Source organism: Triticum aestivum, chromosome 2A, assembly GCF_018294505.1.
Source record: "Triticum aestivum cultivar Chinese Spring chromosome 2A, IWGSC CS RefSeq v2.1, whole genome shotgun sequence".
In the NCBI taxonomy this organism is placed as follows: Eukaryota; Viridiplantae; Streptophyta; class Magnoliopsida; order Poales; family Poaceae; genus Triticum; species Triticum aestivum.
The window spans coordinates 732747229-732819317 of record NC_057797.1 but is presented as its reverse complement, the minus strand read 5'-3'; the positions used below and the strand labels follow the sequence as shown (position 1 = coordinate 732819317).

General features: G+C 47.0%; 4 protein-coding genes and 1 long non-coding RNA gene across 5 annotated transcripts; 3 read left to right on the top strand and 2 right to left on the bottom strand.

Moving 5' to 3' along the window:
- Positions 1–23564: 23564 nt before the first annotated feature.
- Positions 23565–25056, bottom strand: LOC123186289 (uncharacterized). The gene is made up of 2 exons (XM_044598072.1): positions 23950–25056; positions 23565–23776 (listed from the first exon to the last, which is right to left on the bottom strand). Exon 1 carries the CDS (start codon positions 24918–24920, stop codon positions 24285–24287), a length of 636 nt encoding a protein of 211 aa, XP_044454007.1. The 5' UTR covers positions 24921–25056; the 3' UTR covers positions 23565–23776; positions 23950–24284.
- A 13446-nt stretch (positions 25057–38502) lies between these two features.
- LOC123186288 (uncharacterized) lies at positions 38503–41120 on the top strand. The gene is made up of 3 exons (XR_006493592.1): positions 38503–38626; positions 40385–40479; positions 40895–41120. It is a non-coding gene; the product is annotated as an uncharacterized lncRNA (long non-coding RNA).
- Positions 41121–43212: 2092 nt separating this feature from the next.
- LOC123190675 (protein ALP1-like) lies at positions 43213–45619 on the top strand. Its single transcript, XM_044603367.1, has 5 exons — positions 43213–43377; positions 43822–43878; positions 44114–44614; positions 44704–44929; positions 45014–45619. Exons 3-5 carry the CDS (start codon positions 44114–44116, stop codon positions 45469–45471), a joined length of 1185 nt encoding a protein of 394 aa, XP_044459302.1. The 5' UTR covers positions 43213–43377; positions 43822–43878; the 3' UTR covers positions 45472–45619.
- Positions 45620–49547: 3928 nt separating this feature from the next.
- On the bottom strand, positions 49548–54492 carry LOC123190674 (probable serine/threonine-protein kinase abkC). The gene is made up of 6 exons (XM_044603366.1): positions 54177–54492; positions 53988–54063; positions 52528–53866; positions 51438–51707; positions 51032–51187; positions 49548–50080 (listed from the first exon to the last, which is right to left on the bottom strand). The coding sequence occupies exons 2-6, from the start codon at positions 53993–53995 to the stop codon at positions 49961–49963; spliced, it is 1893 nt and encodes a 630-aa protein (XP_044459301.1). The 5' UTR covers positions 53996–54063; positions 54177–54492; the 3' UTR covers positions 49548–49960.
- An 11728-nt stretch (positions 54493–66220) lies between these two features.
- On the top strand, positions 66221–68878 carry LOC123190672 (probable inactive UDP-arabinopyranose mutase 2). Its single transcript, XM_044603364.1, has 3 exons — positions 66221–66553; positions 67327–67456; positions 67561–68878. The coding sequence occupies exon 3, from the start codon at positions 67619–67621 to the stop codon at positions 68663–68665; it is 1047 nt and encodes a 348-aa protein (XP_044459299.1). The 5' UTR covers positions 66221–66553; positions 67327–67456; positions 67561–67618; the 3' UTR covers positions 68666–68878.
- Positions 68879–72089: the final 3211 nt, after the last annotated feature.

The window sequence follows — 72089 nt, the reverse complement described above, 5'->3', positions numbered from 1 at the left end:
ATGCTCATCGACATGCAAGTCGTGATTCTTATTACAAGAACATGATAAATCTCATATATCACATATATCATTCATCACATTCTTTTGGCCATATCACATCACACGGCATATGCTGCGAGAACAAGTTAGACGTCCTCTAATTGTTGTTGCAAGTTTTTTTACGTGGCTGCTATAGGTTTCTAGCAAAAACGTTTCATACCTACGCCAAAACCACAACGTGATATGCCAATTTCTATTTACCCTTCATAAGGACCCTTTTCATCAAATCCGATCCGACTAAAGTGGGAGAGATAGACAACCGCTAGCCACCTTATGCAACTAGTGCATGTCAGTCGGTGGAACCAATCTCACGTAAGCGTACGTGTAAGGTCGGTCCGGGCCGCTTCATCCCACGATGCCGCCGAATCGAGATAAGACTAGTAACGGCAAGTAAATTGACAAAATCGACGCCCACAACAACTTGTGTTCTACTCGTGCATAGAAACTACACATAGACCTAGCTCATGATGCCACTGTAGGGGATCGTAGCAGAAATTTAAAATTTTCTACGCATCACCAAGATCAATCTATGGAGTCATCTAGCAACGAGAGAGAGAGAGAGAGGAGTGCATCTACATACCCTTGTAGATCGCGAGCGGAAGAGTTCAAGAGAACGGGGTTGATGGAGTCGTACTCGTCGTGATCCAAATCATCGATGATCCTAGTGCCGAACCGACGGCACCTCCGCGTTCAACACACGTACGGAGCGGAGACGTCTCCTCCTTCTTGATCCAGCAAGGGGAAGCAGAAGTTGATGGAGATCCAGCAGCACGACGGCATGGTGGTGGAAGCAGCGGGATTCCAGTAGGGCTTCGCCAAGCACTACTGAAGGAGGAAGAGCTGTCACGGGAGGGAGAGGGAGGCGCCAGGGCTTAGGGTACGGCTGCCCTCCCTCCCCTCCACTATATATAGGGGCTAGGGGGCGCATGCCCCCTTGGAGATCCCATCTAGAGGGGTGCGACCCCCGGGGCGGTGGCCCCTCGGGGGGCAACGGCCCCCTAGGGTTTCCAACCAGAGGGGCGCATGCCCCCTCGGGAGGCAACGGCCCCCTAGGGTTTCCAACCCTAGGCGCCTTGGACCCTTGGGTGGGGCGCACCAGCCCACCAGGGGCTGTTTCCCACACCACTTCAGCCCATGGGGCCCTCCGGGATAGGTGGCCCCACCCGGTGGACCCCCGGGACCCTTCTGGTGGTCCGGTACAATACCGGTGACCCCAGAAACTCTTCCAGTGGCCGAAACTGGACTTCCTATATATAAATCTTTACCTCCGGACCATTCCGGAACTCCTCGTGACGTCCGGAATCCCATCCGGGACTTCGAACAACTTTCGGTTAACCGTATACTAATATCTCTACAACTCTACGATAATCTCATCGGATGAACCACGATGTTGAGGATTCAATCAATCATGTATACAATTCCCTTTGTCAATCGGTATGTTACTTGCCCGATATTCGATCGTCCTTATCCCAATACCTCATTCAATCTCGTTACCGGCAAGTCACTTTACTCGTTCCGTAACACATCATCCCGTGACCAACCCTTAGTCACATTGAGCTTATTACGATGATGTCTTACCGAGTGGACCCAGAGATACCTCTCCGTCATATGGAGTGACAAATCTCAGTCTCGATTCGTGCCAACCCAACAGACACTTTCGGAGATACCCGTAGTGCACCTTTATAGCCACCCAGTTACGTTGTGACGTTTGGCACACCCAAAGTATTCCTACAGTATCCGGGAGTTGCACAATCTCATGGTCTAAGGAAAAGATACTTGACATTAGAAAAGCTTTAGCAAACGAACTACATGATCTTGTGCTACGCTTAGGATTGGGTCTTGTCCATCACATCATTCTCCTAATGATGTGATCCCGTTATCAATGACATCCAATGTCCATGGTCAGAAAATCATGACCATCTATTGATCAACGAGCTAGTCAACTAGAGGTTTACTAGGGACATGTTGTGGTCTATGTATTCACACATGTATTACGGTCTCTACTTAATACAATTATAGCATGAACAATAGACAATTATCATGAACAAAGAAATACAATAATAACCATTTTATTATTGCCTCTACGGCATATTTCCAACAGCGACCGCAGCGGCGGCGGAGGGGTCGCGGGTGTAGGAAGGGGTGAGGGGGGTGCTGGTGCGGGTGTCCATCAGGTCAATTCGCCGGCGGCGGCGTGGGCGGAGCAAAGGCGGCGCGGCGGAAAGAGTGCGGCGCGAGCGCTCGTGAATCAAATAAACGGCACGGGATGACGATTCGGGCCGCGCGCTGAACCCTTTATGCCGCGCGTGCGATTATTGCGCTTCCACTGGAGCTAGTTTATCTATTGTGCGCGCGCTAAAAACCACTAATTTGAGGTGCGGGGCATAGCGTGGCCGTTGGAGATGGTCTAGGATCCATTCGTCATTTGCGTAGTAAGGACGCTCAATTTCCAGCACATGCCGACGGGGAGAAATATATAAATACTCGAGATAACACGTATCCAACGGTTCGGCGAGGCGCCGTCGCTGTCCGGCCCGGACGGCGACGCGGCCAACGGCACGACAGGGCAAGCCCGGAGGGGCCACGCACAAAACCCCCCCGCGCGACACGGCACCAACCAGCAACTAGCAACCAGCAGAGACCACACCCCCGCCTCGCGCGCGCGCTCCTCCCTCCCCTATCCACACCCCGCCCCGTCGTTGTATCGTATGTGGGTGAGGGGTCCAGCTGCCGGATGGGCAGCCAGCCATGCAGACGCGGATAGGTACGTGACGGGAGTCCGACACCGATCCATGCTCCGATGGTGAGGCTACCTAGATACGACCGGGGCGCGCACATGCATGCCCTGTCCCAGCCTCCTCCTGGCTACGATGGTTTCGGTGACGTCGATCCATCACCAGCGAATCGAACGGCCTCTCTTCGAACAATCGTTTCCCAAGGTTTGTGGATGCAATACATCCATGGTCATGGTCTCAACCCGCGATGGAGCGGACACGGTGTACCACTAAGACATGCGGCTCGCGTCGTGGATTCAGCCGTGCATATCTATGGTCAGTATGTCATCGTAGACGGGCCGGGCGATCGAGATGCCGCAAGGAAGAAAGATGATGGGTGCCGTGCAGGCGGAGGCGGACGTGGCGCTGGGCTCCGGCGGGGTGGCGACGCCGCAAGTGGTGGGGGCGGGAGAGGCGAGGCCTACCGATCGACGGGATGGGCCGGCGCCGCGCGCGAGTGACCACCGGGAACGGGACGACCGATAGATCTGTCTGTCGCGCCTCGTAGTTTGACTCTCCCACTCGCTCCAGGCTCCGGTTCGACGCCGCACGCATCGATCGCCAGCCTACCTTACCTCTACCAGCAAAGCAACTCGTAGTCGTATGTGTACTACGTAGACACTGCGCGTAGCGACAGGGAAACATGTCCGATATGTAGGAAAAAACATGGATACGTACGTCCGCGAGTGCAGCCGGCAACGAGGAAGAGTACCGCATGGGAGGTAGCCGGTGCTCAAGTTCCGGGAAGGCCATCGCTCGTCCCCTCCCATTGAAACCAAGCTTGATGGGCTCAGCACCGTCGGCCGATTAGCCGCTTGGCAGCTAACGTGGAGGCAGATAGCTTTAGTTCTCGATGCTCATGGTTGTGGAAGGCTGCGGAGGAGGCGGGGATTCATTTTTCAGGGCTCATGGCCGCCCGGAGATGGGGAATGGGCGTCGGCCATCATTTTAGTCCAGGTTTAAAGTCCGGTCTATCTAAAATATGTCCAAAATGTATATGTTTTCATTCGGTTGAATGAAAATCATTCAGTTTGCATGTAATTTATCCGGTTATTTCAAAACATTGTTTGAATTGTATGTGGATAGCATTGCATGCCCGGCTCTCGCATCCGTGTTCACGGACCCCCCCTGTCCACAAACGGATGTGAGAAGTAATTTGTGGGTCAGCGTTGGAGATGCCTAAATGGGGGTATGCTTATCTGCAACCATTTCTGAATTGTTTGCATCATTGAAAACTAGTAATTTCTTAACTTTAAATTTAACTAGTATAATATACTCCCTTCGCTTCTAAATATAAGTCTTTGTAGAGATTTTAATATGAACTACATGTGAAGCAAAATGAGTGAATATACACTTTAAAATACGTCTACATACATCAATATGTAGTTCATATTGAAATTTCTAGAAAGGCATATATTTAGAAATGGAGGGAGTAGATTATATACCACAAAAGAGCATATAGAATTTTAAAAAGTCAAACCTCACTAACTTTGTCCAAGTTTCTGGAGAAAAAGTGTTTACATCTAGAAATGTCAAACATATATCTTTTTTCCTTTTGCGAGACAAACATATACCACTAGATTCATCATAGGGTGGATTTCTATTTTTGTATTTTTGGTACTGTAAATATAAATAGTTTTCTCAATAAACTTGGTCAAAATCTGTAAAATTTGACATTTAAAAACACTATCCGCTGTTGCGGAACGTTGCAGAAAACAAAAAAAATTCCTACGTTTTCACCAAGATCCATCTATGAGCTTATCTAGCAACGAGTGATCGGATGCATCTACATACCTTTGTAGATCGCGAGCGGAAGCGTTCAAAGAACGGGGATGAGGAAGTCGTACTCGTCGTGATCCAAATCACCAGAGATCCTAGCGCCGAACGGACGGCGCCTCCGCGTTCAACACACGTACGGTCAGCGTGACGTCTCCTTCTTCTTGATCCAGCAAGGGGGAAAGAAAGGTTGATGAAGATCCAGCAGCACGACGGCGTGGTGGTTGATGCAGCAGTCACCGCAGCAGGGTTTCGCCGTTCTTCTGCGAGAGGGAGAGGTGTAGCAGGGGAAAGGGAGGCGCCAAGACGTCAGGGTGCGGCTTCCCTCCCTCCCCCCCCCCTTTATATAGGCCCCCTAGGGGGGTGTGCCGGCCCTAGGAGATGGGATCTCCTAGGGGGGCGGCGGCCAAGGGGGAGGAGTGCCCCCCAAGGCAAGTGGAGGCGCCCCCTCCCCTAGGGTTCCCAACCCTAGGCCCAAGGGGGGGCGCACCAGCCCATTATGGGCTGGTTCCCTCCCCACTTCAGCCCATGGGGCCCTCCGGGATGGGTGGCCCCACCCGGTGGACCCCCGGGACCCTTCCGGTGGTCCCGGTACAATACCGTTGACCCCCGAAACTCTCCCGATGGCCGAAACTGCACTTCCTATATATAATTCTTCACCTCCGGATCATTCCGGAACTCTTCGTGACGTCCGGGATCTCATTCGGGGCTCCGAACAACTTTCGTATTACTGCATACTCATATTCATACAAACCTAGCGTCACCGAACCTTAAGTGTGTAGACCCTACGGGTTCGGAAGACATGTAGACATGACCGAGACGGCTCTCCGGTCAATAACCAACAGCGGGATCTGGATACCCATGTTGGCTCCCACATGCTCCTCGATGATCTCATCGGATGAACCACGATGTCGAGGATTCAAGCAACCCCGTATACAATTCCCTTTGTCAATCGGTATGTTACTTGCCCGAGATTCGATCATCGGTATCCCAATACCTCGTTCAATCTCGTTGCCGGCAAGTCACTTTACTCGTACCGTAATGCATGATCCCGTGACCAGACACTTGGTCACTTTGAGCTCATTATGATGATGCATTACCGAGTGGGCCCAGAAATACCTCTCCGTCATACGGAGTGACAAATCCCAGTCTTGATCCGTGTCAACCCAACAGACACTTTCGGAGATACCCGTAGTATACCTTTATAGTCACCCAGTTATGTTGTGACGTTTGGTATACCCAAAGCACTCCTACGGTATCCGGCAGTTACACGATCTCATGGTCTAAGGAAAAGATACTTGACATTGGAAAAACTCTAGCAAACGAACTATACGATCTTGTGCTATGTTTAGGATTAGGTCTTGTCCATCACATCATTCTCCTAATGATGTGATCTTGTTATCAATGACATCCAATGTCCATAGTCAGGAAACCATGACTCTGTTGATCAACGAGCTAGTCAACTAGAGGCTTACTAGGGACATGTTGGTGTCTATGTATTCACACATGTATTACGATTTCCGGATAACACAATTATAGCATGAATAAAAGACAATTATCATGAACAAGGAAATATAATAATAATCCTTTTATTATTGCCTCTAGGGCATATTACCAACAGTCTCTCACTTGCACTAGAGTGAATAATCTAGTTACACTGTGATGAATCGAACACCCATGGAATTCTGGTGTTGATCATGTTTTGCTCTAGGGAGAGGTTTAGTCAACGGATCTGCTACATTCAGGTCCGTATGTACTTTACAAATATCTATGTCTCCATCTTGAACATTTTCACGAATGGAGTTGAAGCGACGCTTGATGTGCCTGGTCTTCTTCTGAAACCTGGGCTCCTTGGCAAGTGCAATAGCTCCAGTGTTGTCACAGAAGAGTTTGATCGGCCCCGACGCATTGGGTATGACTCCTAGGTCGGTGATGAACTCCTTCACCCAAATTGCTTCATGCGCTGCCTCCGAGGCTGCCATGTACTCCGCTTCACATGTAGATCCCGCCACAACGCTCTGCTTGCAACTGCACCAGCTTACTGCCCCACCATTCAAAATATATACGTATTCGGTTTGTGACTTAGAGTCATCTAGATCTGTATCGAAGCTAGCGTCGACGTAACCCTTTACAACAAGCTCTTCGTCACCTCCATAAACGAGAAACATTTCCTTAGTCCTTTTCAGGTACTTCAGGATATTCTTGATCGCTGTCCAGTGTTCCTTGCCGGGATTACTTTGGTACCTACGTACCAAACTTACGGCAAGGTTTACATCAGGTCTGATACACAGCATGGCATACATAATAGAACCTATGGCTGAGGCATAGAGGATGACACTCATCTCTTCTATATCTTCTGCCGTGGTCGTACATTGAGCTGAGCTCAATTTCACACCTTGCAACACAGGCAAGAACCCCTTCTTAGACTGATCCATATTGAACTTCTTCAATATCTTATCAAGGTATGTGCTTTGTGAAAGACCTGTGAGGCGTCTTGATCTATCTTTATAGATCTTGATGCCTAATATATAAGAAGCTTCTCCAAGGTCCTTCATTGAAAAACTCTTATTCAAGTAGGCCTTAATGTTGTCCAAAAGCTCTATATCATTTCCCATCAAAAGTATGTCATCTACATATAATATGAGAAATGCTACAGAGCTCCCACTCACTTTCTTATAAATGCAGGCTTCTCCATAAGCCTGCCTAAATCCAAACACTTTGATCATCTCATCAAAGCGAATGTTCCAACTCCGAGATGCTTGCACCAGCCCATAAATCGAGCGTTGGAGCTTGCACACCTTGTCAGCATTCTTAGGATCAACAAAACCTTCCGGCTGCGTCATATACAATTCTTCCTTAAGGAAACCATTAAGGAATGCCGTTTTAACGTCCATTTGCCATATCTCATAATCATAGAATGCGGCAATTGCTAACATGATTCGGACGGACTTCAGCTTCGCTACCGGTGAGAAAGTCTCATCGTAGTCAACCCCTTGAACTTGTCGATAACCCTTAGCGACAAGCTGATCTTTATAGATGGTCACATTACCATCCGCGTATGTCTTCTTCTTAAAGATCCATTTATTTTCTATAGCTCGCCGCTCAACGGTCAAGTCAGTTAAAGTCCATACTTCGTTTTCATACATGGATCCTATCTCGGATTTCATGGCTTCCAGCCATTTGTCGGAATCCGAGCCCGCCATCGTTTCTTCATAGTTCGAAGGTTCACCGTTGTCTAACAACATGATTTCCAAGACAGCGTTGCCGTACCACTCTGGTGCGGAACGTGTCCTTGTGGACCTACGAAGTTCAGTAGCAACTTGATCTGAAGTTTCATGATCATCATCATTAACTTCCTCTCTAGTCGGTGCAGGCACCTTAGGAATATTTTCTTGAGTCGCACCACTTTCCAGTTCAAGAGGTAATACTTCATCAAGTTCTACTTTCCTCCCACTTACTTCTTTCGAGAGAAACTCTTTCTCTAGAAAGGATCCATTCTTGGCAACAAAGATCTTGCCTTCGGATCTGAGGTAGAAGGTATACCCAATAGTTTCTTTAGGGTATCCTATGAAGACGCATTTTTCCGACTTGGGTTCGAGCTTTTCAGGTTGAAGTTTCTTGACATAAGCATCACATCCCCAAACTTTTAGAAACGACAGCTTAGGTTTCTTTCCAAACCATAATTCATACGGTGTCGTCTCAACGGATTTCGACGGAGCGCTATTTAAAGTGAATGCGGCAGTCTCTAAAGCATAGCCCCAAAAAGATAGCGGTAAATCGGTAAGAGACATCATAGATCGCACCATATCTAATAGAGTGCGATTACGACGTTCGGACACACCATTACGCTGAGGTGTTCCAGGCGGCGTGAGTTGTGAAACTATTCCACATTTTCTTAAGTGTGTGCCAAATTCGTGACTCAAGTATTCTCCTCCATGATCTGATCGCAAGAACTTGATTTTCCTGTCACGTTGATTCTCAACCTCACTCTGAAATTCCTTGAACTTTTCAAAGGTCTCAGACTTGTGTTTCATTAAATAGACATACCCATATCTACTCAAGTCATCAGTGAGGGTGAGAACATAACGATAGCCACCGCGAGCCTCAACACTCATTGGACCGCACACATCAGTATGTATGATTTCCAATAAGTTGGCTGCTCGCTCCATTGTTCCTGAGAACGAAGTCTTGGTCATTTTACCCATGAGGCATGGTTCGCACGTGTCAAATGATTCGTAATCAAGAGACTCCAAAAGTCCATCTGCATGGAGCTTCTTCATGCGTTTGACACCTATGTGACCAAGGCGGCAGTGCCACAAGTATGTGGGACTATCATTATCAACCTTACATCTTTTGATATTCACACTATGAATATGTGTAGCATTACGCTCGAGATTCATTAAGAATAAACCATTCACCATCGGAGCATGACCATAAAACATATCTCTCATATAAATAGAACAACCATTATTCTCGGATTTAAATGAGTAGCCATCTCGAATTAAACGAGATCCTGATACAATGTTCATGCTCAAAGCTGGCACTAAAGAACAATTATTGAGGTTTAAAACTAATCCCGTAGGTAAATGTAGAGGTAGCGTGCTGACGGCGATCACATCGACCTTGGAACCATTCCCGATGCGCATCGTCACCTCGTCCTTCGCCAGTCTCCGCTTATTCCGCAGCTCCTGCTTTGAGTTACAAATGTGAGCAACCGCACCGGTATCAAATACCCAGGAGCTACTACGAGTATTGGTAAGGTACACATCAATTACATGTATATCACATATACCTTTCGTGATGCCGGCCTTCTTGTCCGCTAAGTATTTCGGGCAGTTCTGCTTCCAGTGACCACTTCCCTTGCAATAAAAGCACTCAGTCTCAGGCTTGGGTCCATTCTTTGGCTTCTTCCCGGCAGCTTGCTTACCGGTCGCGGCAACTCCCTTGTTGTCCTTCTTGAAGTTCTTCTTACCCTTGCCTTTCTTGAACTTAGTGGTTTTATTCACCATCAACACTTGATGTTCCTTTTTGACTTCTACCTCTGCTGATTTCAGCATTGCAAATACTTCAGGAATGGTCTTTTCCATCCCCTGCATATTGAAGTTCATCACAAAGCTCTTGTAGCTCGGTGGAAGCGACTGAAGGATTCTGTCAATGACCACGTCATCCGGGAGATTAACTCCCAGCTGAGTCAAGCGGTTATGTAACCCAGAAATAGTGAGTATGTGCTCACTGACAGAACTATTTTCCTCCATCTTACAGCTGAAGAATTTGTCGGAGACTTCATATCTCTCGACCCGAGCATGAGCTTGAAAAACCATTTTCAGCTCTTCGAACATCTCATATGTTCCGTGTCTCTCAAAACGCTTTTGGAGCCCCGGCTCTAAGCTGTAAAGCATGCCGCACTGAACGAGGGAGTAATCATCGGTACGTGTCGGCCAAGCGTTCATAACGTCTTGTTCTGCAGGGAGAGCAGGTGCTTCACCTAGCGGTGCTTGTAGGACATAATCTTTCTTGGCAGCTATGAGGATGATCCTCAGGTTCCGGACCCAGTCCGTATAGTTGCTGCCATCGTCTTTCAGCTTGGTTTTCTCTAGGAACGCGCTGAAGTTGAGGACAACGTTGGCCATTTGATCTACAATACATGTTGTAAAGATTTTAGACTAAGTTCATGATAATTAAGTTCATCTAATCAAATTATTCAATGAACTCCCACTCAGATAGACATCCCTCCAGTCATCTAAGTATAACATGATCCGAGTTAACTAGGCCGTGTCCGATCATCACGTGAGACGGACTAGTCAACATCGGTGAACATCTTCATGTTGATCGTATCTTCTATACGACTCATGCTCGACCTTTCGGTCTTCTATGTTCCGAGGCCATGTCTGTACATGCTAGGCTCGTCAAGTCAACCTAAGTGTTTGCATGTGTAAATCTGTCTTACACCCGTTGTATGTGAACGTTGGAATCTATCACACTCGATCATCACGTGGTGCTTCGAAACAACGAACTGTCGCAACGGTGCATAGTTAGGGGGAACACTTTCTTGAAATTATTATGAGGGATCATCTTATTTACTACCGTCGTTCTAAGTAAACAAGATGCAAAAACATGATAAACATCTCATGCAATCAAATAATAGTGACATGATATGGCCAATATCATATAGCTCATGTGATCTCCATCTTGGGGCTCCATGATCATCTTGTCACCGGCATGACACCATGATCTCCATCATCATGATCTCCATCATCGTGTCTCCATGAAGTTGCTCGCCAACTATTACTTCTACTACTATGGCTAACACGTTTAGCAATAAAGTAAAGTAATTTACATGGCATTTCTCAATGACACGCAGGTCATACAAAAATAAAGACAACTTCTATGGCTCCTGCCGGTTGTCATACTCATCGACATGCAACTCGTGATTCCTATTACAAGAACATGATCTCATACATCACATATATATCATTCATCATTCATCACAACTTTGGCCATATCACATCACAAAACACTTGCTGCAAAAACAAGTTAGACGTCCTCTAATTGTTGTTGCAAGTTTTACGTGGCTGCAAGTAGTTTCTTGCAAGAACGTTTTCTTACCTACGTTAAAGCCACAATGTTATTTGTCAACTTCTATTTACCCTTCATAAGGACCCTTTTCGTCGAATCCGCTCCAACTAAAGTGGGAGAGACAGACACCCGCCAGCCACCTTATGCAACTAGTGCATGTCAGTCGGTGGAACCGGTCTCACGTAAGCGTACGTGTAAGGTTGGTCCGGGCCGCTTCATCCCACAATACCGCTGAAGCAAAATAAGACTAGTAGCGGCAAGAAAGTTGACAACATCTACGCCCACAACAAATTGTGTTCTACTCGTGCAAAGAGAACTACGCATAGACCTAGCTCATGATGCCACTGTTGGGGAACGTTGCAGAAAACAAAAAAAATCCTACGTTTTCACCAAGATCCATCTATGAGTTCATCTAGCAACGAGTGATCGGATGCATCTACATACCTTTGTAGATCGCGAGCGGAAGCGTTCAAAGAACGGGGATGAGGGAGTCGTACTCGTCGTGATCCAAATCACCGGAGATCCTAGCGCCGAACGGACGGCACCTCCGCGTTCAACACACGTACGGTCAGCGTGACGTCTCCTCCTTGATCCAGTAAGGGGGAAGGAGAGGTTGATAAAGATCCAGCAGCACGACGGCATGGTGGTGGATGCAGCAGTCACCGCAGCAGGGCTTCGCCGTTCTTCTGCGAGAGGGAGAGGTGTAGCAGGGGAGAGGGAGGCGCCAAGACTTCAGGGTGCGGCTGCCCTCCCTCCCACCCTCCCTTTATATAGGCCCCCTAGGGGGGTGCGCCGGCCCTAGGAGAAGGGATCTCCTAGGGGGGCGGCGGCCAAGGGGGAGGAGTGCCCCCCAAGGCAAGTGGAGGCGCCCCCTCCCCTAGGGTTCCCAACCCTAGGCGCATGGGGGGCCCAAGGGGGGCGCACCAGCCCACTATGGGCTGGTTCCCTCCCCACTTCAGCCCATGGTGCCCTCCGGGATGGGTGGCCCCACCCGGTGGACCCCCGGGACCCTTTCGGTGGTCCCGGTACAATACCGTTGATCCCCGAAACTCTCCTGATGGCCGAAACTACACTTCCTATATATAATTCTTCACCTCCGGACCATTCCGGAACTCTTCGTGACGTCCGAGATCTCATCCGGGGCTCCGAACAACTTTCGGATTACTGCATACTCATATCCATACAAACCTAGCGTCACCGAACCTTAAGTGTGTAGACCCTACGGGTTCGGGAGACATGTAGACATGACCGAGACGGCTCTCCGGTCAATAACCAACAGCGGGATCTGGATACCCATGTTGGCTCCCACATGCTCCTCGATGATCTCATCGGATGAACCACGATGTCGAGGATTCAAGCAACCCCGTATACAATTCCCTTTGTCAATTGGTATGTTACTTGCCCGAGATTCGATCATCGGTATCCCAATACCTCGTTCAATCTCGTTACCGGCAAGTCACTTTACTCGTACCATAATGCATGATCCCGTGACCAGACACTTGGTCACTTTGAGCTCATTATGATGATGCATTACCGAGTGGGCCCAGAGATACCTCTCCGTCATACGGAGTGACAAATCCTAGTCTTGATCCGTGTTAACCGAACAGACACTTTCGGAGATACCCGTAGTATACCTTTATAGTCACCCAGTTACGTTGTGACGTTTGGTACACCCAAAGCACTCCTACTGTATCCGGGAGTTACACGATCTCATGGTCTAAGGAAAAGATACTTGACATTGGAAAAACTCTAGCAAACTAACTATACGATCTTGTGCTATGTTTAGGATTGGGTCTTGTCCATCACATCATTCTCCTAATGATGTGATCTCGTTATCAATGACATCCAATGTCCATAGTCAGGAAACCATGACTATCTGTTGATCAACGAGCTAGTCAACTAGAGGCTTACTAGGGACATGTTGGTGTCTATGTATTCACACATGTATTACGATTTCCGGATAACACAATTATAGCATGAATAAAAGACAATTATCATGAATAAGGAAATATAATAATAACCCTTTTATTATTGCCTCTAGGGCATATTTCCAACATCCGCACTGTATTATGAAATTGAGGGAGTAATATTATTTAAAACTTCATTCAAATACGAATTCAACAGCATAATTTTTGTGCCATACACCTCATTCATGAACCCTGCTATCATATACTCCCTACTAGCTAAGGGCATGTCCAAAGTGGGCCCTCAAAGTGCATATATATTTTCTAATTGCATTGTTTGGCACATGCTACAGTACCAGAACAGTGCATCCCCCTACAGTGCGCAAGACAATAATTTTGGCTACAGTGAACCAGCTCCTCTTGAAATAGGCTTTCGTCCCGCTTTATAAATAAAGCAATGATCCATACAAGTAGCATCCAAATCCGCAACGGAACAACGACTGAGGCAACAACACAATCGTGCCCAAAAAACATAAGAGAAATAAGGGGGGAAAAGCCACCTAATGGATGCCGACAAGCGGCCCTACGATGACGATAATCGGCGAGCTGTAGCCAGGAGTGCATCCAGCATGAGTCCAAGACGATCGTGGTCGCGCTACCTAGAAAACGGATGTCAGTGCTGCAGAAAAACAAGGATTTTGAAGGAATCAGACGCTCGCCTCGGAAACACCCGCTCAATCATTATTTTATTATGCGTTGTTCAAAGAGGCCACGACATAGCCGCAACTATGAATATAATCACCGTAAAGATCCATTATTGGTGCTAATTAAAGTGCACATGTACGCGTAGTTGGCTAACTACTTGCCTAAACATTTATTAAGATAATTAGTAATCAGATAGTAAACAGAGGATCGATCGACACGGAACCCTCCATCAAATAACATAAGATAGATAGCAAGGAAGCTAGGCGTCCTCTTCTCATCTGCCTAATCCTAATCCCAAAAGTAGAACTTTAAGCGTGTGTGTGTCCCTCTCCTCCCTAATGAATTGCATTGGTTTCAAGTGGTTATACGACAATCCAGGCTCACTAGCTGTGGCTACCAACTGCCCACAGATTGCCTGGCTAGCTCCGATAAACTTGAGCCCAATAGTGATGACATTAACTAGTCTCCAACTGATAATGATCCGTACGTGCTGCTAGCTCCGGCACTCGGCTAGTCATGGGCCATGGCTGCCGCATGGATCCATCATGTTCTTGGAGCTGCCGGGCACAGCACAGTAAATTCTTTCATATTGTAGAAACTGAACTATATCGCCAGCGCTGTAGATCATACTGTATTTAGGTGACAAAGCCAAATCCACTGCCGTCATTTGCATGCTGTGTACTACTATTCTAGTTACTCCTCCGTTCCGATTTACTCGTCGTGGTTTTAGTTCAAATTTGAACTAAAACCACAACGAGTAAATCGGAGCGGAGGGAGTAGATGACAAAGCCAGTCTGCTTTAGACAAAAACTAAATTCCAAGTTTAATTAGTACTCATGATATGTAGCTCCATATACATCAAGGCCTCCATTTTTAGCTACAATAAAACAGACGGCCCTGTCTAACACAGTTTTGCAACTCGAAACATTAAATATACAACTTAGGAATAGTTATTTTACAGTCAGCCATGATAACCGTCTGATCTAAGTATTCCCATCATTTTGCACTTCATAAATCCAAATGTCAGAATTGAAGGGTACTTTCAATGAATTAGAAATAGTTATTTATCAGTCGCTTAAGAAATAGCAAAACCGATAACTACAACATAAGAAACATTCGAGTATAGTAGGCTCCAGGAGACCAAGAAGCAAGCTATTGGGAGTTTCGAAACTTAAGCTACACTACTTGATAAGAGACAAATAAGTAATTGACTGATGCATACCCCCTACCTTCTAATGTCATTCTTATATTTAAATGTGAAATTTGATCGCAATGTATACGAGAATGAGTTAGATCATAAAAATTACATTCGCATTATCCCAAGATATAAGCAACAAATATAGGACAGTCCAATATACAGTGAAAGTCTATATGTGTAGACATGTATAAGCTCAAAGGTTCAACTGATATTTTTTTTGCTTGCTAGCTATGTAACTTCATCCTGTCGTATTTTGTAAAGATGTACATTTAAATGAATGGATATATAAACCATCGTTACAGTTTAACCAAGTGGCAATAGGATACAGGTTCCAGCACCCAAACTCACATGCTCTACTTTTAAAACAATTAATTAATTAAATAAAAAATAACCAATTTTTTTGGCTTGTGGATACTAAGTTGAATTATGTAATCTCATTTTTCGTGAAAAAAATAGTTGCTTTGCACGCCTGCATGAATAAAGGAAGAATAAGGAGGTAAATATCGTTTCGCTTAGTTTGTGAAAAAGCTTGTGTTTACTTTTTTTGGGCGTGAGAGCTTGTGTTTACCTTTTTTTACCTTAGCGCATATGAATGTATGATCTTTTTCACGAACTTGAAAGTCATCTACATGTGAGAATTGTGAGGAGTTCTTTGAAGAATGGATTTTTTTAAGAAAAGTTTTACGGTGAAAAGGGGGTGAAAGTGCTCCTATGTACCATTCAGCATTATCGATGCATGCTACTCACTCCGTTTCTAAATATAAGCCTTTTCAGATATTTCAATAAGGACTACATACGAATGTATATAGACGTATTTTAAAGTGTACATTCACTCATTTTGCTCCATCCTTTTCAAAAAAAAAACTCATTTTGCTCCATATGTAGTTTGCATTGAAAAAAAGGCTTATATTTAGGAACGAGGGAGTAGTTTCGACTCCCCCTTATGACAAATGTGTATTCTTTGGACATCGACATGAAGACTCCAAGCTAAAACTTTGATCATCAACCTGTAAAGCTTGGAGGTGGTAGATTGTGGCCACAAATTTAGATCAACTTTATTTTTAGTGTTTAATTACATCTTTTTACAATGGTGCTAATAAAGCTAGCTAGCAGATGTAAGCATCAAAAGAGTTAGTATTATAAGCTTATCCCGACTAACTATAGGCATGCATGCTTCCACTTTGATCCTTTGGAACACCAACTTTTCACATGGCATTGTCCATGTTGAGCTCGTGCACTATGACACGGAAGGAAGCTAACTAATAGTATACTACATCGTTCCAAAACCTAACACCATGTCCCTCTTACCATGCAAGAAATTAGTGCAACCAAAAAGGTTAATTGCCCACCCAAAAGAAAGAAGAAAAAGATGAGAGGGATACATTTAGGCCAATGCACTGGTAAAACTTAGCGGTTGAGTTGCTTAATATATAACCTACAGTTTGAAAGCATGCAAGGGCTTTACAACGTGGGACTCAAATTAAGTAAAAACCTGTTCCAATTTAGCCAGGACCCAAACCTGCTATGCTAGCTAGGGAAATCGACGATTGAAACACCAAAAATATGCATAATGTACATGGAATACGTTACCCACTCATCTTTAGCTATAGCTTATAGCACTAGTAACATGGGCAGCGTGGGCGGTGGTTACACCAGATGATCAGTCAACTACCTTGCTCCAGTTATCAACTGAAAATTGTGACGCTTGCATGTACTCCCTCCGTTCGGAATTACTTGCCGCAGAAATGGATGTATCTAGACGTATTTTAGTTCTAGATACATCCATTTCCGAAACAAGTAATTTCGAATGGAGGGAGTAGCTAGTATGCCTTACAAGACACTCCACCCCTCTCTCTTTTCTCTTCCTGAAAGTAACACGCCATGCGCATCGTCCATTTATCCCCCAGCTAGTTTATTTCTTTTCTTCAGTTCGATTCTTCTAGCTATATACTCCCTCCGTTTCAAATTACTCGTCGCAGAAATGAATGTATATAGAACTAAAATACATCTAGATACATCCATACTTGCGACAAGTAATTCGGAACAGAGGGAATATAACTAGCTAATGATCTGTCCTGCAACACGTACGTGCCCGGCTTTGCTTGACGACGTACGACGACGTCCGGCTGCCTCTTAATTCCCCATTGATTAGCGTGGTTAGCAGTCATATGTGCCGGCCCATTAGTTGGGAGCTAATCATAGTGGGGCATCGTCTACTTGTTAATACACTTATACTTGCAGAGAAAGGAAAAAAACCAGCAATTGTTCAGCTAATTGTCTATTGTGTCGGGGACTCGTTGGACAATGGCAGGGGGCGTCGTGGTCGTGGAGCTATCGCAAGCTGTAGCCAGCATGAGACTCCCTGCCTGTTATCTTGGAGGAGGTTTTAAGGATTTACTTGAATAGTTTGATATCTACGGCCGGCAGGCCGGCAGGCCGGCAGCCCAGAGTTGTATGATGGAGGCGTTAACTGGCATCCACTGGCTTGTGTAGCTAGCCAACAGTGTGGAATTCGATCGAGGGTTCCTCTCGTTAGGCCAACAGTGCCTGTCATTATGGCCTGTTAACATTACCGTATGCATACCAATCGGTCGATCGACGCCCTCTAGTTTCTACGGCTACGTCGTGCAACAGTAGACTTCTAGACGTTTTCACCCTGCTGGCAATGATGCAGTGGTGCTGAAAATGCTGTCGACCGATGCATGGAATCCGGCCGATCCCAGCATAATCCCGAATATTTGTCGTCGTGAGAGGATCGACTGGGCCCGGCAGGCGGGCCGCGAATCCAGCGCGGCTGGTGGGCGGAGACGATAGGGCGCGTACAGTGGCTAGGGATTAGCGGTGGGAGCGCAAATGCAGCTGACAGCAGCGCTAGCCGGCGCGGCGCGGAAGTGACTCAACGGCGGCGAGTCGAGGTTAGAAAGCCGGCCAACCGGACGGCCGGCGAATTAAGCGGCCAGCAGGAAAGTGATGTATCAGTGGCCGGCGCGAGCACGGCAGGTGATTTTGCACGGCGAGGTACCATCTCTCTCACCTGTACTACATGTGCATGTGCAGAGCGCTCGCGCGGCATCATCAGGGAAGCAAAGGAGGGTGCGGCACAGCGCGCTACAGCCGACGGTGCGCACGACATGCAGTTGTCCACTTACCATGGACGTGATCTTGGTGCGGGGACCAAGCTGGGGTCGATGATTAGATGAACTCAGCAAGGAGCAGCCAACGACGTGGAACATTTTGAGTACGTTCTAGGAGTATGTTTCTAAGACCGCTTTTGCTTTAGCCAACTGTATGTGCTCGCCCAGAAAGCCAATTCAGACATCTAAAGGAAAAAAGGTAGCCGAGAATAGAATTGGGAATCAAGCTTTGTGCTCCAAGGCCAACATTCAAACCGTCCGCATACATTCATACCGCATTGTGCGGACGTGTTGTGCCATCCAACACGGTTCTGTATCAGTCTGTCGACCGGTTCAGACTTCAGACGCCCTTTTTGTCGCAAAATGGAGACAAAGTTGGAGGGTTTTGCCGAGTCTAGATAGTAAACACGTAGGACTCCGACACCGCCGGCCCACCCAAAATCCCATCCCGGTCTTATTTTCTTCCAATCCGACCCTTCTCTCCCCTTGCTTTGCATTTGCACCCTACTCCTCAACCGCTGTCATTGTGCCTCTCCGGTTGCCGAACCTCCACAACCAGCACCGGCGCGCCTGCTCGCCTTTTACGACAGCATCGTCGACCCAGGACACGTCCGTAGGCACCTACCCCCCCCCCCCCCTCCTTCGACGTCGTCCATGGCGGTCACCACGCTCGGTAGGTGTTCGGTCAAATGCCATTCAGCTTATTTTCGGACGCCATGTCCTTTTCCTAGAGTACGAAGGATGGTAGGGTATTCTACCATGGATGATCAGTTGTTGTGCGATGTGTGGTTTGACGTATCCGCGGGTTTCATAGGCAGAAGCAGAGGTGGGACCTTCTGGCAGCAAGTGCATGAATCGTTTCACGCGCGAAAGCACATTGCGCCCTACAATATGCACATCATCCATGATCGCAATGCGAGATCGTTATCGTATTGATGGTACACCATCTAGACCTTCATCACCAAGTTTTGTTGGGCGGTTGATATGCTGGAGGCAAGGTGGCCATTGCACGTAACAGAGGAGGAGATCGGAAGTTTTGTTTCCTTTTGCTAAACTTGTTGATTGATTCTTTAATTCATTCAATGTTACTCTAAACATTGTGTAACCTGCTTGCGCTGTTGTGAAGTATCACAGGATGGAGGGACGACCATTTATGCACATGCACTGTTGGATGAAGCTAAAGAAACGGTATGTATGGGACAACAGAATCTGTTAATCTCGTTGAATTTGAACCGTTATTGTACTAGACTTATTTGCATCCTATCTATGAATGATATGTGCTATTTTCTCTCCGAACTATGATGAAATCTGTCGTGTTTGCACGAATTTCCTCCGGTTAGTTGAAACCCGGTCTGAAATGTATGCGGGTAGCATTGGATGGCCGGTTGTCCGCGGACAGATGTCGCAGCAAATTTGCAGGTCAACACTGGAGATACCCTAGTGCCATTATTTCGATGTATGTACAGCTTTGTTTTTCTAAGGAAGGAGAACCAGCACGCATTGTCCGCATAGAAAAGAAGTAGTGAGAGCATCTATTTGTTCCAGCAGTGAATAAAAATCAGAACATGTCTTCTTCAAGAAGAAAGAACAGGCTACATAGAGCCTGAGACCCATTTGTCATTTGCGTAACAAGGACGCTCATTTTCCAGCACACCCGACTGAGAGAAATATATAAATGGATAACATGTATGTATCCAACGGATCGGCGAGGCGCGGTCGCTGTCCGGCCTGGACGGACGGCGACACGGCCAACGGCACGACAAGGCAAGGCCAGCGGGGCCCCTCCGGCCACGCACAAAACCCCCCGCGCGACACGGCACCAACCAGCATCCAGCCAGCACAGACCACACCCCGCCTCGCGCGCGCGCGCTCGTTCCGGCCCTATCCGCCCCGCCTCGTTGCTGACGGACGGAGACGGGCCAGAGTGCAAAGACGACGACGTCGTCGTATCGTAGGTGAGGGGTCCAGCTGCCGGATGGGCACCCAGCCAGCCGAGCTATGCAGACGCGGATGGGTACGTGGCGTGAGTCCGACACCGATCCATGTAGAAGTAGTACCGATGGCGATGGTGAGGCTACCTAGATACGGCCGGGGCGCGCACATGCATGCCCCGTCCCGGCCTCCTCCTGGCTACGGTGGTTGAGACGTTGTGGGTTTGCACTTTGCAGTACGCACCGGAAGCAAGCGTCTCTGCGACTGGAGTGTAAAAATGCGTTAAGCGTATGCTTTGACAGAGACGTGTTGCGTATTATTTATAGATACAGAAGATTACAGGGTTAGATAGTTAAGTTGTTGTAGGATTGATTTTAAGTCATGATCTATACAAGAGATAAAGATCAACGGAACACATCCTAACCATCTGGAGTACAACGCACCCCCACACATGTATATGGTTTATACATACACCGTATATATCCTATAGTACACACTTTAACACGCCCCCTCAATCACAACTTTATCAAGTTGAGATTGTTATTGAATTCTTCCAACTTGCGCCATGACAAGGCTTTAGTGAAACCATCTACAATTTGATCATTAGTGGGAATAAAAGAATGTCCAATAAATTCTTGGCTACTCTTTCACGAACAAAATAATAGTCAACTTCAATGTGTTTTGTTCTTGCATGGAACACTAAATTTGCTGACAGGTAGGTAGCACCAATGTTATCACACCACAATCGTGCAACTGAAGAATGATTCATACCAAGTTCAGCAAGCAAGGTTTGAACCCATATCAACTCAGCCGTGGCATTTGCTAGGGCTTTATATTCAGCCTCCGTGCTGGATCTTGACACGGTTGATTGTTTTTGTACACTCCAAGATATAAGATTTGGTCCAAAGAAAACAGAAAAAAACCCTGTTGACCTTCTATCATCAGGACAACCTGCCCAGTCTGCATCTGAAAAGGCACTTACCATAATTGAGGTTGATCTTGTGAGCTTTAGTCATGTACTCATCGTACCTCTAAGCTATCTCAAAATCCTTTTTACTGCAGTCCAATGATGAAGAGTGGGAGCATGCAAGAATTGACACACCTTGTTGACAGGAAAACATATGTCAGGCCTTGTAAGTGTTAAGTAATGTAAAGCACCTACCACACTTATGTAGTTTGTAGCTGCATCGGCTCCCAAAGGCTCCCCTTCTTCCTTGGAAAGTTTTTCAGCAGTTGAAAGTGGCATGTTTAAAACTTTACAATTCATCATACATGACCTTTTTAATATATCCGACACATATTTTTCTTGACTTAAGACTATCCCATTAGTTACCTTCTTTATTTCTATTCCCAAGTAGTAGTGCAAGTCGCCAAGATCCTTTAGAGCAAAATCTCTCTTAAGATCTTCTAACAGTGCATTGGTCGCTTCTTGTGACGAGCTAGTCACAATGATATCATCAACATATACCAACATAAAAATGATTAGTTTTCCCTTTTTATAGAAGAAAAGTGACGTGTCAGCCTTTGAAGGTCGAAAACCAAGTCTTTGAAGTTTCTCACTTAACCTAGAGTACCATGCTCTAGGTGCTTGTTTTAGACCATATAATGCCTTGTCAAGTTTGCAAACATAATAATGATTGTCTTTTACCTCATACCTAGGTGGTTGTTTCATGTAGACTTCCTCCTCTAGAACACCATGAAGGAACGCATTCCGTACATCCAATTGACGAAGACTCCAACAATTTGATACTGCAGCAGAGAGATCAAGTCTGATAGTAGCTGCTTTAACAATTGGACTAAATGTGTCCTCATAGTCTATGTTGTACCGTTGTTTCGAACCCTTTGCTACTAATCTAGCCTTGTATCTGTCTATCTCTCCACTAGCCTTTCTTTTGACTCTGTAAACCACTTACAATCAATAATATTTCTGCCTCTTGTTGGAGGAACTAGGTGCCATGTTTTATTTCTAACATGAGCATTATATTCTTCATCCATATCAATTTTTCCAATTTTTATCTTCAAATGCCTCAGTCAAGTTTCCTGGCTCACCTGTAACAGCTACGCCTCCAAAACGCATATTATCATACCCGACCGTGTCATCTGTATAAACCTTTGGTTTCAAAACCCCATGTTGTGACCCGGTTCTCTGTACTAGCACGGAAACTGCAGCGGAGGGCCGCGGCACAGAAGATCCAAGAGGATCCGGCGCGGCGCACGACCCAGAGGCACCCGATCCCAGGTGGATTTCCTCGGAGCCGGAGCTGGCCGCTCGTTGGGCCACTTGTCGAGGCCCAGCTGGGGAACCGCCAGGCGCGGGGGACCACCTGGCCTGGCGCGTGAGTGCAGCTGACCCACCTGCTCCGCTGTGGGCCCGCCGTGGATTGTCGTTGCCTCACCCGCGGGGCCGCGGGGAGACGCGTGGTCGCCTATCGCTGGCCCGCCTGACCCTGAGGAGGGCGCGCTGCCACCGCCTGGTGCGGCAGGCGAGGGTGAATCCTCATCGGGATCGCTGCCGTCAGCTTTTGGTGCAGCTCCTGAATCAGCTTCGTGCTCCATGTTTGTCCCCTGCTGCTGCATAAAATCATAGTGCACAACCGGATTTCCTCCGAAATTTATAGCAGAATTTTTATCGGAATTACCCAAGTGATCATTAGCTATATGTCCGTCCCCATGATCAAGATGTAAGGAGGAGGAATTTTCAGAGAGAAGAAGGACTTCGGGTCTGATAAGAGCACCGGCATTGGGGTTTAATTTGGCAAAAGGGAACACTGTTTCATCAAACACGACGTCACGGGAAATATAAACACGTCCAACAGTTATGTCTGGACACTTGAAACCTTTGTGAAGGTTACTGTAGCCAAGGAATACACATTGTTTGGAGCGAAATTCGAGCTTGCGAGCATTAAAAGGACGGAGGTTGGGCCAACATGCGCACCCAAAGGTACGAAGGGCATGATAGTTTGATGTCTCATGAAATAATTTTTCTAGTGGAGTCTCAAGATTGATCACCTAACTTGGCGTACGATTGATCAAATATGTGGCAACTATGAATGCCTCATCCCAAAACTTCAAGGGCATAGACGCATGAGCTAAGAGAGAAAGGCCAACCTCAACAATGTGACGGTGTTTCCTTTCGGTGGAGCCGTTCTGGTGATGAGCATGCGGACAGGAAACATGGTGTGTGAAGCCAATTTGGCGAAAAAATGAATTTAACCTTTCATACTCACCACCCCAATCGGTTTGCATGTTGATGATTTTTCGATCAAATAGTATTTCTACAAGTGCTTGAAATTCATGAAACACTTTAAAAACTTGTGACCTATGTTTGAGAAGGAATATCCAAGTAAATTTACTGAAATCATCAATAAAGTTCACATAATAATGTTTCTTATTGATCGAATCATGGGCAGGCCCCCATACATCAGAGTTGATAAGCTCTAAAGGAGCATTCGAGGAACTACTAGAATTTGGATAGGGAAGTGGGTGACTTTTGCCCTTTTGGCATGCATCACACACTCCCTCTTTATTCTACTCATGAAGTAAAAAAGGAACTTTGTTCTTTGTAAGAACATGTTGGACGATTTGCGAGGACGGATGACCTAATCGATCGTACCACCTTAACGGAGAGATCTTGGTGGCGCCAAAAGCATGCCTGCCAGGGCCTAAAGAAGCCGATGATAGGGGGTAGAGGCCGGCTCTACACCTGCCGTGGAGGAGGGTGCTCCTCGTTGCCTTGTCCTTAATGAAGAAGAAACGGGGGTGAGTTTCAAGAAACACATGATTATCTTGTGATAGATGATGGGCACAAATAAGATTTTTTGTGGCTTTAGGTGAATAAAGGACATCTTTTAGATGAAGATTATAAGTGGGAGTACGAACATATGCTTGACCAATATGAGCAATTTTCATACCTACTCCGTTGGGCATGTTTACTTGATCATGTCAGTTCTACCTCTCCCTCATGGTGAGCTTGTCCAGCTCGCCAATGATGTGGTCGGTGGCGCCTGTGTCGACATACCAGTTGGTGTCGACGCCGTTGGAGGAGTTGGACACGGCGCTTGCACTCTTCTCCTTGGTGAATGCAATGTCAAAGCGCCGGTAGCACTTGAGGGCAGTATGGTTGGGCTTCTTGCAGATCTGACAGAACACCTCAGGGAGCTCATCTCGTCTGCCGCCTCCTTGGCCACGTGCACCGTGGCCGTTTCCTCGGCCGTCGTTGCCTCCATTGCCACGGCCACCACCGTGGTCACGGCCGCCTCCGTTCCTGTCGCAGCCTCCGCCACGAGGGAAACCACCACCGCCACGGGAAGCAGCGTTGGCGGAGGAGTGAGACGACGAGTTGCCACCCTCGAACATGGCGAGGCGGCTCTCGAAGTTGATGTTGGGCGTAGAGCTCGTTGGGCTTGACGGGGACGGTCCTGGCGCAGACGGAGGAGACGAAGGAGATGTAGTCGAAGTCCAGGCCAGCAAGGATGTATGACACCATATCGTCGTCTGTGAGCGGCTTGCCGATGGCAGCCATCTCATCGCCGAGGGCCTTCATGCGGCCAAGGTACTCGGCAATGGTGGAGTTCCCCTTTTTGGTGGTGGAGAGGGCGATCCTCGTGTTGACGATGGCCGCCTGCGTCTGGGAGATGAAGATCTCCGTGATTACAATCCATGCTGCTGATGCCGTGGTGCAAGATGCGATCTGAACCATCACAGGAGGTGAGATGGAATTGAAAAGGAAACTCAAAACCTGAGAGTCTCGAGCCCTGTCGATCTCGTATGTCGGGTTCGGCACGTCGATGACCTTGCCAGCTTTGTCAAACAACTTGAGCGTCGGCACCCCCCTCTCTGGATCGAGATAGGTGACCAACTGAGCGCCACAGATGGTGACCATAGATTGCGCATGCCAGACGTTGAAGTTGGAGGGATGGAGTTTTTCAGCGATGGGGATGAGTACGGATGCGGCGGCTGCGGTGGAGCTTGAGGAAGAGATGGCGGCGCAAGGGAGATGTGCTTAGAGGAGAATGGCTCTGAATACCATGTAAAGATGCGTTAAGCGTATGCTTTGGCAGGAACGCGTTGCGTGTTACTTATAGGCACAGAAGATTACAGGGTTAGGTAGTTATGTTATTGTAGGATTGATCTCCAAGTCATGATCTATATATAAAAGATAGAGATCAACCGAACAAATCCTAACAATCTAGAGTACAACGCACGCCCACACATGTACCGTATACATCCTATAGTACACACTTTAACATGAAGGAACGGGGTCACCGGCGCGTCGGGCGACGTGCATACACAAACACAATCATACATATGTCCAACGGATTCGGCGACGTCGATCCATCTCACCAGCGAACGATCGTTTCCCAAGGTTTGTAGATGCAATACATCCATGGTCTACACGCGCGGTGCACGGTGCACCACTAGGGCATGCGGCTCGCGTGGTGGATTCAACCAAGCATATCCATGGTCAGCAGTACATCCTCGTAGACGGGCGGCCGGTTGAAAGATTATGGGTGGCGTGCAGGCGGAGGCGGACGTGTCTCGGCGGGGTGGTGACGCCGCACGTGGTGGGGGTGGGGCGAGCGCGACCTACCGATGGACGGGATGGGCTGGCGCCGCGCGCGAGTGACGGCTGAAAGAAGCGGCAAGGCAAGCCGGCGACCACCGGGACCGGGACGGCCGATAGCTGCTGGGCTGGGGTAGGGGGTCCCGTCCCGGGGCGCTCGTGCATCGCCTACCGTGACATGCCACCTCCGTCCCCGCCCCCCGATCGCTGTCCGTCGCGCCTCCTAGTTTCCTTTGACTCTCCCACTCGCTCCAGGCTGCGGTTCGATACCGCACACGTCGCCGGCCTACCTCTACCAGCACTGCGTAGACACTGCGCGAAGCGACAGGGACGCGCACGTTGCTGCTCCCGAACCAGCTTATAGATACCAGATAATGTCATATGTACCTGGGCAAGCTCTGGTCCACGAGGTTCCGCTGGAAATTGGCTGGAAAGCTACTGCCAGACGCGGAATTCATTGCTAATAATCGGTCAAAACGTCAAAAGTGAGCGAGGTGAACGTACTTGCATGGACGGGTTTGAATTCATGGGACGGTCCGCACCACACGGGTCCGTCAGGTTCCTCCTCCTCACCTATGTATCACGCCCTCGAGAATATGTGCAATCTATCTCCGCTTGCACTCTCCACCCTCATATCTAATTCTTCGTTGACCAATGCTACTACTAGTAGTACTGATCTAACAATGGATATTCACCTCCATGGCGTACAACCGTGCTAGCTAGGTGATACGAGCAGTATAATCGACTGGGAAGGCAAAGAGAAACACACCCGTGCAGACCAAATCACTGAACGGGACCCCCTCCCCCAGTCTCAGAATCAGCGATGGCCTCTTAGCGCCGCCCTTGAGGAGCCCGGTGCATCGCCTGAGCGCTGAGGCGGCTGTACTTGAGGTAGCAGCCAACAATGTCGTGCGCGCCGAAGTGCTCCCCGGCGAACCACTGCGCCAAGACGCATGGCATGCGGGTCACGACGACGCTCCTCCTGGCCGTTGCGAGTCCCTCCGCGGCCACGTCGACGGCGATCTTCCTGCTCTTCCGACGTCGACCCCATGTTGTATTGCGCGGCTGTTGCGGGCTACGAGCGGCCTATGCTCAAGGACATGGAGCGCAACAGGCCGGAGTGGAGGAGAGGCGTGGTCCGATCGTGGGCGGTTTCCAGCGGGTGGCGCGGTGATGGGTGGCGATGGACATGACCGGAAAAATCAGGAATTTTGGATGGCTCCCTCCGTTATCATGTCCGTGGACATGTCTCATGTGTCCATGAACATTTATGGTTACGATGTGTCCGCAGACATTTTTACAATATTTGTTTTGAAGGATTGCATTAAAGTATTTTGTTGGGACAAGAAAAAGTAAATGGGAACCATGCATGTGGTGAGAGAAGGGAGAAAAAAAGATTATGCATGTGATTGTTCAAGTGCATGTCCGGACTCCGGCAATGCCTCACGTTTGTCTCTTAGAGACCGAAATCCATACGTTTAGACTTCTAAGTGAATATATATGGGTCCCGTTGGATAAAAAATGATTTGGACACTGTGATTCAGACATATAATGGAGGTTTAAAGTTCTATCTTGAAGATGCCCTTAGAACTTGCTAATCACGCATGAGCACAGACCAGACAGAACGATGTAGAGAGAGCGTGAGAGGTCGATCATGCATGCATCCGTGCTGCATGCTAGAAAGAAAACAAACAAGAACACAGCATGAGCGTTGCGCAGTCGCACTTGCACCCGGGCACCGGCAAGCGGCAGCTTTATCTATCCATGCATCAATCTATCTATGTAACGACGTAGCTAGCCACTCGTACGTGTGACTGTTAACCTGTTCCCATCGACGGGATAAAGCTTGCATGTGTGTATGGCGACTCGCACCCTTTCCATATGAGATATGAATAATATCATGTACCCTGTCCGGCCACTGCCTTTATAGTACATGGGACGTACGTGCAAGCTAGCTCTCCATCGGTCCAAGAAACCATAAACCTCACCCGGAAATTTCGAAAATTTCTGAAAAATAACCGCTGAGCTAACTATACAGAACGTTTGCTGAACTGCAAATTACGCAGTCACGCAAGGCCCCATTATTGGCAATATTTAAAGTGCATAACTACTTCCACAAATGTTTAAGCTAGATTTTTTAAGCGATAATTACTAATCAGATAAACTGGAGGATCGTCGGATCGACACGGAAGCCTTCATAAAATATCATAAGCTAGATAGCTGGGTAGGCGTCTTCTTCCTCTTCTGCCTAATCAAGATCCCAAAAGTAGAGCTTTAAGCGTGTGTGTCCTTCACCTTCCTAATGAATTGCATTGGGCTGAAGTGGTTATACGATAATCCAGGCTCACAAGCTGTGGTTACCAACTGCCCACACGATTGGCTAGCTTGCTCCGATGATTAACTGGAGCCCAATAATGATGCTTAGCACATGACATTAACTGGTCTCCAACTGATAATGATCCGTACGTACGTGCTGCTAGCTCCGGCAGTCGTTTAGCCATGGGCCATGGCTGCCGCATGGATAGATCCATCATGTTCTTGCAGCTGTCGGGCACAGCACAGTACATTCTTTCATATTGTACAAACCGATCTGCATCGCGAGCGCTGTAGATCACATTGTAATTATGACAAAGGCAGTCTCGCTCCTTTATTCATGAGATATAGCTCCATGTATATATCAAGCCTCCATTAGCTAGCATGACAATACACAAACGGCCCTGTCTAACATAGTTTTGCAACTCAAAACGTTAAAGATACAACTTAACAATAGTTAATTTTTTCCCCAAAAATAGCAAGTTTTCAGTCAGCCTTGATAGCCGTCCAATGTAGGTTTCTCATCATTATTTTGCACTTCATAAATCCAAATGTCAGAATCGAACAGTGCATTTCAATGAATTGAAAGTAGTTATTTTTTACTCGCTCAAGGAATTACTAGCAAAAGTGATAACTATAACATAAGAAACATTCTGGTATGGCTCCAGGAAGCTGGCATTGGGAGTTTTGAAACTTAAGCTATAGACTACTTGATAAGAGACAGATAAATAATTGACTGACGCATACCTCCTACCTTCCAATGTCATTCTCATGTTTAAATATGAAGTTTGATCGTCATGTATACGTATGAATTAGAGCATAAAAACTGCATTGGCATTATCCCAAGATTTTTTTTATTGAATTAGAGCATAAAAACTGCACTGGCATTATCCCAAGATATATGCGACAAATATACCACGATCCAATATATATTGAAAGTATATATTTATAGACATGCATAAGCTAAGAGGTCTAATTGACTTTTTTTGCTTGACAACTTTGTAAGTTCGCCCTGTTGTATTTTGTAGAGATGTCTATTTAAATGTATGATTATATAAACTATCATTACAATATAACAAAGTGGCAATAGGATACTGGATTTCAGGACCTAAACTCACATGCTCTATTTTTAAACTAAGAATTAAGAAAATCCATAATAATAATAACAATAATAATTGTGCTAACTTCTGACTGACCGGAAGATAAGCAACAGATCCATACGCCTACTTCTTCCTACCTAATCATGCATGCATGTAACCTTACTAGATAATTCTGTGGGTGGTGGCAGAGAAAACACACGCAACCAGCCTTGATTAATGATTTCATGCATGCATGTAAACTAAAAGACAAAACAGATGATGTCAGCAAAAGATTCTCCCTGTTTTAAAACTTTAAAATGTTTTGTAGCTCAAATCGTCGCTCCGATTTAAAATCCGTTTTCACGTAAAAATTTGCCACGACGAGAGCATCGAAACAAGATCCCATGTTGGTATGTTTCGATGACTTTTTTTCAGCCCAAAAGATATCATGCCCATAGTGTGTAACTTATCATGGTGTTACACTGATGTTATCAGGGGTATGTTTCAACTACTTTTTTTGCATGAGTCAAAATTTACCATGGTATTATAAGTAAATTATCCAATACCCGCCGTCTACGATCGAAGTCGTCCTTGGGCCACGAGGTGAGGTCCACATGCCAACATGGCATGACCCACATAAAACAAAAAATTGTGCATTGTGCCTGGCTAGACTGGTTTAGGTAGGTGCCAGACCGTGCAGTGCTTAGGTCTATGGTGCGTAGAATACCATGGCATATACGTTGAGGTTATTGAGGGTATGTTTTTCAATTTGTTCTCCCCGGATCAAAGTTACCGCGGTCTGTGGTCGACTATTACCATATTATTTACACAAAAAGGTATCGAGGTTATGTCTTCTTGAAAGAAAAAACGAGTGAAAGTTACCGTGGTCTTCGTACGTGAGTTATCAGCTCTGGTATGCGTATATTACCATATTATTTACATAGAAATTATCACGGGTATCTTTTTTCAACAAATTTTATTTCGTGGCCAAAAGTTACAACGGTATTTGTACCTGAGTTATCAGCTCTGTTGTCCATGTATTATCATGCTATTTGCACAGAAGTTATCGGGACACCTAGTCAAAAGTTACCCTGATGTTTGTACGTGAGTTATCAACTCGGATAGCAATATATTACCATGTTATTTACATAGAAGTTATCAGAGGTGTGTTTTCAACAACAACCCACTCCCCCCTATTTTCAACAACAGTTTCCCCCTGGGTCAAAGTTATCATGATGTTCGTACGTAAGCTATGAAATCCATTGTGAATAAAGTATCATGCTATTTACACAAAATTTATTAGGGGTATGTTTCCAACAACTTTCCCCCAGGTCAAACTTACCACACTGTTGTATATAAGTTATCATGTCTGCATTGTGTAAATTAACATGCTATTTACACAGAAATTACATGGTACATTTTCAATACTTTTTTTCCGGTTCAAAGTTATCATTGTGTTTGAACGCAAGTTACCGGAACTGCGGTGACTAAATTATCATGCAATTAACATAAAAAATTAACCGGGGGGGGGGGGGGGGGTTGTTTTCGACAACTTTTTTCTTGGGGTCAAAGTTATCATGATATTTGTATGTTAGTTATCATGTTTACGGTGCGTAAATTATCATGCTATTTACATATAGAGTTACTCGGGGAACTATTTAACCTCCCGTGGGTTAAAGTTACTTTGGTTATAACAACCTTTTCCTTTGGTTAAAGTTGCGTGGTGTTTATATCTAAGTTATCGAATCTGTGATGTGTCTGTTATCATACTACTTATCACAGAAGTTGTCGGGGTGCACGAGCGGTGATGGTGATGCATGCATAGTTGAATAGCAAGTCTTCCCCCCCACCCCCCCGGGGGGGAGGGGGGGTGGGACGGTACGGGCAGTTGGGAGCTCCATCGCAACCGACATAATGTATGGTACTTAAAAGTTTCGCGGCTTGCGGGCCGGCGTGGCATGCTATGTCATTTACACAAAAATTTACCGGGAGTATGTTTATAATTTTTTTCAGACGGAAGTTATCACGGTGTTTTTATGCAAGTTACCAAGTTGGTGGTGTGTGAATTACCATGCTATTTACATAGAAGTCAACGGGGTATGTTTCGACAAAAAGAATACCTCAATCAAAAGTTACCAGACCCTGGGTGCGTAAGTTATCTGGTCCACCTTTCGTAAATTATCATGTTATTTACAAAAAAATAAATCCAGAGTGTGTTGTCAACAACTTTTTTCCCGGTCAGAACTACCACAATGTTTATACGTAATTGATCAGATCGGCGGTCCTTAAATCATTAGTTTAATCCGCTTGTGAAACACTTTTTAAATGTATTTAAAATTGATGTAAACATGTATGCCTCTCCCACTATAGTCAGTACATGACACACTAGTGAAAAATGAAAAATCAGAAGATATAATGATTTTTCCCAATGCGTAAGAAAAAAGAATAAAAATGTTCAGTTGCGTTCAAGTGCGTAAGAAGTAATGCTAGTCCAGTTGGTTGACCTGTTTGAGTTAGTAGTAGATGACCAGAGTTCGAATCCCCGCTCCAGGAAAAAAGGGATCGCACGGGGGGAACGGGATCGTACGTGCCTATCGCTAACTGCCGAGGAAAATAACTGTTCTGTAATAATAATAATAATAATAATAATAATAATAATAATAATAATAATAATAATAATAATAATAGTAATAATAATAATAATAATAATAATAATAATAATAATAATAATAAAATTCTTGTAGATACTAGAGTGAATCAAGTACCATCAGTTGTGAAAAAAAGGAGGTAAAAATCATTTGGTTTAATTAGGTTGTGAAAATGTTTACTTACCACAGCCCATATGCTTTTTCACAATAATTCGAAGTCATCTTTATGCGAAAATGTTTAGGAGTTTGTTTGAAGAATGAGTTTTTATATTTTTGAAAAGGGTGCAAGTGCTCCTACGTAGCATTAGCATTCTGCTTTACCGATGCATGCGAGTTTCTACCCCCTCTAATCAATCTGAGAAGCTGGAAAGAGGTGGTTTGTGGCCACAAGTTTACGATCAACTTTGTGTTGGTGTTTAATTATGCATTTTTAGGACGGTGCTAATAAAGCTAGCAAAAGATGTTAGCATCAAAAGAGTTAGTAAGCTTATTCCAACTAACTAAAGCCATGCATGCTTCCACTTTCGTCCTTTGGAAATTTGAACACCAGCTTTTCACATGGCATTGTCCATATTGAGCTCGTGCACTATGACACGGACGGAAGCTAACTAACATTATACTACATCCTTCCAAAACCTAACAGCGTGTCCCTCTCACCATGCAAGAAAATAGTGCAACCAAAATGGTTAAGTGCCCACCCAAAAGAAGAAGAAAAAGATGACAGGGATACATATAGGTCAATGCACGCAACTGGTAAAACATAGCGGGTTAGTTGCTTAATAACCTTGAACTTTAAATCATGAGTGAGCTTTACAACGTCCGAAATTGTCTGGCCAATGACGATGCAACAAGTTACTAATTAAGCACGATACATATGGACATGTCATGGATGGATAGAAAGAAGATGTCGTTCATGATCAGGCGGCTTTGGCGGTAGAAGGTTCCCAGAAGTAGGAGTATATATAGGAGGTGGGATCCCACTTTGGGAGATTACAACAGGGCCTCATTTCATTTACCTCATTGATTTGGTCCCCCAAAAGTGTTCTTCGCGCACATGCATGCATGAGACGATATTCAACATCAGTTAATCGACCATGCCGAACGTGCAAAAATCATGGGAAGACCCAAGCTTGCCATGCTAGCTAGGGTAATCAACGATCGAAAGTCGAAAAACACCATAAATACCCATGATATATATGGAGCATGTTACCCACTCATCTTTAGCTATAGCTTAGCACTAGTAACATGGGCAGGTCGTTGCACCCGATGATCAATCAACAACTTTGCCCGAGTTATCAGCTGAAAATCGTGATGCTTGCATGTAGCTAGCATGCCTTACAAGACACTCCACCCCTCTCCTCTTTATCTTCCTGAAAGCAACATGCCATGCGCATCATCCATTTATCCCCTAGCGTGTTTATTTCTTTTTTCTTTTCTTCTCTTCTATTCTTATAGCTACAGCAGCTAATTAGCTATCCGGTACTACGTGCTCAGCTTTGCTTAACGACGTACGACGACGTCCGGCTGCCTCTTAATTCCCCATTGATTGGCATGTTTAGCAGCCATGTGCCGGCCCATTAGTTGGTAGCTAATCATAGGGGACCAGCACCCACTTGTTTATACACTTACTCGTGGAGAAAAACCAGCTAATTGTGTCCGGGACTCGTTGGACAATTGCAGGGGGCGTCGTGGTCGTGGAGCTATCGCTAGTTGTAGCCAGCATGAGACCTGCCTGCCTGCCCGCCCGCCCGCCCGCCCGCTAGGTTTTAAGGATCAACTTGAATATATATTTTGATGTCTGCGGCCGGCAGCCCCGGGGATATATGAAATATGATGGAGGCGTTTACTGTTGCATCCACTGGCTTGCTTAGCTGCCGAACAGTGTGGGATTCGAGCGAGGGTTCCTCTCGTTAGGTCAACAGTGCCCGTCACCATGGCCTGTTAACGTTGCCGCGCACATTGACACCCTAGAGTTCGTCCTGCTGCGTCGTCTTTCATGACAGAAACCAACAAATTTGGATGGGCCGTATATAGGATGGAAGTGGGCGCGCGCGCATGGTGACTAGGGAATGGCGGCGTGAGCGCACATGCAGCTCACAACAGCCGGCCGCCAGCGTGCAAGGCAATTTCGGCGGCGAGTCGGGTTCGAAAGCCGGCCAACCGGACGGCCGGCGAGTTAAGCGGCCCGGAAGGGCGCGCGGTTGAGAAAGCAAGTACACCGGTGTCCGGTGACACCATGAGGGAAGCAAGGGGAGAGAGTCCGGTGCGGCACAGTGCAGCGCGCGGTAGCGCGCGCTGCAGGCGTCGAACGGCGGCAGCACGCAGTTGCGCGGCGCGTGTGAAGCGCTCACGGTGAGTTCAATTTGTATGACGAGATCGATCAGATGCGGGTGCGCCGGCCTCGTCGTGGCTGTAGTGCATTTCATGTTTGTGGGCATGGAGTTGCTAAATTACCAAGGAAGACGTGGTTTAGCTCTGCAGGACCCATCTGGGGTCGATGATGAGATGAACTGACCAAGGAGTAGCCAACAACGTGTGGAAGATTTTGAGTACGCTCAATGCTTTAGAGCATTTACAGCTGGGCACCCTAAACCCTTTTCAAATGTCCGTCAACGCGCCCGATCAGTGGCGGACAATAGAGATGGGGGGAAATGACCCAACCGGATCCCTCATATAGTCCCTATATATCCGGATTGCCCACGAACCGTCATATAGAGAACAATGTAAGGAGGATATGAGGACTCGCAGGTGCGTCCGGACACGCACGGTCAGTCCGCCACTTTGGACGCGGCCACCCCGGACCACTTTTTCTTTTTCTTTATTCTTTCTTTTTTCTCTCTCAATCTCCATCAATCACATGCAAGTGATCGGACATTTGAGAGAGAAAATGAGAAATATGGTTGCATGAATGAACAAATAGGGGCTTAAAATGGATACGCCCGGACACTGACCGGGCACGTCCCCGGACGTTTAGAGAATCAGATTTGCTAAGTCTGGCAATAAGACCGCTTTGGCTTTAGCCAACTCCGCCTACTCTCTCAGAAGGCGAACTCAACATTAAACAAGTGGTATCTGAGAATTAAGAATCAAGCTTTGTGTTGATGCATAGATAGTGGCATTATTTTCTATTTATCTTTTCGGCAAATAGCATAGTGCCATTATTTCAATGAAATGTACAACTTTGTCGGTGCAGCGGCCAGCAACGACGGTGGGAGGAGGTTGCGGGGAGGGCGGGGCAGCGAGGCGGTGCGTGGTAGCGCCCGCCAGCCACGGGTGGTGGAGGCCAGCGGTTAGGGCAGGGCTAGATGGGGGCATCGCGAAAAGGAAGAAGAAAGAAGGAATACGATGAACAGTACATGATCTATTTTGGGCGGTTCAATGAAGATCTGACAGCCCATACTAGAAGTGACTGGTGCACTCATTCTTTTCACTTAATTGGCAAATAGAGGCTCCCAAAAAAGTTTGAAAAGCAACGACACGATCAGTCCCGCCAAGAAAAAACTATTACACGCATAAAAGTTGCTATGGCTTTGCTTGAAGAAAATCTCAAGTTTAATTAACACAGTACGAGTGCAAATGCTCACAAACATGCACATATACTCACCCCTATACGTGCGCACAGCGTATCCATGTGAGCATCTTCGAGATACTAAGACCGCACAACATCGTGAGATGAATGAAGTCACCATAAACACCTCGTTGTCGACAGGAACATCTCCTCTCATGGAACGAACATCACCAAGAAGTTTAAAAAAATTCTAAAAAATGCGATCAATGTCAGTGTCAAGCGTGGGACTTGAACCCTGGTAAGACCACAAAAAATCTAACCACATTTGAGCTATGTTCGGCTCACACACAAAAAAATCCCCGAGTTACCATCTCCAAGTAGATGCTCGTGTGACTCAAAAGAAAAAGATGCTCCTGGATGGATAACATGGTAAAAAATCACCGTGTGTGGTACATATATTAGCACAACAAATGTTGCATCCATCGTCCATACGGATAATATGGATCCAACGGATCATCAGCGAGCGATACGGTCTCCGTAGGTGGCGCGGTCGCTCTCCGGCCGGACGGCGACACGGCTAACGGCTCGACAAGGCAAGGCAAGGCCGCGCGGGCCCCCGGAGAAGTCCCCTACGGGCGGCGCATGTGGCTGACACGCACGGACGAACATCCCCCGCACGACACGGCACCAACCGCCAAGCCCCCCGCCTCCCGCGCGCGCTCGACGGCAACGTCCGGCGGCACTGGGGCCGGGCTGCCCCTGCCGCTGCCGCCGATACGCCGCCGTCGAGTGGAGCTAGCGCTGCGCTGTTCGTCCGGACGCAATGATTGGTACTGGTACGTACGTACGTGCGCGCGGTCTTCTTCACGTATGGGTTGGAGCCGTGGTAGAGATACACGTCTCGTTGATCAAATCGGCCCACGCATGCATGTGTACTTGCCTGAATTATGTTAATATATAATCCGGCCGGTTCTCATTGCTCGGTCGAGGAGGGCAGGGAAGGAAGGCGTCGCCCGGGTCCAGCTGCCGGCCGGCCACCGGCACGTCGAGGTCGGGAGTTAGACGGGACGGGGATAGGCGACGGAAATCCGATACCGGTCCATGTACAATCGATGGGTCGAGAGGCCGGCCGGGCGCACATGCACCATCCTCCGGGCGAGGCTAGACGGTGGTTGAGACGTTGTGGTTTGCAGTACGTACCGGATGCAAGCGACTGGACGGACGGACTCAGCGACGACGTCGATCGAACCGCGCAAGCATTCTTGATCACTGCAGGCCGAGACCATGATCCCGGGGCTATGGATGGATGGATGCAAACAGCGCGACGTGTTCCCTGGCCATGCACTCGCCATGCACGGGAGCACGCACGACGTGTCGGAGGCGTTTTCTTAACACGGTACAACGCAAATGTCTACATACACTCACGGCGGCACGGTGAGTTGGTCGGTGTCTCCCGGGGGATCCGTCTTTCCGTGCGGCGCCGGCACGCGGACGTGGAGCGCCGGCCGGTGGGGCTGAGCTAGCCCTAGCCCTAGCCCTAGCCTAGCCAGCAGTGGCTGTGTGGGGCTGTGGGGGGTGGCGATCGACCTACACCGCACATGGTGGGGCGGCCGCGGCGAGCGTGACCTAGCGATGGACGGGATGGGCGGAGCAGGCGGGGCGGATAACGAGAGGAGGAGGGCGGCACGCAGGCCGGCGGCAAGCGACCACCGGTGGATTCATCGTCGCTGCTGGCTGGGGTCCCGGCCGGCGCTCGTGCATCGCGTACCGTGACATGCCACCTACTCCTATCGATCTCTGTCGTGCCTCCTAGTTTGACTCTGCCACTCGCTCCACGCCAGGCCCCGTCCCGTTCCCGCACACATGGCATGGCCTGCTTACCAGCAAGCACCACACCGCACCACACAACCGCCCGCGTATTGCTCTCCACCGCTTCTTGTTTTTGTTTACATCTAGGAGCACGTATCAACGTATGTGTGTGGAGGTGGTCCGCTGTATCGATTGGGACGTGCAAGCTGCTGCCCTGGAAACAGCTTAGAATCCCCGCAAAAAGAAAAAACAGCTTAGAATAGATATCGCAGGAAGCCAGGATGGGTATTTGTAGTACGCACTCTATATGCTCCAGGAGGTTCTGAGGGAAATCAGCTAGAAGGAAAGCTACTGGCAGGCAGGGAATTGATTACTAGTTTGTCAAAACTGAAAAGCAAGTGACGTACGTACATGGATCATGGGTTTCAATTGATGGGACGGTCGCCTTAGGCGTTAGCGTGCACGGTGCACGGCGATCCAACACCACACGGGTCGTCAGCTTCCTCCTCACCTCCCTTGCAAAAAAGTTCGGTTTTGCTAAACTTCAGGTGCCTGACATTTTTGTTTGCGCCAATCAATGTTTCCTTCTTCCTGAGCGAGATGGAAGACAGAAACTTGCCGGAGAAGTAGCCTCACTATTTATTTTAGGGATGTGGGGGTGCAGGTTTGCCGGAAAGCAACAACCCCACTATTTATCTTAGCGGTGCAGGGAGTCACCGGAGTTCTTTATTGGTGTGGGGGGCTTAGAGGGATGACCGAGATGGCGGCCAACAACGGCGGTGGGAGGGCGTTGAGGGGAGGGCAGCGGCGAGGCAATGCGCGCTAGCACCCCGCCGGCCGCAGGTGGTGGAGGCCGGCGGTTGGGGAGGGGGGGGGGGGGGGGCTGGATGATGGAGGCATCATGAAGAAGACGACGAACAATACACAATCTATTCTGCCCGGTTGAATGAAGATCTGACGGTCCATATTAGAAGTAACGGATGCACTCGCTTTTCTCAGCTAACTGACAAATATAAGCTCCCAAAAAAGTTTAAAAAGAAACGACACAATCTGTCCAACCAAAAAAAGGTTACATCTATATAGTTGCTATGACTAGACTTTTCTTTACATTGTTTGAAGAAAATCTCAAGTTCTATTAACAAAGAACAAGTGCAAATTCTCACAAACATGCACATATACTCATCCCTATACATACGCACACTCTTATCAATGTGAGCATCTTCGAGATACTAAGACGACACAATATCTTGAGATGAATGAAATCATCACAGACGTGTCGCTGTTCACTTGAACATCTCATCCCACTTAACAAACATCCGCCAAAAAAATTGAAATAAATTCTAAGATATGCGAGCACCAGTGTTAGTGTCAAATGTGTAGGACTTAAACCTGGTAATCTTTATCTTTACTTAATATTAAAGGACGAAGACTTTCATAGTTCTCTATAGGTCACCCCTTTATATCCTTTAATTTTATGCAAGCATAAAGATCGACGGCTGAGATTTAAAAGAATCTATACAACACACATTACCTTGGAAAAACACCACGCCCCAGTCCCTTCGTTCTTCCCAATTTTATTTCCTCATGGAGTCCACGACCGCCGTCGCCCACAGACCCCTCTCATCACACGGGATCCCAATACCGCACGTCGGACGAAGCGCATGTGAGGTTTGGATCCAAATTCTTCACTTTGTAGGATTCCCTTCTTTAATCTCAATGTCACTCCTCCGGCTATTTGAGGTGAAGAGGTCACGTCGATGGCGGCTGATATCTCCGTGTGGGTTGTAGTACATACCTCTGTGCGTTGGTGTGGCCGACGAGCGCGAGTCTGTGACGGTGAGGCTGACGAGCGGGAGTCTGTGACGGTGAGGTGTGACGAAGGTGGGACGATGCGGCCGGACTGGATCGTCCTGGTCGAGCAGGTCGCCGCCCCCAGGCTACCCACCGGACTTCAATTCCCTACCGTTGTGAAGCTCTAGATGGAGCTCCACTTGGACCAATCTATCCGTGCGCTACTATGTATCCTCTGGCGGCCGTTTGTTCTGCTCAGTGTTTCCTCTGGATCTGAGAGGAAAAGACCTCGAGGAGGAAGATGAGAAGGTTCGTGGAGCCATGGAAGTGTTTAGATGAGATTAGTTGAGATGGAGGGTCGGAGGGAGAGTTTGGCACAGCAACATGGCAGTCTGGTATGCGGCGCAAGCGGCTGATCTGCGGCTGTGTGGAATGAGAGTTCGCCGTCCGCGGCTGGGCGGCGGCGCGGCCATCTGCTGTGCGACTGATCCGAGGGTGAACACATACCTTTTCTTTTTGAGAAAGTCATAGGCGTATAAACTGCCTTCCTGCTGATTACAATCGGTCATAAGTAAATGAAACAGTTGGGTGGGTACCCCAGCAAGCGTTGATGTATTCCTTGCATGCGCTGCCAGGCCATGTGCCAGCGCGTTGCGACCCCTTCTGATCACAGAGATGTTCACTGATTGGAAGAGATTAACTAGCACTCTAATGTCAGCAACAGAGTGGTGGATGGCTGAAATGTTGGGAGTCCCAGGTTGCAGCAGAGTAAATAATGATTTACAATATGATTAATCCACCTCTGTATCGTTTTGCTAGCTCACCCAATCCAAACCCTATTGCATCGGCTTCTGCTCCCTAAGCGCGCGCCAGTGCATCTCTTGCAGCAATCCCTCATTCCCGCTAGCATCACCAGTATCAGCAAGGAAGGAAGCGTATTAAGCTTCCAGTAGTCAACAGGTGGCAACCAGTGGTTGGGTTCAGGATCAAGTGGCGTGGCCCCCTGATTAGGGAACAGGTTTGATTTTCCTTTTTTGTTGTCCTCAGTCCTAGTGCACTGCCGTAGTTCATTTTCGTATCTAATAAAGAAATTAACTGAAGCAGACACCGAGGCTTTCCCCTCCTCGTGTACACAATTATCACGTAAGTATCGTGCTCTCCAGATTAACATTAAGACTCTTGCTCGGCCTGTATCATCACACGTCGAGTGCAAATTTTAAGCCAGTCTTCACCAGTATAACTGAATGCCTTCTCTGATGGTAGCAGCCAATATTTCCTGAGTTCACCCCCACAAGGCTCTCACGTACGTGTAGGTACTGTCCTATCCTGGCCGCGCACGAGCTGAGCAAGTTCACAGGTGATAAAACTACGTTGGCGATTTCTCTGTTTACTTTTTCACCATATCAGTGATACCTCTACATGTTCTCAAGGAGCTGTTTGACATTTACAATCAAACTTAGTCAGACAAATGAACAAAAAGCACACAAGCATTGGTGCACACATGATCTGCTCTCAATTTGACTTCATGTTTCCCTCTTAACATTCGTGATCTATGCTGAAGTAGTAGAGATTTGTTATACGATTCTTAACATTTGAATGTTCACCGTCTCTTAATTACTGCTGTTATTTGAGCAGGTTGGAATGCAAAACTCTGAATCCCATTACAATTCTCAAGGTTTATGGCTTCTGAAATTTGCCCTAAGGATGCAGCAAACTCGATTTCCCAAGAGGTTTCATTCTTATCCTTGATGTCTCATTCTTGATTTTCCTTGTACTCCGTTCAAATGTTTGGTGATCAAATAAAAAAACAGTATTGATGAGCATACTCAAGTTGTAATGACTTCACACATTCTCCTGTGGAATTCACATTTATTTGAAGTGGGTTGCCTATAGGTTTTTAGGATGGTAGAGCTTTTAAAATCAAGAAATTTGCATGGTCACTAATATGACCATGCAATGTTAAATATTGTGTCTATAGGCAAGGCGAAATTGTTCGTTTCCTTTGACTTATATTTAGGTCATTTTTCCCTCTTCCGGTTCAACTTCCATTAATTTAAATATGTCTTACTGCCTAGGTAATTATTAATTCTGTTTGGTGCCAACTTAGGGCCCATTCAATGATCGATATGTTTTCCCTTTGAGCAGGTTGGAACTCAAAACTCTGAAGCCATTAGCCCTCCCTCGGATGTATTGGGCCCAAAGACCAAATCACCGGAACCATCACAATGTTTTTTATGCAGATATTTGGTGAACTAGATTATGTGTCTTCACCGCTGTGTTGGATAAGTATCGTGGTGTCATCTTTTGACTCAAATATGTGCAAGGGGTACAAAAATGCTTTTTCTGATTATATGCCAATTGATCAGTACTATAATTTTTTGCAAGTATTAGGTTTTGTTACTGCACATGGAAAATCATAAGAAAGTAGATATGAATGAATATTCCATTAGAACTTTGATTCCATTTTATTGTAACACTAAACTAGGTTTTGTTAGTACTTGTGTGAAATGATAGTTCATAGTGGAACAAGAGGTGCTTTGGTTCAAATAAGAAATGAGAAAGTTGCATTTTGGTGATGATTTTCTTCTCCGTAACAATGCATGGGAGTTTAAATGTACGCCATCTAAATATCTTTATTTAAACTAATGTACATGCATTGCACATGCATCATGTACTCCCTCCGTAAATAAATATGAGCGTTTAGATCACTACTTTAGTGATCTAAACGCTTTTATACTTCTTTACTGAGGGAGTATTATACTGAAACAACGGGAGGGTAAAGAGTTCTTAGTTGAGTTTATTTTTGAAGGCATGACTACATGACCGTTGTTCTTCCATTGCAACACAATGGTACTTACCTATCATATCTAAACATTGGTTTACATGGGTAATTATTTCTTTTCAAGTAGCACTTAATAGCCAAATGGATGAAAGTTTCATTGAATGCTAAATGTTAGAGGTAGTGTCTAATAGCGAAGAAAATATATTCTATGGCCAAATTGGGAACGGTTGATATAAATTTTTCTATACCTTGGGTGTGTGTATTTTGATGGAGGGGACAATCAGTGACCTTAACACACACGTCTTTTGGTAGAGCACCACTGTGCTTGCACATACAATTTTCACTAAATTTGAGTACATGTCAAATTTCTTTCCGTTGCAACACATGGCCATATGTGTTGTATAACATAAGAGTCGATGGCTCCCCCTTTAATATATATATATATATATATGTGTGTGTCAATTTTTTCTTATGTTGTAATTAAATCCCCTCGATCAATGAAAATACAACAGATATGGACGGAAACGCGTCTAAGTGGACTCTTACACGTCAATTTTTTCTCCTGTTGCAAACAACTTCTCCATGTTTAACAAAAGTTTCCTTCATACTTGAATCTAGCTTTTTCTATATCTTCACGTCATAGGAGCCGAAGTTTTCCAATCATGTACACACCTCACACAAGTAACATTAGATTGCTAAAAGCAAGAAAACGTAACCACTTTTGTAAGTTTCACAAAGTTTTCCCTCCATTTTTTTAATATAGATATTCATATTTTTCTTTTCTTTTAGTGAAACAACTTTACTTCCAAAATTTTATTAGAGATGAGAGCAATCGTATTTGTGAGTCAAAGTTGGATAGAAAACATGGCACATAGTGTCGTGCGGTGCAGGTTTTGTTTATTTTTGGCCCGTTGCAACGCACGGGCATATGCACTAGTAAAACCACAATGAATCTAACCCCATCTGAGCTATGTTCAGTTCAAAAAAAAAATCCCCGAGTTTCCGTCTACAAGAAGATGCTTCTGGATGGATATGACATGGAAACAAATTCCCGTGCTATCCGTATATACTTAGCTAAGAAAATTGCCACATCCCCTCAGAAAAAAAATGTTGCGTCCATCGTCCATACGGATAACATGGATCCAACGGATCATCAGCGAGCAATGCGGTCTCCGTAGGTGACGCGGTCGCTCTCCGGCCGGACGGCGACACGGCTAACGGCTCGACAAGGCAAGGCAAGGCCGCGCGGGCCCCCGGAGAAGTCCCCTACGGGCGGCGCATGTAGCTGAAACGCACGCACGAGCCGCCAAGCCCCCGCCTCCCGCGCGCGCTCCGGCCCTATCCGCCCCGCCGCGCGCTCGACGGCAACGTCCGGGGGCACTGGGGCCGGGCTGCCGCCGCCGTCGAGTGGAGTTAGCGCTGCACTGTTCATTCGGACACAATGATTGGCACTGATACTTACATACGTGTGCGCGGTCTTCTTCACGCATGGGCGGATGGGGCCGTGGCAGAGATATAGAATGTGTTTGGTTTGAGGGCTATCCTCCCAGGGACAGGGATAGCCCTTTTCGATGGCTGCCACCCGTTTGGATCTGAGACGAGGAGGGATAGGGTCAGCCAGATGCTAGGAATATTCCTCCAAAAGAGGGATGTGGCGACCCGCGAAAAACGAGCGGGTGGCGGCAACCATCCCGCGCGCGCGCCGTTGTGCTCACGCGCGAAACGTTTTTTCGGCTACATTGCCTCCCGCTTACCAGTGAACCCTCACTTTCCCCCATTACTCACCTCTCTCTTCCCTGTGCGCGGCGGCGGCGCATCTAGCAAATAGCAGAGAGGCCGACGGGAGGTGAGTTCCTTCTCTACTCGTTCCCTATCTGATATCTCCTCTGCTTCGCCTCGCTTGTGCTGGCCTGCCGTTGCGGAGGGTGTTCCCGGGCGATGCGGGCAAGGGTTTGAGGCGGCGGCGCGACTGGATCTCAAGTCCGGCGGCGATGCGGCATGATCTCAAGGCCGGCGGTGGCTGGCGCCTTCAGGAGGCGCGCGCGCGGCTGGATCTCAAGCCTGGCGGCGGTGCCGCTGGATCTCACGGCCGGCGGCTGGGGGCTTCACGAGGCGCGGGCGGCCGGTGACATGCGTGCGCACGGGTGCCTGTATGCGGCCGAACAGCTCGTCCACGTGCGCACGGCTGCGTGTTCTAGATGTCTGCTAGTGTTCGGTGCTGATTTGTGCTAGTGTCCGGCTCGTCTCTGCTCATGTGTAGTTCACTGATTGATGTAATTTTCTGGTACAGGAAAGTTGAAGGCCATCGTCAGTACATCTAGCAGCAGCAGCACAACTACAACCTGAGGTTATTTCTCCCCGAAATCCTACTCTGTTTTTTTTTGACCATGAAATCCTACTCTGTTCTTTACTAAAATGTTTGACAGTGGAAACAGAATGTTGATTTTGGTTCTAAGCAGTTGGCCACTTGTACATTTAGCAATAGCAGCACAACTAGTATTTTAGCTGTCAATCCTATACTGCATATTTTACCTCTAAACCTTGTACTGCATATTATAGCTGAATCCTATAATGCATTGTAGATGGACAGAAAGACAAAGATGTTAATTTATGCGGCTGCGGCACAATGGTTTATCAACATGATAACATTGGTTGTTCAATCCAGAAAAAGAAAAAGGAGAGAAGCAATTACGTATGCCCCAATTGATGAGAGAGATAGGATGAGAAGAGAGTATTTTGACAACAAAATATGGAAGAATGACACAACCTGTGTGAACATGCTTAGGCTTCGGAGAGAACCTTTCTTTAGGTTTTGTCAACTCTTTAGGGATCGCAACTTGCTAAAGGACACAATACATTTGACTATTGAGCAACAAGTAGCAATGTTCTTGCACACCGTCGGGCACAACATTAGAAATAGGGTAATTGGCGCCAATTTTGGTAGATCCGGTGAAGTTGTGAGCCGTTACTTCCAAAGGGTACTCCATGCCATTGGCGAGCTTCGAGATGACCTTATTAGGAAGCCTTCATTGGAGACCCAAACCAAAATAGAAGGAAACTACCGGTGGGATCCATACTTTAAGGTATGAGACCAAGTGACAATTACATTTTGTCATTGTAGGCATGAATTTGTTTAGATCCTAATTTTTGGGTTTTTGTTTTCACCATATAGGATTGTATTGGAGCTATTGATGGTACACATGTGCGAGCCTCTGTTACACCGGATATGGAGGCTTCCTTTCGTGGTAGAAAGACTTATGCCACTCAAAATGTGATGGCGGCTGTAGATTTTGATCTTCGATTCACATATGTGTTGGCCGGATGGGAGGGGACAGCACATGATGCTCTAGTTTTACGTGACGCTTTAGAACGTGAAAATGGTCTACGTGTCCCACAAGGTAATAGATGAACTATATACATTTGTCATATCAATGGGGTATTCATATATATATAACCAAGTAACCCAAATGTTCCTTATTTAGGGAAATTTTATCTAGTTGATGCTGGATATGGAGCTAAACGTGGTTTTTTGCCTCCTTTTCGTGGTGTGAGGTACCACTTGAATGAGTGGGGAAACAACCCTGTGCAAAATGAGAGGGAGCTGTTCAACCTTAGGCATTCTTCTCTTCGTGTGACTGTAGAACGTGCATTTGGGTCATTGAAGAGAAGATTCAAGATACTTGATGATGCCACTCCATTCTTTCTGTTTCCAACACAAGTTGACATTGTTGTGGCTTGTTGCATTATTCACAATTGGGTTATAAATGATGGGATAGATGAATATATCATACCCGAGGATGAATGGGTGCCAAATATTACTCATGCTTCATCATCAAGTGGTCAAGCACATGAACATGCATACATGGTTAATTTTAGGCAAGGAGTTGCTGATCAAATGTGGGAAGACCGACAAAACCATTTGCAAGGTCAAAATATGTAGTAACTACTATGTCATTTAGCTCGTCGTGATGAATTATTGTACTTTGTTGAACTAGTTTGTGTGCTGGAACTTATTTGTAATGAAATATTGTATTTGTAATGACTATTTAAGTTGCTAAAATTATTTGTAATGAAATGTTGAACTATTATATGTGATGAAGTCTGAAATTTCTAGTATTGTTTTGTTTTGTTTGCTGTGAAAAAGTTAAGATTTTCGAAATTATGTTTATACATACTGTATTTCCTTCCTTCCATTAAAAGGTGCAAATTATAAGGGTAATCTTACCATTTCAAGTAAAAAAGGTTACCACAACCATTATCCTTCATTCATCCCTCCAACCAAACACTCTGATGGCTATCCTCAACCACGCTTCATCCTTTGAACCAAACAAAACATGGGATAACCTCACCCTTCCAACCAAACAGAAAAATGGGCTATCCCTAGCCACCTGGTTGGGGATACCCACAACCACCCTAGCATGTCCCCTAAACCAAACACATCCATAGTACATCTCCTTGATCAAATCGGCCCACGCATGCATGTGTACTTACCTGAATTATGTCAATATAATCTGGCCTGTTTCCATTGCTCGGTCCAGGAGGGCAGGGAAGGCGTCGTCCGGGTCCAGCTGCCTGTACGTCGAGGTCGAGAGCTCGACTGGGATAGGTCATAGGCGACCGAAACCCGGCACCGGTTCATGTAGTAGTACAGTAGAATCGACGGATCGATCGGGAGGCCGGGCGGGCGCACATGCACGCGCCATCCATCCTCCTCCTCGGCTCTACCTCTACGGTGGTTGAGACGCTGTGGTTTGCAGTACGTACCGCCGTACCGGAGGCAAGCGACTGGACGGACCGGCCGGCCACGTAGTCGGCGACGTCGATCGCACCGGTGGTTCAAGACTATATTATCGGCGGGATGAATGGATGCGAACCACACGACGTGTTCCCTGATGGAGTATTTAAACACTTAACCACGCACGCACGACGTGTCATGGGCGGCCGCTCCGGTCCGGTCAGGGTCAGTCGGTCAGATGCCGCCGTTGCAACCGCTGCACGTACGTGTGCGGCGCCGGAACGCGGCCGGTGGGGCTGAGCTAGCAGCGGCTGTGTGGGGCGGAGCGGCGATCGACGCCGCACGTGGTGGGGGCGAGCGCGACCCACCGCCGGACGGGACGGGATGTGCTGGGCTAGTTTGACTCTGCCACACGCTCCACGCCAGGCCCCGTCCCGATCCCGCACACACATGGCCAGCCAGCCTAACCGCCCGCTTCTTGATTGGATTTTGTTTACATCTACCTACGTACTGTACGTGGTATCTGTGTGTGTATGTATGTAGGTGGTCCGTTGTATTGTATCGACAGGGACGCGCACGATGCTGCTCTGGAAACAGCGGCTCGGAGATCGGAATAGATATCTCAGGATGGGTATTTGTACGACGCACTCTATATACCTGGGCGGGCTGGACCTGGAGCTTCTGCCGGAACTTGCTGCCCTGATATCTACGCCATCGTCGACACGTCTCATCGCTGCCATCATCCTTTTTTTCATCGCTAGTGGTGATACTAGCAATCTGAAAAGCTAGTGAACATGCTTGTCTTTGCGTAGCGCAGAGGACAAGGCAGCGCCGGTTGCAGGTTCGGTGCTTCAGTTCCTGAAATATGAATATTGGCGAAGCAGAGTATAATAATGCGGGATGTGATTCGGGTTTGACACAAGCCTGGGGGCAGAAAAATAACGCCCCTGTGCAGAGCAATTCGCAGAATGGAGTCATCAGAGTGGTTCCTCAAGGGGCGAGATCACCCCATGAGGGTTCCAAGCTATTCAGGGAATCGGCAAAGGCTCTGAACGGGAGGAGGCATAGATGTTTACTTCTGAAACTGGCCATTGCCAAGGCTTTCGACACGGTCGCTTGGCAACTCCTTTTGGATGGGCTCCAATAAATCAGCTTCCCAGGATGAGAATAGATTAGTTATTAAATCTTGGATGGAAACTTCTTTTACCTATTTCCCTGGCTAAAACAAAATGATATCCCAAAGGGATAACTAAAATGATATGACTGCTATAGAGGGTCCAATGCTAAATAAAGAAATATCTCCTCGGGATGGTCGGGCATAAGCGGTGCTCGTGGATCACTATGTTGCTCGCTACGGCATCAACCAAGGCGGCATCCCTGACTAAAGTTTCTGCCATGGTCGCGGCCTCACCCTGTCTCGCCAATGCTATTCATTTTTGCCATGGACATGCTTTGCAAGTTAGTTGATGAAGCAAAGATTCTGGAGCCTTTTAGTAACAAGCAGGCCGTTACAACGCGAATCACAAGGATTAGCAGCCACACAAGGATGACGTGATACTACTATCCTAAAACCTCGGTTGCCGATGATTCTGCGGTCAAGCTTTTGCTGGATATTATTGGAAGCTCCACTGTCTGCGATGCAAACTTAGTAACAACTCAATCTCACCTATCCTCTGTGGACATGATGAGATCAGGGATTTCAGTAACATTCTAGATTGTCAAATCTCAGCTCAGCTCTCCCTAGTACCTGGGCTTGCAGGTTCGTTTGAGGAAGTTAGGAATACAAGACTGACAGAGAAAGATTGAAATTCAGAGGAAGATTGAGTCCTTGGCCTACAAGCTTTCTCTATCAAGGTGGTCGTTTTATCTTGGTGCAAGCGGTGCTTTCAGCTATCCTGATTTTCCACCTATTGTCCCTGGAACTCTTCTATGGGTTTTCAAAGCAATCAACAAAGTCCAAAGATCTTTCCTATGGAAAGGGACTGAAACCGTTCAAGGTAGACATGTCCATGTTAGTTAGAAGCATGTGTACCGCCCAAAATCACGAGGTGATTTAGGTATCCTGGATCTAGAGGTCATGAACTCGGCCCTCCGGCACTGCATGGAAAGGTGATTGCCCACATTGGATAATAGGGCATGGAACATCTAGCTCCACTCCCCTCAATGATCATTGAGAGAGACATCTTCAATGCCACGAGCCGGTGGTTATTGGGGACGGTAGAAGATGCCTTTTCTGGACTTATAAATGGATCAACGCGGCAATTGTGGCTAATGCTATGATAAATGATCGATGGATCGAGGACATCAAAAGGAAGACCATTCGCATCGTCCTGCAAGTTCTGAATCTTTGGGAGGCTCTCGCTGAAATGCAGCTCATGCCCAACTCGAATGACATCTGGACCTGGCTTTGGCACCCAAAGGGAGTGCACTCGGTTAAACCCTATTTATAGTTTGTTTCTCTGCGTTGAAACAACTGTGACACTGGTAATGCTATCTGGCAGGTTTCGGCTCCGCTCAAATGAATACCCTTCGAGCTGGCCGTGCGGGGAATAATTTGGATCGCAGACCGCAGACCGTCTTGCCAAGCAAAACCTGCGTCACAATGCAGCATGTTCAGTCTGCGATTCTACGCCAAGAAAATGCCCACCAGTTGTTCATGGGTTGTGGGGTTGTTGATATCAGCTGGAGCTCGACTCTGCACTGGGCGAGGCTTCATGAGGTCGTTCCTTCCTCTGATATTTCGCTTAGTGGTTGGTGGCATGATGCTAGAACCATAGTCCAAGGCTTAATAAGAAAGAAGACTCTGAACTGTTTGGTCATTCTCACTGCCTGGAGCATATAAAGAGAGAACAGCAACGTGTTCGACGACAACGATTATACTCGTCTCCAACGAATCATCAAGCTGACCAAGAAAGAAGCAACAGTGGTCCAGCTACAGATCTTACCTGAATGTTTAGTGGCATTTGGTTTGGAGCAGGCTGCAAGGGCCCAAGGTCAAGCTTCTGAATTTAAATGGAGTCCCTTGTCACCTGGATCATTGGGAGTGTATGTAACAGCAGGGTTCTCGAGGATAACTACACTCCTGTCCAGTGAATCTTTTAACAAGTCATGGCAGATGCAAGGAATTGATGATTCCTGCTAGTGCTGGGCGCCCTCCTTTGTAACCAGTTTGTTTCTTCCTGCTGTATTGAGGTGCCTGCTGGATATTTATTCAGAAAAAATAAATGAGAGGATGCTTATCAGCAAAAATTCTGCATCCCAAACATACTCGGAAAACTATGTCAGACAAGACAGGTTTCTTTGAAACAATTAACCGTGTCTTTGCGTATACAAAGAAAGAATTCTCATTCACTGATACAATTCCCTCCGCTTATAAAAAAAGGAGCATCAGGATAAGGGCCTTTCACTACATCTTCTAGTGATATCTATTAACAAAAAAATTTGGGAGGCGCTCAAGAGGACCCGTCCTTTGGCCTGATGACAAGCATATGATCCCAGGGATTGTGTACCTGACTGAATCCAGTCGCTCGAAAGAATGCTGCAATTATTACTTTCACATGGCCGTTTTTTGCAGCACAGCGCAGGCCAACATGAGTACAAAAACTGTAAGCACAAAAAAACTGTAACTCTAAATCTAAGTGAACACGAACGTAAACCAGATCAGCAAAATTGAGAAGATTCCAATGTGCTCCTCCTAAGGTGCCATAAGCCCTTCGATTGTGTACTGAAGAGACTTGGCCCAGTCTTCCTTGAAAAGTAACGTTTGTAGTGTTTTCATCACATTGTAGTCTGGATCCAACTTGCGCTGCCAGCCCTGTAAAGGAATTTACAAATTATTAAGGGGAATCACTTATTTTGTTACACATCGATTTAATCAACAAAAGAAACTTAGTACAGAAGCAGAAAATATAGGAGAACAGTAGAGATAAGTATCATGGGGCTCTATTTGCTATTTTGTTCAGTACAGCATAAACAGAAGAGCTTCAGAAGGAGCTACAATCTTCCAGCACAACGAGGTAGGGCACAATCTGTACATTTTTTCTAATAAAATGCTATTTCATCACTTCTGCGACCATCCAGTCTAGCAGACATGGGGTCTAAAATCCACACGTCCAAAGCCTTTTTTCTTTTAAAAAAAAGGGCAGCCCGGTGCATGTAGCTCCTGCTTGCGCAGGGTCCGGGGAAGGGTCCGACCACTTTGAGTCTATAGTACGCAGCCTTTCCCTACATTTCTGTAAGAGGCTGTTTCCAGGACTTCAACCCGTGACCTCATGGTCACAAGGCAGCAGCTTTACCACGCAGCCTTTTTTCTTTAAACAGAGAAGAAAATGAAATACAGAATTCTTACAACTAAGCTACTTTCTTTACAGAAAAACTAGACATGGCTGCAATGACAGTTACTACTTTATTTTCTGTACTATGAAAACTTCTACAACTAAGGTTGGAAAGCTAACCAAACTAAGAACCCCTTTTCATTGCCTAATATCAAATTCAAACTGAGCAGTACACAAGATCAATAGTATCGGGGAACTTCAAGACCAAATGCTATATATTAAAGCTCACTGCATACTTTTTTCATGAGCGATACAGTTTCTGCAGGCACTATAAATCATGAGCAATTCCTAAGTAGTCTTGAAATTTGGGTCATGGTGCTCTACTAACATCTAGGATAGCAATGAATTTCTAGAAAATAAGTAGCATTTGCAGTGATTTAAGATTAAAACTCGGTAAAGTACATCATAAGTACACAGGTCATAAAGTTTACCTCAAGAACTAATGTAGTCACCATAACAGTGCAAACATTGCCATCAATGTTTACTTTATGACGTCGGACTTGCTCGAGCAACTGGTGCATACAATCAGCAGGGTGTATAACATCACCTTCAGGGGTACCCCAGAAGGAAAATGCTCGCTCAACTTCCTGTTAGCAAAAAACAAGATATCTCAATAACTGAAACCATGAATTGTTCATTTCACAGTTTGACAATCCAAGGCATGCATATAAATACAATATTTACGGTGACAATGCCATCCATTTAGTAAGCAGAAGCCATTCAATATAAATATATAATAGCTCAATTTTTCATACCATAATGCCAATAAAATTACCTAGTAATTTGTAGAAGAAAAAAGCATCTCCAGTGTCCACTAACAAAAGAAAATAAAATTACCTCTATAAAAACTTTTGGATTTGGGCAGTTCTGCTGTTTTGACAACTTTAGCGTACTCTCTGCTGCTGTACGACCATCTCGACGTGCAACAGCCTTGAAAAACTCCAGCAAATTCAAACGGTCATTACTTGAAAGTTCAGCAGTCATTCCTACATCGAGGAATACCACATGCGGCCTTGACTTCAAAAGGGTGTTATTCGGATTTCTTGGTTGTGCAATGCGGACCAGGATATTTCCAGGGTGCATGTCTGCATGGACAAAATTATCAACCTGGAAAAGGTGGATGCCAATGAGTATATACACAACAGTATAACAATCTGCCAAATAGACAGACATACTGAGGCTTATCAAATTGACAAGAATACTAGTGAGGTATTAATAGCGTGAGCTTGCATAAGCAGTACTTTTTGAAGAACAAAGTAGCTTAAAGTGCCAGTCCGATCCATAAAATAACATATTGAAGCCCCTTTGTTGTTCTAAAAGTACCGGTTCCGTGTTATATCAACTAATTCAAGTGTTCAGTTTTAGTAATAAAGCATATATTCTCAATTAATTCTTCGCCACAGAGACGATTCTGCTAACCGATAGTGATATGTTCATTTAGTAATTGTAGATCCATATCAATATGTACAGGATATAATTGTAAATAACTTTAGAAATTAATGTTCCAACTAAAATTAGATGCAATCATGCTCAAATGAACTTACAACCTAAACAACACTCCCTCTGCAGCAAGATACATGTCATGCTAGCTTTCAAATCTATTCGAAAATACATGTCATTCTACTATTTCGAGATAACGTTGCACTGACATATCCCTCTCTCTGGATAATTCTAATGCTATCTGTTCCACGCTGTTCAAGAGTTGAGTAACCTAATGATAGGGGCAATGCAGTCTCTGTATCTTGGTTGGTCCGCAAATTTCTACAGCATTCAGGATTCAATATACTTCTTACATAGATTGTAAAATATGAGTGTATAAGGAAATCTCTATCATTCTGCTGTTTTAATACAGAAAGCATGTACTTCCGTCTTCAAAGGCAAAACAGAAATAAGAATGAGAAGACAAAGAGATGGTTGAATGTAGTACCAGTAGCATTTTCAAGAGTGCATGAGTGCCAATATGTGCAAGAGCACTTTTAACTCGTTCCTCTCCATCATGGTCATCCACATAGTGTGAGACACTCTCCCCAAGCTCGTAAGTCTCGACCAAGACAGCAGGATGAACAAATGGATAAAGAGGTTTCGGAAATGACACATCTTTCCACCTGCGGAAGTTGTAGATAAACCGGCTCAAATGAGCAGCTTCCCTTGCAAGGTCAACTTGAGACATCATGAAGACGGCAAACTGTTGCACACTCTCATCTAGCCGTAGCCAATTTAACGCTGGAATATATCTTGAAGCTTTAGCTACCGCATTAATTATACTGAAATCTCTCCGTATTGAGTCTCCTACACCAGGATGTCTTACTTTAACTGCAACTGTTATAATCTTTGGCGTCTTTTGGCCAGGATGTCGGAATTTCAAAGCAGCCCGGTGCACTTGAGCAACACTTCCAGACGCTACAGGCTCTTCTTCAAAATTCTCAAAAATTTCAGATAACTTTCGACCAAAAGCCTTCTCGACGGTTTTCTTGGTATATGCATAGCTGTGAGCTGGTGCTTTTGTGTGTAGCTTTGACAACTCGGTACACAGGTCGTTTGCAAATAGATCAGGACGTGTCGCCGCCCACTGGCCCCATTTAATAAATGCAGGACCTGCCTGCTCTAAAGTACGATGCACAAGACGGAGCCATGTTTTCCTATATTTACTGCCAAGAGTATCTGCAAATGGTGCCATCAGTATACTGGGAGTAAACAAGAAAGCCAGATATATTGATCTGAGGATTATGATAACCATCTCTACTGCTGAGAATATCAATGTGGTGACATAAATACGGCTGTCCTGAGCTCGCGAGTAAATATTCTCTCGTATTGGGAGGTAGTCGCCATCTGCATAAGTCTTCTCACCTAGCATCAACTCTCCAGCTACAAAAGCGACGAGGTAAGGAACTAACTTATATCTAGTGGCAGTCAGGGTAACGGCACAAGCAGCTCTGCTTAAGAGCGGAGATGCTTTTGGCACACGAGAACCCTTTTCCATGAGTTGCTTCCAAGCAAGCTGGCTGTGAGATGCATTCCGGCTACATGACGAGAGAACAGAAAAGTTTCTTGCACCAGGGCTCCAGTATACGCTCTCCTTTGCTCGTCCGAGCATGTGCGAGGTGCCCGGTGCATTGTGGACTCCCTGGTGCAAGAATGCCCTGCTCTTATGGGCCAAACCGGCCGCAAAGCTCGACCCAATGTTCTGCGCACCTGAACTGCCGGGCTTCGAGTTGACCAATACAGCCTCAGCAATTTTTCTGCCGCTCTTCCCCAACTGCAGAAACCTGGGAGCAACAGGAAAACCGTGTCCACTTCAGCATTTGGGCGAATCGGACCAGAATCGTAAATTACACAGCGATAAGCACCAAGTGAATAAGATATTGCAGGCGGGCGGCGGTGGCTGACCTCGACATCACGACGATCTCCTCCAGAGGGCGCCTCGACGGCGGCGCGGCTCCCTGCTCCGGCGAATCAAGCAAAGCTGGTGACACGACACGCAGACATTGAGAAATTTGGATTCGGCGGGGGCGAATGGACTCGCGGGGGAGCGAGGAGATCAAATCGAGGCCAGGGACGCAGAGGTGGGGCGCTTACCGACGCGGCGGGATCGTTGGACGGCGCGGGGGCGTTCACCATGGCGAGGGCCGGGAAACCCTAGAGGCGGCCATGATCGGCGGCGAGGCGGCGGCGCATGGGGGAGGCGACGGGCGGTCGGCGGAGGGTTAGGGTTTGGCGGGGGAGGGAGGAAGCGAGTTTCGCTTTTGTCTGGTGGCGCGTGTGGTGCCGACCGACGTGAGGAGGGGGGAGGGAGCTGCACGGACGGCAGCGAGGCAAGGAGGAGGAAGAAGGGGAGGAGGGGCGCAGCGTGTGCAGCAGCCGTGGGTCGGGCCTGAACAATAGGGTGGGCGTCGGCCCGGCGATCTGGGAGGGAGCTTTCTTTCCCTTTCTTCCTTTCCAGGTTTTGCTCGTTTCTTTTTGTCTATCTAAAATAAAAAAAAGGTTTTGCTCGTTTCCAAATTTCTAAGAAAAAAAGAGAGAAGGTTCCTCTCCTTTCCGAATTTTGACGCGGCCCCTAAAATTGGGACCGTGAAATGAAAATAAAAATAAAAACAGTGACATAAAAATGACAATTGGAAACTCTCTTGCGTGTGTGACGCACAAACATCGCACGGGGCGATGTGCCTGCGGCCCCTCTGATTGATCCGAGTCGCTAGATGGCGGCATGCGTGCTGGATTGAGCTTAGAAACCACATACCCCTTTACGCTGGAAAAGCTATGGCCTTAAAAGTTGTTCTTTATATGCTTTCGGGTCATTTAAATGAGTGCGGTGATTGTACAGGGACTATATGCGCCACGGTGGTGGTGAACTGTCTTTTCAATGAATGGAAGCTCCGGCTATTTCGTAATCTCATTTTAGCAGTGTCTTTCATTGTGCACACCTCATGACATTTTTTTCACCCTTGCATCTCTACTAGAACAATAGTAATCTCAATGGTTGTTGTGTCGGCCTTTGTATGCCACTAGTTGTTGTGCCACTAGTTAAGCAAGATTACAAATTTGAATCAACGATTTTTATATGCCACTAATTGTGCCCCACTACTCAGTTTTGTCATTAGAAATTACAACTGCTAAACAATGCCATCGTTCCATGGGATGCTTGCTCAAAAATGCAATTAGATATTTAAAAAATGTCATCGTTTCATTAGATGTTTGCTCAAAAAGGCCATTAGACATCGTCATTGTCAGGTCAAACCCGTTGACCATGTTATATGACAAAAATATCCCTAGACCCACATGTCAGTTCTCTCTATCTCGCAATGATAAGTGCGGGCCCCACTTGTTAGGACTAAGCAAGCGAATAATTTTAGATAAGAAATAAGAATTTTGTTGTGATCAAGTGGGACCAACACTTTATTGTAGTGAGATAGAGGGAGAGCTGACATTTGGTCATTATAAAATGGAAAACGAGATTTGAGCTGACAATAATGATGTCGAGTGGCATTTTTTAGCATGCTAACAAGTGATGGCCTTTTTGAGCAGTTGAAATTTCTAATGGCAAAACTGAATAGTGTGACATAACCAGTGGCATAAATAATAAAAACCCTTGAGTCGAAGCCATTGGGTTGAATCAATTACTCCCACAGCTCAGGGTGGGCGTTGGGTGTAAACCGAAAATTTGGTTTCTGCCATTCTTTTTTTTCCTCAAATTTGGTTACAAGACTACAAACTCAAGATGGCAACCAAAATAGGTTCCCAAAACTTCAATTAACTGATTAATTCGGCTTTCGCTTTATACCGAAAACCATTGCTTTGAGCATTTTTCTCACTATGCGCAGCACTACGTTCTTATGTAGCCGAAGGCCGAAGCGCTTTGCCCCCTTCTCCTCCGCCAGGCAAAGCGCGATTAAAGGTGTGTTTGGTTCCATGGGTCGCATTTGGCTCCCACCGAAATTTCTGGATGTTTGGTAGGCTACATGTCTAATTGGGCCTGGCCTGACCAATGCAAGATAGGCCTTCTAGTCAGGCTGAGCAGAAACACAGGAATCAAGCGTTTCCCCATGCCAGTATCGCGCTTGCACTCATGTGTGCAAGGGTGCATGTCCCGCTAGGTACATAAGCATTTTTTCGTAGCCCTTCTCTCTCGTGCGATTGCTCTCATCGCACCATTGCCTCTTTCCACGTCGCCAACGCATCTCCTCGCTATCATGAGGTACAACTCCGGCCATTTCTCTCTTGTTCTAATCTATCTTCTCTCTCTCCTATCCCAATCTCCCTTGTCCCCGTCTCTCTCCTGTCCCTCCCGTCCATAGCTCTAGTCAGCCATCCCCTTCTTCTACCATTAGCCCCCCTTAATTTTGGGATTAGTTGCGTTATGGATGTGCCTTCCACAACGAGGCTATGTCGGATGTAGTTGCTTGTAAAAAAATTGTGATTGGCTTGAGGAATTTCTGATAACTAAAATTGAAACATGAGTTTTTGTTTAAATTTTGATTTGTTTTACTTGTTTTCTTTGTCCATGGAATGGTCCATGGATGATTAAAATTGGAAGACGGGAGGTTACATAATTAAGCTTTAATGTGGCTTACCAAACAACATCTGTTGTATACAACATCTACCATATGCCCATATCATATAGTTCACGAAAACACACATCCCAGGTCAACCTTGCATCGGCTCAACCAGGCCATCCTCACCCAGGATCCTCCATGTGATGCAGGCTGGAGCTACACAGGCAACCAAACAAGTCCTAAAGGAACATATTGTCTCGAATCGGCTGGGCGCAAACGCCACTTGGGCTAGCATCCAGTCCATGGAAGTGATGTTCCTGGCCCTTGGTTGCAGGTGGGCTATATGTGTAGCTCAGTGAGGGAGTCCTGGATTAAGGGGTCCTCGGGCGTCTGACCTGTTGGACATGGGCCGGATGATAACCCACAAGTATAGGGGATCGCAACAGCTTTCGAGGGTAGAGTATTCAACCCAAATTTATTGATTCGACACAAGGGGAGCCAAAGAATATTCTCAAGTATTAGCAGTTGAGTTGTCAATTCAACCACACCTGGAAACTTAGTATCTGCAGCAAAGTGTTTAGTAGCAAAGTAATATGATAGTGGTGGTAGCGGCAACAAAAGTAAAGACATCAAAAATAATGTTTTTGGTATTTTGTAGTGATTGTAACAGTAGCAGCGGGAAAGTAAATAAGCGTAAACCAGTATATGGAAAACTCGTAGGCACCGGATAAGTGATGGATAATTATGCCGGATGCGATTCATCATGTAACAGTCATAACATAGGGTGACACAGAACTAGCTCCAATTCATCAATGTAATGTAGGCATGTATTCCGTATATAGTCATACGTGCTTATGGAAAAGAACTTGCATGACATCTTTTGTCCTACCCTCCCGTGGCAGCGGGGTCCTATTGGAAACTAAGGGATATTAAAGCCTCCTTTTAATAGAGAACCGGAACAAAGCATTAGCACATAGTGAATACATGAACTCCTCAAACTATGGTCATCACCGGGAGTGATCCCGATTATTGTCACTTCGGGGTTGCCGGATCATAACACATAGTAGGTGACTATAGACTTGCAAGATAGGATCCAGAACTCACATATATTCATAAAAACATAATAGGTTCAGATCTGAAATCATGGCACTCGGGCCCTAGTGACAAGCATTAAGCATAGCAAAGTCATAGCAACATCAATCTCAGAACATAATGGATACTAAGGATCAAACCCTAACAAAACTAACTCGATTACATGATAAATCTCATCCAACCCATCACCGTCCAGCAAGCCTACGATGGAATTACTCACGCACGGCGGTGAGCATCATGAAATTGGTGATGGAGGATGGTTGATGATGACGACGGCGATGAATCCCCCTCTCCGGAGCCCCGAATAGACTCCAGATCAGCACTCCCGAGAGGTTTTAGGGCTTGGCAGCGGCTCCGTATCGTAAAACGCGATGATTTCTTCTCTCTGATTTTTTCTCTTCGAAAGCAAATATATAGAGTTGGAGTTGGCATCGGAGGGTTTCCAGGGGGGCCACGAGGTAGGGGCGCGCCCTAGGGGGGCGCCCCCACCCTCGTGAGAAGGGTGTGGGCCCCCTGGTCTTCATCTTTGGCGGGGATTTTTTATTGTTTTTTCTAAGATGTTCCGTGGAGTTTCAGGTCATTCCGAGAATATTTGTTTTCTGCACATAAAACAACACCATGGTAATTCTGCTAAAAACAGCGTTAGTCCGGGTTAGTTCCATTCAAATCATACAAGTTAGAGTCCAAAACAAGGGCAAAAGTGTTTGGAAAAGTAGATACGACGGAGACGTATCACCGGACTAATGGGCTATGAAGGTACAAGACATAAGACTCTCTCCCGTGTCCGGATTGGACTCTCCTTGACGTGGATGGCAAGCATGGCGTTCGGATATAAAGATTCCTTTCTCTATAATCGACTTTATACAACCCTAGCCCCCTCCGGTGTCTATATAAACCGGAGGGTTTAGTCCGTAGAGGCAATCACAATCATATAGGCTATACTTCTAGGGTTTTAGCCATTACGATCTCGTGATAGATCAACTCTTGTAATCCTCATACTCATCAATATCAATCAAGCAGGACGTAGGGTATTACCTCCATCAAGAGGGCCCAAACCTGGGTAAAACATCGTATCCCTTGCCTCCTGTTACCATCACCCTTAGACGCACAGTTGGGACCCCCTACCCGAGATCTGCCGGTTTTGACACCGACATTGGTGCTTTCATTGAGAGTTCCACTATGAAAGTGCAACTATCCCTGGGTGGTTTTGGTAATTCCTAACAACATATAGCTCATTGAGCTAATGCTACTTCAAGATAATCATTTCAGGAAAGCTCAATGATTGACATGGCATGGATGAGAAATGTGGACCCCTCAAAATGCTAAGGACAAAGTATTGGCTCAAGCTCAAAGCTCAGGACTCTACATTTTTCATTTTAGTGATCCAAGATCACATTGAGTCCATAGGAAAGCCAATACTATTAAGAGGGGATGAGGTGTTGCTTAATGAGTTTCTTGCTTAAAGTGCTTAGTGATATGCTCCAAAAACGCTCAACTAATTTCTCACATCCAAATATGTCCCAAACAAAAGTCAAACTCGGCCCCACCGAAACTGTCTATCCGGAGCCACCGAGTTCATTGACATAGCCACTGCCAGAAACCCTATTCTTTTCGGTCTTACCGATAGGGATCTCGGTCTCACCGAGATGGGATTGTAATTTCTCTATTTCCCTTCGTAACCTTTCGGTCAAACTGAGATGAGCGATCGGTCCCACCGAGATTGCAATGCAAACTCTCTGTTTCCCTTTCGTAATGTTTCATTACAACCGAGATGAGCGAATCGGTCCCACCGAGTTTGCCTGACCAATTCTCTGTTTGTCTATTACCAAAATCGGTCCCATCGAGTTTGTGTAATCGGTCTCACCGAGATTACGTTATGCCCTAACCCTAACGAAATCGGTCTCACCGAGTTGACATGTCGGTCCCACTGAAAATCCTAACGGTCACATTATGAACTAAATCGGTCTGACCGAGTTTCACGATTCGGTCCCACCGAGTTTGGTAAATTGCGTGTAACGGTTAGATTTTGTGTGGACGCTATATATACCCCTCCACCCACTCTTCATTCGAAGAGAGAGCCATCAGAACATGCCTACACTTCCAACATACATTTTCTAAGAGAGAACCACCTACACTTGTGTTGAGGTCAATATATTCCATTCCAACCACATAAATCTTGATCTCTAGCCTTCCCCAAGTTGCTTTCCACTCAAATCGTCTTTCCACCAAATCATATCCTATGAGAGAGAGTTGAGTGTTGGGGAGACTATCATTTGATGAGTGCAGGATTGTTCTCCAACATCAACACCGCTGAGTCGGCATTGATGCGATCCGATGAGTGCAGGATTGTTGAGACCCGACGCACCCAATGAGTCGTTGACTCACCTTCTTCTTGGACACAGGAGGCTAAATCCACAATTGACATGGGCTGCTTACATGTATCATTGAAGTTCTGAATGAATCGGGCCTTTAACTCAGCCTATGACCCGATGGAATTGGCAGGGAGCCCCTTCAACCAAGTGCGAGCCGTTCCTTCCAACATCAGGGGGAAATATTTAGCACATGCAGCCTAGCTAACATCTAGCAATTCCATGGCCATCTCATAACTCTCAATCCATGCCTTAGGACTTAAATCGGCTGTATAGTTAGGCACCTTGCGAGGACCCTTGAAATCCTTGGGCAGACGCTCATTACGTAGATCCGGTACTAAGCATGGCACGCCCAAATTTCTAAAGGTCACACCTGGCTCCACAGAAGTGGTTGGACGAACCGGAGTAGGTTGACGGGCCGCATACTGTGCCACCAGCTCGGCCTCTCGACGTGCTCTTCCTTGATCCACTATGTTCTGAGCATCAACACCTCCGCCCGCCAGGTTATGTCCACGAGGCGGGTTATGGTTCCGTCCACTGCTTGACACAGCCGGCTCATCAATATGTTTGTTGTAACTCCGGCTCGGGTGAGGAGTGGAGTGAATCCTGCCACGACTGTAAGAATAAGCCTGCTGCTGAGTCAGTGCTGTTTGAAGAAGCTCTCTAGCCCTCCATATTTCAACCACCGTCGGTGACTCACCATCAACCGGGAGAGCCACCAATCATTACGCCACAACGATCATGTTATCCAAAGGGTTAGAATAATGACCTGGTGGCGTCGGCACATGCTGTGGCGGGTTATTGTTCTGACGAGACGGGTCCGTCATGCGTGGCTGGACCGGCATACCCGTCCTAGGTGCTTCGACCTGGTTTACCACTGTCGGGTTACTGGTTCCTACCCCTGGCGTGTTAAAGAGATTTCTGTTGGAAATATGCCCTAGAGGCAATAATAAAATGGTTATTATTATATTTCCTTGTTCATGATAATTGTCTATTGTTCATGCTATAATTGTGTTATCCGGAAATCGTAATACATGTGTGAATACATAGACCACAACACGTCCCTAGTGAGCCTCTAGTTGACTAGCTCGTTGATCAAAAGATAGTCATGGTTTCCTGACTATGGACATTAGATGTCATTGATAATGGGGTCACATCATTAGGAGAATGATGTGATGGACAAGACCCAATCCTAAGCGTAGCTCAAAGACCGTGTAGTTCGTTTGCTATAGCTTTTCCGAATGTCAAGTATCATTTCCTTAGACCATGAGATTGTGCAACTCTCGGATACCGTAGGAGTGCTTTGGGTGTGCCAAACATCACAACGTAACTGGGTGACTATAAAGGTACACTACGGGTATCTCCGAAAGTGTCTGTTGGGTTGGCACGAATCGAGACTGGGATTTGTCACTCCGTATGACGGAGAGGTATCTCTGGGCCCACTCGGTAATGCGTCATCATAATGAGCTCAATGTGACCAAGTGGTTGATCACGGGATCATGCATTACGGTACGAGTAAAGTGACTTGCCGACAACGAGATTGAACGAGGTATTGGAATACCGACGATCGAGTCTCAGGCAAGTAACGTACCGATTGACAAAGGGAATTGTATACGGGATTGATTGAATCCTCGACATCGTGGTTCATCCGATGAGATCATCAAGGAGAATGTGGGAGCCAACATGGGTATCCAGATCCCGCTGTTGGTTATCGACCGGAGAGTCGTCTCAGTCATGTCTGCGTGTCTCCCGAACCCGTAGGGTCTACACACTTAAGGTTCGGTGACGCTAGGGTTGTTGAGATATTAGTATACGGTAACCCAAAAGTTGTTCAAAGTCCCGAATGAGATCTCAGACGTCACGAGGAGTTTCGGAATGGTCCGGAGGTGAAGATTTATATATAGGAAGTCAAGTTTCGGCCATCGGGAAAGTTTCGGGGGTAATCGGTATTGTACCAGGACCACCGAAAGGGTCCAGAGGGTCCACCGGGTGGGGCCACCTATCCCGGAGGGCCCCATGGCCTGAAGTGGGAGGCGAACCAGCCCCTAGTGGGCTGGTGCGCCCCCCATGGGCCTCCCCCTGCGCCTAGGGTTGGAAACCCTAGGGGTGGGGGGCGCCCCACTTGGCTTGGGGGGCACTCCACCCCCTTGGCCGCCGCCCCCCTTGGAGATTGCATCTCCTAGGGCCGGCGCCCCCTAGGGGTCCTATATATAGTGGGGGGGAGGGAGGGCAGCCGCACCCTAGCCCCTGGCGCATCCCTCTCCCTTCCGTGACACTTCTCCCTCTCCCTGAGCTTGGCGAAGCCCTGCCGAGATCACCGTTGCTTCCACCACCACGCCGTCGTGCTGCTGGATCTCCATCAATCTCTCCTTTCCCCTTGCTGGATCAAGTTGGAGGAGACGTCTTCCCAACCGTACATGTGTTGAATGCGGAGGTGCCGTCCGTTCGGCTCTAGGTCATCGGTGATTTGGATCACGACGAGTATGACTCCATCAACCCCGTTCTCTTGAATGCCTCCGCTCGCGATCTACAAGGGTATGTAGATGCATTCCCCTTTCCCTCATTGCTAGATAACTCCATAGATTGATCTTGGTGATGCGTAGAAAATTTTAAATTCTGCTACGTTCCCCAACAATTTCTTGCCTCATAAACCGACGGCAGACGAGTCTAATGCCTCCTTCTCATGACTTCGTTTGAAGCGTTCTGATCTAGTATGAGTTGGTAAGACTGCGACTGAATCCGTTGCGCCTGAGCATCCAAAGCAGCCCGTTCCTCGGCCATTCTGGTGTTCTCTATGCTTAGCTCCTCCTTGGCACGTGCTATCTCATCACGTAAATTTGCGATCGCCGCATTATGTTGATCGTGATCCGCCGGGTTAACCACCGATGTTAACAATGCTGTCAGTTTATCCAACAAGTCAGTTAAAACTTGAGCCGGCGGGCGCTCAGGGCTTCCTGCCCCGGCAGCCGTTACCGCTGCTGACCCAGAAACCAGCTCTGTTGCAGTCGACGAGTGCTGTACGGGCTGTGTACTGGCCATGAAGATTGTAACCCGGTTCGGCGGCTCGCAGGGGTCTGGAATACTGTCTCCATCGGAACAGCCCCCAAGCCGGCCGTCTTGCAGTTGATACAATGACTCAGTCTCACCAGTGGATGACTCGCCATCAGAGTAAACGACGGTCTCACCACCAGATGCCGATCTATCCTTAGGTTCCGCTCCATGGATAAATCCCACGAAGGCATGATTCATGGCAGGCCGAACCCGGGCGGGTCTCGCGCACTGAGCCGTCTCGATGATGTCGGTGCAGATGTCCGGCTCAGGGCCCAGTTCGCCGATCTTGCCAATGAAGACGTGAATTCCGCCGAAGGGGATCCGGTAACCGTACTCAATTGAGCCGGCCTCGGGGCCCCAGCCTGCGTCGTTGATGTAGAGTTTGCCGCAGCGACTCTTGGTCAGCCGGCCCACGGCGTATCCCTTGATCCCTTCGAGGTTGCCCTCTAAGAACTTGAAACCATCATGCGATAGCCCCACGGTGGGCGCCAACTGTCATGGAATTGTCACAGCAGATGTCCTAGTGTGTGGACTTAGTTGTGGAGCCATCGCAATGAGGTTAGCTTAAAGGGGTTAATCAAGACAAAGGACACGAGGAGTTTATACTGGTTCGGCCCCTTACGGTGAAGGTAAAAGTCTAATCTAGTTTGAGGTGGTATTGCTAGGGTTTCGATGAGCAAGGAGCGAATACGCTTAACCTGGCTCTCGATTTGTTGTTTCTTGTGCTAAGCCATCGCTGGGTCGTCCCCTTATATACACGGGTTGACGCCCTATGGCCTACAGAGTCCCGTCCAGCTCATATAATGTATTCGGCTCGGTGACCTTTCTTACATACCTTACAATACAAGTTTACATACATGGCGGTTTATACCATGGGCCTTTAAGCCGCCTTCGGGTTTGGGCTTTCTACTAAGCCTACCTATGAACCGCCATTGTTAATATGCTCTTGGCCTTCATATAGATGAATCGCCATAGGGATGACCCGGCCCTTTCTGGGCGGGTCATACCTAATAGTCATATCCCCAACAAAGTGGGTGGCTGGGTACGGGAAAAATTAGAAGTGTCGTCCATCCCGCGAGAGACCGAGAGAGTTGGACGCTAACTTTGAGTAATATCTATAGACTGATAGGTATAGTTTGATTTTATTCTGTTAACCAAGATAAAAAACAAATTGGTTGAATTTAGTCTGGTTATTGGAAGTAAAACCGAGATTGTTTGTACAATAGAAAAAAACTTGTTTTTTGGGTTTTGGCCTTGGTTTGATGTTTGCCCCTCCCCCCTCCCATTTAGAGGCTGGAAGGTGGGTTTTGTCCATATTTCTTTTCCTCCCTTCCTGACCCCTCTCGATCTCGTCACCCTTTCGCTGGCGGAGTCAACTCGCTCGTGATCTTCCCCGCCGGTTGAGTCAATCCTCAAAAGACCTATTAAAAATTCTTATTTAAACAAGCCCGAAGAAGAAAAAGAGGAGCTTCTCTGGTTTGCAAAGGATTAGGAGAACATATGACCGAGATGCCATGCTATGTTAATCCTACAAGCATAAATAATGTAAGTTAGTTTGGTCGCATTTTAGGAGAACACCATGAACTTTGATGCAATATTAGGTGCACATCATGAGGTTTGGACTCAACGCCATGAGAAATCCTATTCTTCAATCCTACAAATAAAATGGTCGGCGATATACAAGAAAAATAACGAAAACACTAACGCCCACACGCGTAGGCGTCTGGCAACTCGCCCACATGCATGGATTCTCGTTCAACCAATTCTACACAAATCTTGGCGCGTTCTAGCAGTCTTTGTGTGCCACGTAGGACTAAACTGGTGTGTGGGCATTCATCCGGTCGCCCACACGTTCTTTTTCACCACACGGGGGACTGGTGTATGGGCGTTTAGTAATTCGTCCACACATCAGTTTTCACGCACACAGAGAAGGCTGGTGTGTGGGCGTTTATCACTTTGCCCACACGCCTGTCTTCTCGCCCACACCCAAAACTGGCAGTTGCCATGTGTTTCTGCAGGGTACATGGCAACTGCCCTATCTTTGCTTGTAAGCAGATGGCAACTCTCTTTTACCCGAGTTGCCATGTGTTTCTGCATGGTACATGGCAACTACCCTAGCGTGCACGTAAGCAGATGTCAACTCTTTTTCTTTACATGGCAACTGCCCTAGTGTGCTTGTGAGCACACAACAACTCTCTTTTTTACCCGAACATGTTTTTTTGCCATGCCTTTTTTTAGTGCTACTACACGACAACTGCCTAGTGTTAGTGGGTGGCAACTCCTAAAGTATTGAAATCATGGCAACTGCAGTAGATCAGACCATACATGGCAACTGCAGTTGCTCAGCAACTGTAGTTGTCCGACATGGCAACCGAAGTTCAGCGACATGACAACTACAGTTAAACGAACATGGACGAGGGTCTGGACCATGGCAACTGCGGGACGCGCGGTGACTGTCACGCGGGCGTGTGGGACCACGAGGTACGAGGCATGACGTTCGGGGCGTGTGGGCGTTATCTATTTCATCCACACACATGCGTGTGAGGGGGATCGGGAGAGGAAAAAAAGGTGTGTGGCCATTACTTGTTTTGCCCACACGTAGATATATGGGCTGTTTCTCTTATACACCACACAAAATGCGTGAGCAGACCCTTAACGCCCACACGTGTGACACTTATCAGCGTCCAAACCTATTATATGAAATAATCATCCTTTGGCTCCAAAAGAGACCGAACACAGCGGCCACACGCTTCTTCTCCTTCTTCTTCTTCTTCTTCTTCTTCTGATAAAAAAAAAGGCAACATTGTTTTTTCCTTAAAAAATGCAACATTGTTATCGCAGGTGGCATAGTAGTGATCAGAAAATACAAGTTTCCAGATGGATGGCAACAACACAGAGGCCGCGATGTCTCGGCCTAGACGGACACGATATTTTGTAGCATCTCTTGTCCCTGTTTTAGTCAGCATAGCGGAGCATATCCCCTTTATTACCCCTTTGCAAAGCCGTCATCGATGGCCAGCCGGCAGCCTCACCGCGCACGCAAAGCCGTCACCGACTGTGATGATTTGATTTTTACTCCAACAAGTGCCCAACGCAAGAAAAAAGAAGAAGAAGGGGGAGCAAAAAAATACAGGTCGCCGAATTCGTCGGTGGCGCGGGCTTCCGTTCCTCCCTCGTCTGACCCTGCCGGCAGACGCGACGCAACAGCACGCGCGAGAGAGCGAGGATCGAGGCCCGCAACGTGGCCTGCGCCTTTGCTTCGCTTCGCAGGGAAGTCTGGTAGTAGCGCTAGCGTGGGCGTGGTATATAAGGAGCGCGAGATCCAGATCTGGAGCCGATGCGCCCCGCCCCGACCCTGCTCGCCCTCACCCTCGACGCCGCGCTCCTCCGCATCGCCACCCTCCCCGACCTCTCCCGCCTCCCCGACCACATCCTCGTCGACCTCTTCCGCGTACGTGCCCCCTCCCCCTCCCCCGCGGATCCCTAATCTTTCCGTTAATCGCTCACCGCCGATCACTCGTCACTGTGTGCGTGATTAATTAGTTTCTTCCGGCCAGTTCTAGTCTGACCCCGTGTTGGATTGGGGGATCTTAGTCCAACTGAGTGGTCGATTCGGGTCGCTGTTCTGTGATCCCGCACGCGGCGCTGTTTAATCGTCTCGTCTGCTGGAGACTAGCAGGTAGTACTAGAATGTGTCCTCTAGACCTGAACATGGGTGGAGTAGATTGCGTGATTGGTCTGACAGACATGTCTTCTTACAGCCGATTTGCTTCGTTGGTCGATGCAGAGTCGGGTATTGTATTGCCGGCCGTGATGAAACAAGAGTGCCGTCGCTATGTATGCGTGGCCTGTTAAAGTGCACCACGGCTAGCCATCGTCACACTCACAGTCGTTCTGATCGACATCCATGTTTGCTGTCCTAAGGGGACAGTGGAATGATGTCTCATTTGCCCTATTTAGATTAGAATCTGGTTTTGACTGTACAAGTGTTCTGGCCAGCATATCAGGGTAGTGCTGAACTTGATTTCGTACCTGGCTATTAGGGATGTCAGATGATTGCCTTATTTATCTCATCTAAAGTCTGTCTTGAGGGTGCAAGTTCTGGCTGGCAGGTTCAGTTTGAGCATCAACTGAAACAGCCATCACCTGCACTCTTGGTAGTCTTACTTTTTGTGTTGTTATTAGATCTCTCGTGACTGACGAGTGACGGTTGTTTGATGGCAGAGAACCCTTAGTGCTGGTAAGCTGACAGAGAGAGTCCTCAAATTGTTTCTGGCAACCGACTGCGAGGAGATCATCTTGCTTGTTCAGCTCCTCAACATTAAGCAGCCACTTCTACCGGTCCTTCCCACGAGTATGCCACTTATCTGTTTATCCTCTGCCGGTTCGAATGTTAATGTTATGTCATAAGGATGCTGGCTTATTTGACTTAATATCCTCTTGTTTGTTTGTTTGTAGGGTGCTCTGAGAAGTTCTAGTACTGCTGCTGCTTAGATCAGGCTGATTAGCTGTGAAGATGTCTTTGGAAGTTCATGATAGCGAGGTTGACATTGTGATTGCAGCACTCCAGCCCAACCTGACCTCTTTCTTTCAGGCGTGGCAGCCATTTTTCTCCCGGTTTGACATCATTGTTGTCAAAGACCCAGAGTTGACAGCAGATCTTCAGATCCCTTCAGGTTTTAATGTGAAGGTTTACACAAAGTCTGACATTGATGGACTGCTTGGTGCCACATCCATCAACTTCTCTGGCCACTCATGCCGTTACTTTGGATACCTTGTTTCACGCAAGAAGTATGTCATCTCGATTGATGACAACTGCCTCCCAGCAAAGGACCCTGCCGGGATGACTGTTGATGCTGTTACACAGCACATGATCAATTTGAAGACACCAGCTACTCCTTTCTTCTTCAACACACTGTATGACCCATACCGCAAGGGTGCTGACTTTGTCCGTGGATACCCATTCAGCCTGCGTGAGGGGGTTGAATGCATGCTCTCATGTGGGCTCTGGCTGCACAATGCGGACTACGACCCAATGACGCATGTGGTGAAGCGGAACCAGCGCAACACGAACTATGTGGATGCTGTGATGACAGTTCCGCTCGGTGCGATGTTCCCTGTCAGCGGGATAAATGTTGCATTCAACCGTGAGGTTCTGGGGCCTGTGATGTTCCCTGGCCTGCGGATCCGCAAGGAAGGGAAGCACAGATGGGACACCCTTGAAGACATATGGAATGGCCTGTGTGCTAAGGTGGTCTGCGACAGCTTGGGCTACGGCGTGAAGACTGGACTGCCTTACGTGATGAGAAGTGATGCAGAGGCAGGCAAGGCCTTGGAGAGCCTCAAAGAGTGGGAAGGGGTGAAAGTGATGGACGATGTCCTTCCCTTCTTCGAGTCGCTCAAGCTCTCGAGGACCGCAGTTACTGTCGATGACTGCATTAAGGAGCTAGCTGGCGTTGTGAGGCAGAAGCTGGCGCCAAAGAATGCAATCTTCGCCAAAGCTGCCGATGCCATGGAGGAATGGACCAAGCTCTGGAAATCTCATGGAGCTCAGAACGCGTAATACTGGACTGCGTCCATTTTATCCATCAAGATACTTATGTTTCTTCTTCTTGGACTTCAAAATTTCCATATGCACTGTTATGATGCAGCTGAATAAACAATGTTTCCGTGTGAGGGGAATTTGTGATGTAGAACATGTAGTTGCCAGGTTTTCGGTTTGTGTATGCTCAAGAACCGTATATACCAAATCAAAATGATCTACTCCAACTGTTAATTGTTGCGGGTGTGCTTGGTGTGCTTGCTCATCGGAGTTTGATGCTGCGTTAGTTAATTGGAGTACATGATTTGCAAGGAAGGGCTGTGTTGCATCCTCTGTTTTCTCTTCCAAAGGCATTTCTCCCATCCATGTTTCTTTCCTTTGAAAAATGTTTCTTCAACATAGTTCCTAATGCAAAATATAGCGATTTGGAAGACACGGAGTTCCTCATGAAAAATGTTATGCAAAATGTCTTGACCGGCCATGCCACTTTTGGAAGGATCGCTGCTCCGTTTAACCTCTCTTTTCATTCGGTCTAAACAGAGCATTTCATCCGTGTTCCTTTTCTTTTCTCCCTAAACATGAAACATTACATTGTGGTACATGTCTTGTCAACCACAGGTTGCAAGTCTTCTCTCCTCAATTTTTTTTTATCAAAAGAGGGGTTCCCTCTGATTTCATTAATGAAACCCTTCTCTCCTCAACTTGCTAAAGTATAGTAGAATGGGAGCACCCAGATATTTGGAAGTGAAAGCAGAACATAGCATTTCGTCCATGTCTCTTCTTTTTTCTTTTCCTGAGACATGCATGCTCGTAAGAAACTCTGTTCTTTCTTTTTGGCAGATTCATAATGTGTTCTTTGTAACTTCAGTCATCGCCGCGGATTCCGCTCAAAGTCGAGCAACCGGTGTCTGAAATTACAGTGTTCAAGGGTGATCTGGTGGAAAGCAAAGGGCGTAACTTTCAGAAGGAATTCTACACCCCAGCGCCGCGGATGAGACCCAAATGTGATACCAGGTGTAGTGCCATGTCGCTGAGACGTGAGTTGTTGATACAAGGCCGTACGTGGCCGGAGGCGAAGAGAGGACTCAGAGAGAAGAGGGAGCAGAATACAGTTCAGGATTCAGAATTCAATTGATGACTTTTTTTTTGTTTTGGTTCAGAACGCCTTGGTTCGTTACAGCTTGGGGCTGAAGAAGCAAACACAAGCCACGCGGCACCACCTTGTTAAGAAAAAGGGCTTCCCCTGCTTTGTATTACAAAGCAACCATCCGATACAAGCAACGATAGGTGCTGGGGCGGAAGTAACACAATCACGCCCAAAAGAAAAGAAATAGAAAAACGAAAGGAAACAAATGCTGATAACGGCGGATCAACAAAAACGACGAAGCCTCGCGACCGCTGCGTCCACCGGAAATCGTCCCCCAAACTCCGAGACTCCGAAGCGGCGGTACCAATCAACACCTTCAAGAAGGGACGCGACGATGACGACGCTGCTGCCAGAGGTTTCCCCCGGTACGCGGTGAGGAGAGAGGAAGGGTAGCCCCGACGCCCTCCAGAAAGGTCCGGTGGTACCCTCAGGCGCCGCCGTGTCGGTGTCGGCCAAGCCAACAGGGATTTCTCCCGATCCCCTCCTCCACCTCAGGCACTCCGGAACTCGCCACCAAGCCGACCACCACCCTGCGCTAACACGGACACGAAGCTTCCCAAGCTGTCTCACCACGACACCGCGAAGATGGTCTGCACAACGAAGAAGGGGAGCCGGGACTAGGGCAGCAGCACCGTCAGCATACTGGAGGGCCCCACCTCCACCGTCCACGACGGTAGCCGACCGGACACCAAAGCAGGAGCCTACCGGGCCCGTGGCCCCACAGGCCCGGCCGAGCCTTCAAAGGCCCGGACAGCTCCCGCCTCCGCGCCGCAGCTGGCACGCCGTCGGTGTCGCTGCCCCCCGTCTGAGCCGCTCCTCCTCCTCACCACACAGACAACGGCGAAGCCACGCCAGAGGCCAGCCCGCTAGGACCCATATGGGGCCCGCGGGCCCCGGTCTGGGCCGGGGGCGCGCCATCGGCCAACCAGCTGTTGGAGATATGCCCTAGAGGCAATCATGTATGATGATATTTTCTATGTGTTTATGAATAAAGATAGTCCTTGGACATTATCAATGATGTGTATCATCAAGTACATGACTTGTTTGTGAGACTATGCATTGTATGATAACTGTCCTAAAAGGTCCCTAGTCGAAAGGGCTGTGTGGACGCACAACCAACTAGACTAGCATATGACACGGTCGATGGCTTGGTCTCACTAGCCATGGAGCATTGGATACTAACCGGATAATATGGACTTGGAAGGATCTGGTCGGATTCGACGTAGTCGGATCCGAGTCGGACAGACCCAACTATGAGACGCAGCGATATGTCATCTGTGAGTCTCTAGTACAACATATGTTCTATGTCCTAAGACCTGAGCTGGCGCATGTACTCGGGATGGTGACATACTTGCTTTGGGCCGACCAAACGCTACTCCGTAACTGGGTAGTTATAAAGGTAGGTTTCGGGTTTGTCATGAACCATGCTGCGAGACGTGGTCGAGTAAGATGGGATTTGCCCCTCCGATCAGGAGAGATATACTCTGGGCCCCTCATGTGATCCAACCAGGATAAGCATGGCCATGCGACAAGGATGATGAGATAATCCGGTTTGTGGTCGGCATCACTGAAACGAGAAAGAGGTCGGGCTAGCACAAGGATGACAGACTCGCCTTGAGCTCGACAACATATATCGTGTGGCAAAAGCAATGGAAGTGTGATGTATAGGTTCGCTAACCAGCTTCATAGTCTGCTTGGTGTTCGGCATGCTTTGCTAGAGGCCGCTACCAACCGTGCAGTTCGGAGGTGATCCGAACTGCGACCAAGCCGACTTGAACCTAAGGGGTCGCGCACTTAAGGGAAGGAACCTACGAGGCCGGATCCAAGGACACTGGTCGGATGTGATCCGGACTGTATTCGGATTATGGCCGAGTAGACTTATGGGCTTTAGGGTCCGTGCGAGACCCAAGTGTTGAGCCCGCGATGGACGCATATATATATATATATATATATATATATATATATATATGGAAAATCCATCCTACCACCCGGTGGTAGTTACCCCACATGTCTCATATACTACTATGTGGTACTATATATACTATTTTATTATTTTAAATATGTTCATATACTATATCTAAGATATTTCAAAACAAGTTACATGAAAAAAATTCCATACGAGCCCATAGTTTTTGTTATATTTGTAAAATATGTACATATTTGTACGTAAAAATGTGCATACTTAAAAAATGGTACATACTACCTAAAAATTAGTATATATACTACCTAATCATTGTTATATACTACATGCTATACGTACATACTCTCGGTTCCGACAGATACTACATACAACATACA

Bases quoted from the DNA above. Each gene is read 5' to 3' on its own strand.
- LOC123190675 (XM_044603367.1), top strand. From the start codon at position 44,114: ATGGACAGAAAGACAAAGATGTTAATTTATGCGGCTGCGGCACAATGG. The intron at 44,615-44,703 runs GTATGAGACCAA...TTCACCATATAG, and splicing joins GGTGGGATCCATACTTTAAG to GATTGTATTGGAGCTATTGA. The intron at 44,930-45,013 runs GTAATAGATGAA...TTCCTTATTTAG, and splicing joins TGGTCTACGTGTCCCACAAG to GGAAATTTTATCTAGTTGAT.
- LOC123190674 (XM_044603366.1), bottom strand. The intron at 51,708-52,527 runs GTACTACATTCA...CACCTTTTCCAG, and splicing joins CACTCTTGAAAATGCTACTG to GTTGATAATTTTGTCCATGC. The intron at 51,188-51,437 runs GTAATTTTATTT...TTTTGCTAACAG, and splicing joins ATCCAAAAGTTTTTATAGAG to GAAGTTGAGCGAGCATTTTC.
- LOC123186289 (XM_044598072.1), bottom strand. From the start codon at position 24,920: ATGGTCACCATCTGTGGCGCTCAGTTGGTCACCTATCTCGATCCAGAG.
- LOC123190672 (XM_044603364.1), top strand. From the start codon at position 67,619: ATGTCTTTGGAAGTTCATGATAGCGAGGTTGACATTGTGATTGCAGCA.